The 72,089-nt window shown below is 32.7% G+C and overlaps 3 protein-coding genes and 1 pseudogene across 3 annotated transcripts in view; 1 reads left to right on the top strand and 3 right to left on the bottom strand.

Moving 5' to 3' along the window:
• Nucleotides 1–1,742, bottom strand: part of LOC142617805 (uncharacterized) — a 3,440-nt gene extending 1,698 nt beyond the window's left edge. Inside the window, exons 1-2 of the mRNA XM_075790767.1 lie at nucleotides 1,516–1,742; nucleotides 320–518 (exon numbers count right to left, since the gene is read on the bottom strand). Coding sequence (XP_075646882.1) covers nucleotides 320–518; nucleotides 1,516–1,708 — 392 coding nt within the window. The 5' untranslated portion in view covers nucleotides 1,709–1,742. The remainder of the gene's footprint in view (nucleotides 1–319; nucleotides 519–1,515) is intronic.
• A 6,651-nt stretch (nucleotides 1,743–8,393) lies between these two features.
• Nucleotides 8,394–11,149, bottom strand: LOC142617875 (heavy metal-associated isoprenylated plant protein 41-like). The gene is made up of 3 exons (XM_075790859.1): nucleotides 10,825–11,149; nucleotides 9,980–10,178; nucleotides 8,394–9,325 (listed from the first exon to the last, which is right to left on the bottom strand). The coding sequence occupies exons 1-3, from the start codon at nucleotides 11,033–11,035 to the stop codon at nucleotides 9,016–9,018; spliced, it is 720 nt and encodes a 239-aa protein (XP_075646974.1). The 5' UTR covers nucleotides 11,036–11,149; the 3' UTR covers nucleotides 8,394–9,015.
• Nucleotides 11,150–12,450: 1,301 nt separating this feature from the next.
• On the bottom strand, nucleotides 12,451–13,772 carry LOC142616131 (uncharacterized). The gene is made up of 2 exons (XM_075789014.1): nucleotides 13,295–13,772; nucleotides 12,451–13,253 (listed from the first exon to the last, which is right to left on the bottom strand). The coding sequence occupies exons 1-2, from the start codon at nucleotides 13,770–13,772 to the stop codon at nucleotides 12,451–12,453; spliced, it is 1,281 nt and encodes a 426-aa protein (XP_075645129.1).
• A 29,250-nt stretch (nucleotides 13,773–43,022) lies between these two features.
• Nucleotides 43,023–69,575, top strand: LOC142616130 (disease resistance protein RPV1-like; annotated as a pseudogene).
• Nucleotides 69,576–72,089: the final 2,514 nt, after the last annotated feature.

Raw genomic sequence — 72,089 nt, 5'->3', positions numbered from 1 at the left:
CAATTCATTTTTCATTTCATAGCTACATATTCCCAAAAAAAAAAATTGGGGCTTTCAATTTTGATATAGAAATGACACCAATGTCTATTACTATTTATAATGCCTATGCAAATGAGGTTTATCAGAATAAAGTTGAATAGGTAGTTAAAATAAAATGGATTTACGACATTGCTTATTCATAATCCCCTATTAAACATACAAGAACTACAATGACTTCAATTCCAACACATGAGGTTTCCATATCAACAATTATATCATTCAGGAAGGGACAAGGATATTAGGAGACAAAATCAATACAAAGTACAAAGTACAAACTTACTTAACCACATGTGCACGATCTTCCTTTCCATGAAAACCTGCATGAGGAAAGTTAAAGATAATCCTATCGAATTTCCGCCATCTCAGATCACTATGAAGCTTCATTTTAGTTGCATCCACTCCATGTAAGAGGGATGCCCCGAGCTTTTCTAAATTTTCCAAATTCGATTTTGCTTCCTTGTATTTCTTGATCAACACATCTAATTCAGCATAGAAGCATTGACAATATTATTAGAATATTCACTTAATAACTCTACCTCCAATTTAAAATGTTGAATAATATCACATGTTAGACCCACTTATCAAGGGGCAGTTGGGCCGACATGTAAGAGGAAGTGTTAGGATATTAATTAAAAGCTATTCTCATCATTTTGTATATGCTTTAGCTTTTGGAACAATAGTAATTTATCAAATATCATAACTTGGCCAAAAGATAAAAACATAAAAAAAGGAAGAATTGAAACATCTATCTTTAACATAACTGTCAAGTCCAAGTTAAAAATTGCAACACTTACATAAATGGCATGAACAAATTTTCTTTCTAAATTTATCAAGAAAAAAAAAGTGCTTCTAACTGTGATATAAACTCACTTAATCCCTGCCACTGATCATAAACTCTAATGTGTTTTTTTTTTTTTTTGATACATAACTAAACATCATGACAAGAACATAGTTTTATATATTTATAATTTGATAGTTGGGAAAAGGGGGATTTGAAACCTGGCAGTTAATACATAAGAAATTTTGCTATTAAAACCTTGTACTCAACTGCCAAGTGGAGATTCAAAAGTAGCACATTCTGCTTAATTATTATGTTCCATAAACTATTAGTGTATCAAATTCACCAAAATAAACAAGTAAATGCAATAACATATGCTAAACTGACAGATATAGAACCATCACATATCCCCAAAACCATTTCTCTTTACCCTTTCTTAACAAAAAAATGGCAGCTTGAAATGTAAACAGAAAAGTGTCAAACAAACCCAACCATCCAAAGATTACACCCAAAAAAAAAAGAGAAAAAACAGGTAACAAACCCTTTAGTTAAAAGAACAAGTTAAAAAAATTTGACATTTTTTTACATAAAAAAACTACGTTCATAAACACAAAAACACTGAACACATGCAGAGACATTGATATGTACAGCATGAACAAAAATGATATACAGAGAGAGAGAGAGAGAGAGAAATATACCATAAGGGTCGAGAGAGGAAGCGAGAATATTGGAAGCAGAGCCAAAAGAGTTGGCCAAACTCAGAGAGAAAGAGAAATCTCCCTCACCCACCAACAGTATTTGGTGATTAGACGAATAATGCTTCACCCATTTCTCTTCTTCATCTTCTTCATCAACACCCACTTGCCTCTGTTCATTTTGATGATTTGACATAGCAGCTTTCTTTGTCTGTTTGCAGAGAGAGAGAGAGAGATGAAACTTGTAGAAGAAGAGACACTGTGAACGGGCATGGCCTTTCTGTAAGTGAGAGGTGTTTATTTTCAAGAGTAGTGCCCTGCAGTTGGGGTTTTATTACGAGTGTGCCACCATCATGTAGAAGTAATTTTATACTTATATTTTTGGTAAAGTTAGAAACATTAAAACACAAATAATTTGAAATTTCAAGTTTCTTGTGTTTCCAAGGTAAATATTAAGTTCCCTAATTTAAATTCAAACTACTAATTGTATTTATCATTAAACATTAAAACACAAATAATTTTATCATTTTAAATAACAATTCAATTCTTCTTCTTTTTTTTTAGAAAAATAACAATTAAATTAAATGTAGCACTAGGGGTGGCAAAATTTGACATGACCCGCGAAGCCGACACAACACGAAATTAGCAGGTTATGGGTTAAAGCTTAACGGGTTCGTGTCATATTCGGGTTGACACGACTAACCCGTTTAATAAATGGGTTGGGTTAGTGTTGAACACATAGAACCCGTTTGACCCGTCTAGCCTGTTTAATTAAATGATATTTTACCAATATACCCTTCAAACTTTAGGTATATAAACTTATTAGTTGTTGTGATTTATTTTCTTTGACATATTGTGATTGATTATTTATGATATTGGGATATGCTTTTAATTTTGAATGATTATTTGTGATGCAGTTACTCATTAGTTTTGAATTTTATATTAAAAATATTTATTTGTTTGTTTTTTCATTAATTTTTATTTTTCATTATGATAAAATCTGATAAACAGGTCGACACGACTGACCAGTTTAATAAATAGGTCGTGTTAGGGTTGAGGAATCTTGACCCGTTTAATAAACATGTCGGGTTAGTGTTGACCTATGTAGTCGAATACTCATGACTTGACACGACACGAACCCGACACGCGAACACGAATTGCCACCCCTATGTAGCACTACTTTGTTTTAATTTAATTAAGAAATTAATGAATTACATCTAAAATACTGAACCTATGTTCTACCCATGAAATATTAGAAAAATATAACGTATGGGTAAAACAACATTAGGTTCAGTATGAAAAATATGAAATGGTGCAAGGCAATGACTAAACTTATTATTAACCTCTTTTTCTATTCATTAAAAAAATTATGAGAATTACTTCTTTTCATTTATGCATGTAAGCTAATCTATCATTATGAAGTTTCATACATTTGAAATACTATCATATCTATAATAATAAATAAATAAATAATTGGCCAACCTTGTCTATGACAATATGAGTTGATCTCAACTCAAGCATTGCATCCTCAATGCTCAACTCACTTGCAAAACTAGGGGATTGAGGAGAAAAGGAGGGAGAGTAGAAGGGAGTAGAGTAGAATTTGTTGAAAATAAGCTAATTTTGGGTCAAATCTACTCTGCCCTGCTCCCCTCAATCCAAACGGACCATAAGTGCTGCAAGGACATGCATCTCAAGTTCCTAATAACAATCCCATTTCTAGTGCACTTAGCCTTCCCTCCTATGTGATGAAATAATAAAACAATGTCGTTTTGTTAAAAATATTCTTGGTTAATAACATCATTACTAATGACTAATGAGTATATAATTTATTTCCAGGAAAAAAAATGTATAATTTAAATTGAAACATTTTGGAAGTTTAATTTGAAACTTCTAATTATGTGTGTCTAATTTGAGACCATTTTTTTCCTATAAAAAATGGGTAAATGATATATTTGGTCTCTAAAATTTATATTATGTGTTAATTTAGCCCCTAACATTTCAAATATATCAATTTAGTTCCTAAAATTTTGGTATTGTATCAAAATCATTTCTGTCATTAAGTGATGAATAAAAAATGTTGATGTGACTACTAGCTAGAATAATAATTTTATTTATGCCACCTTGGATGCCATGTGGACTCAACTTCAAACTTGAAAAAAAAAAATCTACTTAAACCTTACGAAGGAATTAGTTTCTCTTCTCCCACCTCAGCCTTTTTAATCCTTTTACCGTAGTTGTCAGTATCATATCATATTATCATGTACAAAAAGTTCCGTATTGTAAAAGCATATCATAGGTACTCATGAATCACATGATACATTGGTGTGTATCGTATCATATCGTATCATTGAATCATAAAATACATAGATATGGGAGTTTAAAATGAACTTTTTTTTTTTGGTTAAAATTTGTGGTTTTATTTGATTTAAAAAGGTTATTAGACTTTTTTTTAATACAAATTATTGGAATAGTTAATTGAGTCCAATAAAAAACATGTTCGTGAGTTCCCCCCCCCCCCCCCTCTTCTCTTTCTCCTATAAAATATGGAGTACACACTTGACACTTCACTTTCATATTTGTAAATTTGTTTTCTAAGCTACGAAAAATGTATTAAATGAAAATATAATTATTTTCTTTATTTTTTATGTTATATATTTTTATAAGTCTAAGAAGCTAAAATGCTAGAAAGAGATATAAAGAAAAAATTATTAGAATAAAAGAACAATAAAAGAGATAGTAAACGTTGATGATGATGAAGAAAATGTCAATGAAAAAATAATTTTCCAAGATGAAGAACATGATTATAACATTAACTTTGATGGAGTTAATTAGGCAACATGATGAAAAGAAATTATTATTTTGGCTTATGTATCATGTACTATCACTTATAAGTTTAATAATATGAATGTGTATCTTATAATTATATTTTAATTTGATTTATTTACTTAGTTGTGTTAAATACTATTATATAAGTAATGATTTAATTAGTTATTAATAGAATATATTTTGAATTTATAATGAATAAATATACATTATATATATATATATAATTTTATTAAGTATTTGTATATCTTATAATGCATGATACAATACGGTACATGATAAAATTAAAATAAAAAAAAAAAAATCGTATCGGGCACAATTCACATTTTTGACAACTATGCCCTTTAGTCTCAAACCTAGACCGAATCTTTTAAAGGATTTTTGGTCTTCTCACCTTGAACAAAGCCCCAGTGGGCTCATCATTGTCCGAATCTTTTCTTGGACCCACACATCTTATCATCCCACCATTGTAGTTTCAGAAATCCTCAATTAGACCCCTTAAACCTAGCCCACCTTCAATGCCCAAATCAGCATACAACAATATCAAATACGAACCATAACCTTCCATTTCTCTATCACCAAAAAGAAAGAAAAAAAAAATCGAATATTAAGAAAATCAATAATAACCAAATATCCCAATAGCTGTCACAACGCAGATATTTATAAATAAGAGTTCATTTGGTTAGACATTTTGAGCAATTAAAAGAACGTTTTTAAAAATTCAAAGTTCTGTTTTACAACTATACCTCCTCATAACTTTTTTACAAACATTTATTTTAAACTCAAAACATAGTTTTCCAACGGCTTATACAAATACATCATAAATCAAACAATTACTATTATTTATTTGTTCTAAGAAAAGTGTTGTCAATGGCTTTTCTCAGTTATAAGAAAACAAAAATAAATGAATCAAGCCCTACGGTTTTTTAAATAGAATGACTAAGCCCTACATGCAAAGAAAGTAAAGAGAGAGTGATTGGGGCTTTCATTATGCTAAGTGCTAACTACTGAGTAGATGGGTTGGTGAAACACTAAACTAATTCCTTCATTTTTTTTTAATCCACATGGCAACCTAAGTGGCATAAAAATAATTTTTTATTCTAGCCACTAGCCACATTAGTATTTTACTTCGATTACTTAAATGGTAAAGACTATTTTAATATAATACCAAAAAGTTAAGAACTAAACTACATTTAAGTAGGGGTTCGACTTATAAGTATTCGACTATACAGGTCAACACTAACCCGACATATTTATTAAACGGGTCAAGATTCCTCAATCCTAACACGACTCATTTATTAAACGAGTCAGTTATGTCGACCTATTTATTAGATTTTATCAAAATGAAAAAAAAAACTGAAAAACAAGAAATTATATATTTTTAATATAAAATTTAGAACTAATGAGTAACTGTATCACAAATAATCATTCAAAACTAAAGCATATCTCAATATTACAAATAATCAATTATAATATGTCAAATAAAATAAACCACAACAATTAATAAGTTTATATACCTAAAGTTTGAAAAATATATTGGTAAAATGTCATTTAATTAAATAGGTCAAACGGGTTTCATGGGTTAGACACTAACCCAATCCATTTATTAAATGGGTTAATTGTGTCAACTGGAATATGATATTGACTCATTAAGTCTTAACTCGTAATCTACTAATTACATGTTGTGTTGTGTTGGATTTGCAGCTCGTGTCTAATTTTGTTGCCCCTACATTTAAGATAATAGGAATTAAGGCTGCGTTTGTTTTGACGGTAAACGGTTTCAGGAAATGGTTTTCCGCGTTTTCGGGTGTTTGGCAGGTGCTGAAAATATGGTCAAACGGAAAATAAGAACAGTTGATTGTAAAACTTAGGCCTCTGACCCGGAAATTCTTTTCCATTTGTATTTTACCTTCAAATAGGAATTTTTCAGAAAATTGAGAGACAGAGCACGAAGAGAGAGAGAGAGAGAGAGAGAGAGAGAGAGAGCACGAAGAGAGAGTAGAGAGAGCGAGTCACGCCCCAACCCGCACCGGCGAGTCGCGCCTTTGCTTCTCTCTTCGTCGAACCCAGTCCCGGCGAGATCGCACCTTCGCCTCTCTCTTCGTCGAACCCAATCGCCATCGCCGATCACGATCTCGCCTTCGCCTTCGCCTTCGCCGCGCCGCGCCGGCACGATCTGCCCTTCGCCATCGCCAGTCGCCTCTCTCTCTCTCTGTCTTCGTTCTTCTCTGACCGATTTGGGTTTTGTTGATTTGTTAGAGAAAAATTGATGATGAGATTTTTTTATTTTTGGGTTTTGTTGAGCTGTATTAAGAAAATTTGATGAGTTTTTTTTTTTTTTTGGGTTTTGTTGTTCATGATATTTGTTTGGAAGCCGAGAAAATGTGAGAAAATGTGAGCAACAAATACAAAATGCATTTTCTATAATATTTTCAAGATGACAACCAAACACCAGAAAATATTTTTCAAAATATTTTTTAAAATGTTACCAAACACCTAAAAATATTTTCTTTTCCTGAAAACATTTTCCAGAATTGCTTTACTGTTGAAACAAACGCACCCTAAATTGATATATAGTGTAAATGTTAGGGACTAGACATGTAATTTACTCCCCCTCCCCCCCAAATAATAATTTTTTTTAGAATGTCTTTAATCATTTATTAATCGAGGAATCATTAGGAATTTAGGATTATAAAAGGACGTGCAATCAGCCATTAACATTTAAATAAGCTTGGGACATGTGTCAAGTTTGCTCCTTGGCTTCGGTGAATGGTTCAGCGGAAAAACGACTAAACGAGGTTAAAAGGCACTCCCTTGTGAACATAATCCCTAGGAACTTTCCCTTCATTCGCTTGCTTAGATATTTGGACAAGTCTGCGACAATTAGCCATAATCATAAATGCCCATCTTGGGATGTGCCTCATTTGAATATAAATATTCCCCCGATTTCAGAAGGAACAGCCAAACATGTGAAACTTTTAGGTACGAACTAAGACCATGGGCTATGGTATAAAAGAAAACCCTGAACTACATGAAAAAGAGTTTTGGTGAGCTTGAGAAAGTTGTGCTTGAGGTTGCTGTGCCATCCGCCCTCTAAAGCCACTACCAATGTTCCGTTTGATACATATCAAGATCAAGTTTGATTCAAGAGGGTACTAGAAGATTCTCAAAAAAAATAAAATAAATAAAAAGAGGGAACTAGAAGTCCTGGACAGAAGATTCACAAGGAACACTCTTTAGGGTCCGTTTGGATAGAATTTATTGCTGAAAACTGAAAACTGAAAACACTGTAGCAAAATAATTTTTAAATGGGTAAAAAACACTGTTCATGCCAAAAGTTACTGTTCATTGGCCTGAAATTATTGTTCATGGCCAATGAACAGTGACAAACACGCGTAAAAAAAAAAAAAAAAATTTGGACGTGGACGCGCGTTTTGGCTATCCAAACGCCCTCTTAATTGAAAAAGTTCATGGATTCGGAGCTGGATTGGATAATATTAGTAATTTTTACTTGGAATTGCTAATTCGATTCGAAAAACTTCATCCAGTTGGTACTGAATCTGTTTTGCGTTAGGGTTGGTGAGGTCAAGCCCTTCCATTGGTTTTTACTTTGAAATTTTTATGCAAATTGGTTTTCCCTCATCATATTGGTGATTTAGTTATTTAGGTGGCCTTTAGTTTTGCACAATATTGTTCATTGATTTCACAACCAATGACCATTCATAATTGGGAAAAGTTAACGAATATCTTAAGTGCATTAGTTTAAGAAATATTTTTAAAAGTTTTTAATGAGAAAAGAAAAAAGAAATTAATTTTTTTAATAGCTTTTTATATTCCTCGTTAAGATTATATCAAAACTTACTTAAAATGGTTTATTAACAATTATCCTAAAAGGATCCATTAATAGAACCCTTCATAATTTAACTTAGTAATTACTTGGACTTAAAACTTCATCAGGGTTAAAAAATTAATAATTACAACAAGTAGCATGGCTGCTTTCAAAGGCAACTTGTTCGGGCTTAAGTAAATAAGTACAACCCATTTTGCATAGGAAAGTTAAATTATAACATTTAACCAGAATGTAAGTTAATTTATATTCTAGCAAAAGATCAACTCCCAACATTAAACTTGGCTGATATATACAATAACACAGCTTCAAAAGTCCTAATCACTAGTGATTCACTACGGCTTCACTAATATACTTCAAAAAACCAACACAAAAACAAAACATATGGTAGTCACCAGTACTGTAATTGCTGTGCATCACTTGCATTCAACTGGTGATCATGACTCAACAACATTTTCAGCCGCATTGACCTAAAAATACTAATACAATGCTCATGCAAAGCATATAGGGTCACCATTCAGGGTTCTTCCAGGCATTGCTGCAAAGTCTCTCCCAAAATCAGGACTACGCTCATGAATGGAGTAGCTTAAATCACAATTGATTCCTCCAAATGTTTCTGTGGGATTTCTAAAGTGCCTGTCAATCATCCTAGAGAATGGATTTCCCGCGCTACTTGTTAATGGCAAACTCAGATGCTGTGAAATTCGTTCCATAATTGTTAAGTGACCTACTCAAGAAGTGAAATTAAGTGAAGGAGTCCACTGCTGCTTTTGGACAGGAGTCTCATGTGACTGAGATCTTTCACGTCCTACTACAACCATACAGCAATGTTAAAACGAACTGGAAGGTGCTATCCTTCTAGCTGTAGGGGACAATCTGAATTCAAACGTACAGCACTCACCCAAAGGAAATGATTCATCACATCTTGAACCATTCCCTCTTTTGTTGTTATAACCTGGGTAGTCTTCTTTCTTGAAATCAACACACCCAATCAATACCAACCAGTTCTTTGAAGCAAGTTCCCTTATATTCCAGTGGCAGAATGGAGCTGTAGTTTTGTGGTTCACATGAATTTCACCATCTGCTCGAAGCATGCCTCTTGCGCTACTAAAGAAGCCATGAACAAGATTTCTATGCATCCTGTAGGTACCAGATTATGAAATTAAAACATAGTATTAGATCTCTGAAATAAATAAAAAAATTCCAGAGAGCCCTTGGACATAAGCATTGTCAAACAATTACAAATAACTCTTAATGCAGCAATGTTTCACATATTTTAACATCAGTTTGATTAATGCACGCCAAGATGCCCAATGAAGGACTTCCAAATACCAACGTTCTACTTCAAGATGACTCAGCAATGTGGATCTTGTAAGAGTTATTTAAAATTGCTTCATAACTTTGCAAAAAATGTAATGTCGACAAACATCTTAATAACATTCCACATTTTTCATTTAAAAGCTATACATTCCCATACCAACGGGTTTCCAGACACCCAGATAATGTGCTCATTACACAATGGTTAAATTCAGAACTGCAAATAGAGGATTTCAATTATGATATATCCCAAGGTCTATTACTAATTTCCATGCCTATGCAAATGAGATTTATCAAAATCAACTCAACAGGTAGTTAAAAGCAAATGGATTTATAGCATTACTTGTTCATAATCCTAATAAACTTGCAATAATTAAAATGACTTCATTGCCAAACATGAAGTTGAATTATCAACAATTACATTTTTCAGAAAGGGATACGAATTTTAAGACACAAAATTACTATACAACAACTTACTTAATCACACGTGTGTGGGCTTCATTTCCATGGAACCCTGCATGAGGAAAGTTAAAGATAATCCTATCGAATTTCTGCCACCTTAGATTACTATGAAGCTTCAATTTAGTTGCATCCACTCCATGTAAGAGGGATGCTCCCAACTTCTCTAAATTTTCCAAATTCCATTTCGCATCCTCGTAGTTTTCAATCAAGACATCTAATTCAACAGAGAAGCATTGACAAAATCATAACTTGGCCAAAAGCTAAAATGGTATGACCAACTTAAAAAATTGCAACACTTGCATATATGGTATGACCAACTTTTCCTTGTAACACTAAAATAAACTCACTTAAACCTTGTCATTGAACACAAACCCTGCTACTTTGTTTGGATACTATGAAAAGAATATAAAAAATAAAATAAAAAAAAAGTAAGGAATTTTGCAATTAAATCACCAAGTGGAGACTCAAACGTACAACATTCTGCTTAATTATTAGGTTCCATAAATGATTAGAATATCAAATTCACCAAAATAAACGAGTGAGTAGCAGCAAATTTCCTCCCGAACATAAATGCAATAACATAAATTAGAATGACATATATACAATCATAACATATCACAAAAACCTTTTCTCTTTAACTTTTCTTAACAAAAAAAATGGAAGCTTGAAATGGAAACAGAGAAGTGAAAAACAAAAACCCAATTTCCCAAAGATTACAAACACAAGAAAACAAACAAGTAACAAGGCCTTTTATTAAAAGAGCAAGATTTTTTTTGACATTTACATAAAAGAACAGCGTGGATAAAACATAAACACTGAACACGTGCATAGACATAGATACATACAACATGAACACATACCATAAGGGTCAAGAGAGGAAGCGAGAATGTTGGAAGCAGAGCCAAAAGAGTGAGCCAAGCTCAAAGAGAAAGAGAAATCTCCCTCACCCACCAACAGTATTTGGTGATTAGACGATATATTCTTCACCCATTTCTCTTCTTCCTCTTCTTCTTCTTCTTCTTCTTCGTCAACATCCACTTCCCACTCTTCATTTTGATAATAATAAGACATTAAAGTTTTCTTTGTCTACTTGCAAAGAGAGAGAGAAATGAAGACTTGTAGAAGAAGTTACACCGGGAAGGTGTGGCCTTTGTACAGGAGTGGGGTTTTATTACAAGCCTGACACTTGAACAAAAATATCACATTGGCTTTAACTTGATATTTTTTGTTTTATTATTTTAAGAATAATTTTAGGATAATAATTTTTATCATAAATTTTATTATAATTTATGTACGTAATAAGTTATGAGAGGTAAAGTTATAAATCCACTATTTTTACACTATAATTGACAATTTGTCACGTAAATAAACTGTATGGTAAAAATTATTACAAAAATTATGATTCTAATATTTTTCTTATTTTAAAATGATTTGGGAAAACACTAGAAAAGCATCAAAGGTACTAGTTAGTAAGGATTTTCGTTAACCTCTTTGAGAAAATGAAGAAATTATTTGCCTTAACGCCGGTTGTACTTGAGAATTTGCTGAAGTTTGATTTGAGATTTATTTGATTTAATTTTTTTTTTTAATTCAATAGTTGGAAGTTGAGAATCTAAACATTAAATGGCTCCAATAAAAATATCTAGAAAATACTAACTAGTTAAGCTAAAAGTCTCTAATCAAAATTTGTGTGATTTATTGTTAAATGGAAGGAAAATTATGTTTTTTTACATTTACAAATGGTAATGTACACTTTACATCAGGGACAGAATCAGGATTTGAACTTGGGGGCCAAAGCTTAAAATATTTTTTTTTTATGAAAATAAAAATTAACACCTATTTCATATTCAATAAAATATTACATATAAAATAAGTGTTTCTTAAGCATTTGATATTATAAAAATGTCAACAAAGTATAACATACAAAATAAGTGTTTTTTAAACATTTCAACACATTCATCAAAATGGAACTCGACGCTCTTTTAAGTCTCGAAAGTTGATTGATCCTGTACCAAATTTTGCAGCAATCTCCTTCTCAATGTAAAAAATCATAGAGTCCATTAGAAAATCATCTTCCATCTTGTGGCGAAGCCTATTCTTGATAATATTCATGGCTGAAAATGCTCACTCTGTAGTTGCAGTAGAAACTGGAAGAGTAAGCACAAGTGTAATCAATCTATAAATATATGGGTAAGATAATGATTTTCGGGTTTTTACCAACCATTGGCACAACTCAAAAATACTTGATAGCTTCTTGAAGTCCGGATGCCGAACTACATTGTGCTCATAATGATCAACTTCTGTCTTTAAAAATGTCATTTCTTGATTTGTGAAATCTTTCGGATAAAACTTGTTTATGAACAACAAAATGTCTATACTTCTAAAGGACTCATGTGCCTCTTTAGGATCAAGAGCTGAACTAAGATTAAGCAATTCCACCGCATGCTTACTAAACCGACAATTTAATTCTTGTAATATAGAATCTATTACAGCATAAAAATATCTACCCGATAATGATGCTCAATTGTGAAGTCATCTTGTTGATAACGAGCTAGACCTCCTCTCTCAACATAACAAGCATTCATATCTGGGACATCTATGTCGCGTGTCTCACAAAATGATTTCACAATGGTAAGTAAATTATCCCACTCTTCATCTCTAAAATTTTGAATAAGTGCTTTAGTGGATGAAACAAAATCCATCGCATTTAAAATGTCTTGAGACTGACATTGCAAAGCTTGACAAACTGTATTAGTGATCTTCATAATTTCTTTCATGAGATGCAAAATGAACACAAATTCAAAAGAAATCATAGCATGATAACATGAGTATGCTGCTTCTCGTTGGGAAGTAGTATTTCCTTCCTTGATGATCTTAAGTAAAATTTCACATGTTGGACTAAATATATTTACCAAGCTAGAAATCGATCTCAAGTGAGAACCCCAACAAGTATCTCCAGCCCGTTGTAATGTGCTAATTTGATTAAGTCCTCTTTCAGTTTCAAGCTCACCAATTTCAACAAAATATGCAATTTGATCAGCATAAGCTTTTTTTAGTTGCTCAATATGCTTGCATGAAGCATCAACAACATTGACAATAGATGATAATCTATTAAAAAAACTTTGAACAAGAATAACTTCTTTTGATGCTGCCACTAATGCAAATTGCATGCGATGTGCAAAACAATGAATGTAGTAAGCATATGGACAATCATTTGAAACCAAAGCTTTTAATCCATTCCACTCACCTCGCATATTGCTTGCACCATCATATCCTTGCCCTTGAATATCTTGAATATCCAAACTATGATGTGACAAGATAGAAAAAAACCATATTTGTCTACAAATTTTATAACAATAGCCATTTGCTCCTTCATTGACTCATCACGAGCTTCATCAATAATTAGGCAAAATTTTGCATCACTAATTTCTTCACGAATTGCCTTCTTCACCTTGTTTGAAAATACATGTAAGATTTCCTTTTGGATTTTTGGTGATTTGTAAGAGGCATTTTTGGGAGCTTTCTCTATCGCTTTTGCAACATATTCATTATATAATACCACCAAATCCAATGTTTCAAGAAAATTCCCACGATTAATTGAATCAGAACTTTCATCTCGTCCTCTAAAAGCAAGTCCTTGAAATTCAAGCACTTTGACGACATCAATTGAGGCCTTTAACCGCAATCGATTGCTTGCAATTTGATCAGAATTGAAATTTTCAAGTATCTTTTGTATGTGTTGAGACTGGTTCATCAAATCTGTCATGGCTTGCTCGGAAGCTCTATGAAAAGAGTTAGGTTTCCCCATATGATTCAAAAAGGAACAATTATTTCCATCATTAACTTTCTTCCAATTCCAAAATCCATCCTTAGTGAATACATGACTCCCAGAATTCTCAGTTGGCTTGTTAAAGAGAAAGCATGGAAGACAAAAGGCAGCATTTTTACTAGGTGAATATTCAAGCCATGTACTAAATTCCTTAATTGCAAACTAGGAATGTTTAAATTTACGAGAATGACTTACAAATTTAGTTTTCTTTTACTCATCTAGTTTAGGTTGGTATGGACCAAGCTTAATGTAAGCTTGTCGAATTTCATCCCGTTCATTAGCATCATATTCCTATATTTGCTTACGCATTCCAGGATCACGCGCAAAACCTGTACTTTCGTCAATGGTGACATTTGGAACTTCTATTTGGAGATTTTCAAAAACTAGGACATCAACGCTAGGGTTTGGCAATCTTGCATCATCAGCTATGACTTCAAAATTATTTAGATTTTTTCTTTTAAAAAAATTTAATATTGTAGTGGACTTACTGATAATCTACAAATTTTTTTAAAAAAGTTTCATTATTTCCATATTTCGTAGTTTTATACACCAACTAAAAAAAAGGGACTTCTCAACCAAAAAAAAATCTAAAACCAAAATAATCACAAACAGACAAGTTTATATATTTTACTAATATTAGCCACATCACACAAAGTGACAAAGACCAAATTTTTGACAAAACCAAAACAATCAGACCAAAGACTTAGTCAATTGGTCTCACAAAAAAGTCACTTATGACTTACCATTTGCCAAAGACTAGTCTTCACAGTTAACAGTACTCACAAATGACAAAACAATGACTACCAAAGAGGCAAAGACTACTCTCACAAATTCATCCTACTATCCTGGTCCCACTTTATTTATTTATAGATAAAACCAAAACAAAACAAAAAAGTTACAAACACTAATCTGAAACCAATCCACACAAACACAATTACAAAAAGCCACAAACTGAGAAACAATTACTAGTCAATACAAAGTCACAAACACAAACTACTGAAACTAGTCTACGGTCCACTGTCCACACATGACACAACACACCAATCCATAAAATAAAATTAAAAGCCACAACTCAGTAATAACAGTCAACATAGTTCAGAAAAAAAAAAAGCAGAGGGCAGAGCAGGGCTAACCGGCTGGCAGAGCAAGCAAAGAAAAAAAAACAAAAATATGAACTTGAGAGAGGAGAGAAATTTCTTAGATTTACCGTGTGTGACTGTGATCAAGGATCTGAGGAGGAGCAGCAGCAGCAACAATTCGGATCTGATCTGAGGAAAAGAGTAGCAGCAGCATCGATGGAGGAGGCGTTTATGCTTGATGAGGTTGAGTGGAGGAAGAGTGAGGTTAGGATAAAATTTTGAGAATTATAATTTAGGTTTTCAGTCCATATTTATTTTTTATTTTGTAGTTTTCAGTTTGTCAGTTTTTTTAAAAAAAAATTGGGGGGGGGGGGGGGCTTTTAGGACGAAAATTTAATATCCTAGCTTTTTGGGCGGGGGGCAATGGCCCCCCCTTGCCCTACTGTAGGTCCGTCCCTGCTTTACATTGTCAAATAAATAAATATGCATATCATGTGTACACATTTGCATGAATAATATACAATATTGTATATTGTGCATTGTTCAAGCAAATGTGTACAATTGTGTGTTGTTCATTTGGATAAGATTGTTGAAGCTGCCCAAATTTTTTTCTTTGATTTTAAGACTAATTTTAATGGAGCCATTTCTGAGGAGTCTAATGAAGCCGGTATAGGTGTAGTGGTCCAAAATTCAAAGGTTGAAGTTATGGCTACTCTTGCAGAAAAAATTCCAAAGCTCTTGTCTGTGACTGTCTTGGAGCATTTAGCGGCTTAGCGTGCAACTTAGTCTGTTCAAGAAATCAATATTGGTTAATCAACTTTCAAAGGTGATTATGAAATGGTCATCAACTTCCTTAAGTCTATGATAAGCTTTGATCTGCGTATGGCCACCTGGTAAGGGATATTCTTTTTTATGTAAACTCTTTACAGAGTTGGTTTTTCTTTTATGTTTATAGGCATGTTGTAACACATGCTTTTGCAAAGAAAGCTAGGTTCACTTCTTCTTTACTGGTTTGGACTTTGGATGGAAAGTTGTTGGGTTCTAAAACTTTAGATTTAAATGTATTAGAACTTCAATTTGTAATGTTAGCAAACCATGATCAAAACGTTTAGTCTTGTTTTAAACTTGCTCAAAGTATGTTTAAGTTGTAAAGTTGGAATCGAGTGTTCTGCAGGATTTACTATGTAAATTTGTCTGTCTCGATCGATCGAAAATTAGACTCGATCAATCGAAGTTTGTGCAGATTGTTTTTCTGTATAATTTTCCAACTCAGCCCAAGCTCGTTTTACGTGTAGGGTTTTATGTTTTGCCCTAGGTATAAAAGAGAAAACCCTAGCCATGTTTTAAGGATGCTCTTTATGTTGTGTGTGTGAATCTCTTGTGAGATCTAGAGATGTTTGCTTTCACATACACTTAGGATTATCAAGATCTAGATTGGTGTTAAGAGCTTGATGATCAATTCAGTTGCAGATTCAAGAGCTTAAAGATATACAAGCGAGAGTTCTTGTGCTTGTTGGGAATCCAAGAAAGAAGTAGTACGTGGACTCGGAGCTGTCACATGGTTATGGTAGTAAGTTTTCTACTCAAGGTAGCAATAGGATTGCTAGTGGTCTAAGTCGCTATTGTGTAAACTTCAATTCTTCCATAGTGGATTCAGTTTTACCTTGAGAATAGTTAGGTTAAATCCTCCCCTCCCTAGGTTTTTTACCGGTTTGGTTTTCTTGAGTTATCATATTATTGTGTTCTTTATTTTTCGCATTTTACAACAATATGATTTATATGCGTTAACCTAGATATGCATAATTTACCTAAGTTAATCACTTAGCTAAATAACTAGGTTAATCTAGTTGTGTTTAAGGGGTCTGAAAACGTACAAGTGATATCAGAGTGGGTTAGCTCTTGTGTTTAGATCATTTGATCTAAGAGTTGATCATTAATCCATGTTGTCATGGAGCACGGTCACTCTCTTGTGATCCCACCTTACTTTGATAAGAATAATTATGCTTATTGGAAAGTAAGGATAAAAGCATTCCTGAAATCTATTGATGAGAGAGTTTGGAACTCCGTTGAATACGGATGGGAGAAGCCCACTACTCCAGTAAGTGAGTGGAAAACTTCTTAGAAAGAAGCAGCTGCTTTTAATAGCAAAGTTATGAATGCTATTTTTAATGCTGTTTCTATGGAGGAATTCAAGAAAATCTCTAATGTTGAGGTTGCTTACACTGCATGGAATATTCTCCAAACTATGCATGAAGGCACTAAGGCAGTTAAGATCAATAAGCTGCAGCAATTAACAACTAGATTTGAAAGCATTAGGATGTCTGATGATGAAACTTTTAATAAATTCTATACTAAGCTTAATGATATTGTTAATTTTGCTTGTAATTTAGGTGAAATTTATGATCAACCTAAAATTGTTAGGAAGATTCTTAGATCTTTAACTGAAGATTTTAGACCCAAAGTAACTGCCATCACTGAAAGTAAGGATGCGGACTCCATCCCTGTTGATGAACTTGTAGGATATTTTCAGTCCTATGAGTTGCACCTACCTAAAACTAGCAGATCTAAATCAATGGCTCTTAAGTCTGTTGATGATGTTAAAGTGAGTGGATTTGATGATGAGCTCTCTACTATAGAGATTGCCTATCTTGCCAATAATTTTAGAAACTTTTTTAGGAATAACAACAAAAGGGCAAGAGGTAAAAACAATGCTGAACTTAAAAATTTTAGGAGGAATGATCCCACTAAAGTGAATAACACTGAAAAATCCAAAGAGAAAGTAGGTCAACCTTCTAATAATTCTATGGGTCAACAATGTTTTGGTTGTCAAGGGTACGGTTATGTAAAATCTAAATGTCTAACATTCTTGAAGTCTAAGGGTAAGGCTATGGCTGTAACCCTTAGTGATGATGAAGTTTCTGACAACGAATCTGGTAGTGAGGATAGAAATTTCATTGCTTTCACTACTACTGCGGTAGTTGATGAAAGTGTTGCTGTTGAGGAGAACCCTTCTGATAGGGAACTCTCTGAGGATGCAGATTTACAAGAAGCCTATAATAAGTTTTGCAAAGTTGCTGCAAAGGATGCTATGAGTGTTGATCTAGGCTTGAAGAAAATTGCATCTCTTGAACTTGATAAGAAAAATTTGCTTGTAAAACTGTTTGATGCTAATGAATTGTTGAATAATGTGAATACTGAGAACATGCTTTTGCTTGATAAAGTTAAGAACTTAGAACATGAATTACCTGTTGCTAGAAAACAAAATAATAGGTCTGCAAGTTCGAAACTTGATCATATGTTGAGTGTTCAAAAATCTCCTTCAGACAAAACTGGCGTAGGTTTTGTAAAAAGCATCTCTGTTCCTGAAACACATTCCACAAATTTTGTTCCTTTTTCTGAGCACCCTATGAGTGAAGTTGTCAAACCTGTAGAAGTTACCCCTCTTAGGAAGATTAGGGTTGATCTTCAAGAGTCTAAACCTAAGACTTCTAATCCTCCTAAGGGCAAGTTGCATGATAGACCTGCATGGGTTTGTCATTTTTGTGAAAAGTCTAGACACATTCGTCCAAACTGTTTCAAGTTGCAAGTTGCTAAGTAAGTAAATAAACTAAAAGTACATGTGCCTCAAGCACAAGATCCTATGGTACTTATTGGTGAGTTGGTAAAGGTTTTAAACTTTTATTCCGATCCTGGAGTTGCTCAGAATTCTAATGTGAATAATAACTCCAATACTAGAGTTGCATCTAAAAGGCTTTGGATGCAAAAGACTTAATCTAATTGAGTTTTTCTGACATGGTCCTTGTGCTTCATTGCTCTTATTTTTGTGACCATTTTTTTTTCTTTATCTTTCTAAGATTTGCATTACATAACATTCATGCATTTTATTCTAGGTTGTTTTTGTTATCTCTTTTCAAGAATATAAAAAAAGAAAAAATAAAAGGGAAGAAAAAGGGAAGCAAAATGTGTTTTGCATTTTTTTTCTTGGATTTGAAATCAAGGTTGGCCAATTTATCTTTACATAACTTGTATATGTACTTTGTTTAGTTTGGACGAGCTTATTTTATTGCACTTTACTAGTTTGAGCTTTGTAGTGAATGTTATGTGGGAAGATATTTATAGTTTTTGATCACTTTGTCTTGATCTTGAAGTCACATGCATTTGATTGTCGTACTTGATCTTAATGAGAAAAACATAAATAACTATCTCACCACTATTTACTAGCCAATCATGAATACCTTAGTACATATCGTAAGATTTTGTGCTCGAAAAAGTGTAGCACATGCACAAAAAGAACATAAGGTGTAGCCTCGGTTTAAATCATAAAATTGGTATGTACATTATTGGACTATAATTAAATCAATCAAATAAAATTGGTGTGTACATTATCCCGGCTAATACTTAATAAGTTTTTGATCAAATAAAATTGATGTGTACATTATGAGGCAACTCAAGAAACTTACTTGATTGCAAGCTTTTATTCTAGGAGATGTGAAAGTTATATAATATAACTCTTTGAGTGATAGTCTCTTTTGAATTTATGTAATGGATTTTGTAGAAATTGTGTTTGACTACTATTCACATATCACCTCGTATGTACCTCAGGTTTTTGCTAGTTGCACACACTACACAAGTTACTCTTTGCTAAACTTTGTACATGTTATTGTGTGTGATTTTGTTTTGGCCATCCAAGATTGAAACTTCCTTGAGTTTAAATGCAAAATGTGTTTGAAGTTTTGAGATTTTAAGGAAAATTGTTTAAAAATCTTAATTTTGGGATATCTGGGTTTAATATAAGTGTTTTTTGAAAAGCATTTCATCTCATACCCATACATTTTATTCATAAAATACTATGTTTTGAGGAGTTTCTGCATAAAATTGCTCTGTTTTTTCAAAAATTGGTTTTTCCAGAATTTCGATCAATCGAACTTGTTTCCCGACCGATCGAAATTGCGATTAAAATTTTGGTTTGGTTCTGTGTGTTTCAATCGATGCTCAATTGCTGTTCAATCAATCGAAGGCATTTTCGATCGATCGATCGAATCTATTTTTGATCAATTGAAAGTCGTATAGAGAGTTTTTTAAAAACTGAGTTTCTCACGTGTTCATTTACTATTTCAAAAATCTCAAAACTCTTTCTCTCTCTATTCGATCGGTCTAAGGGCCCAAGCAAGATTTTTGTCGTTTTCCCTCAAATTCCTTCAAGGGTTTTATTCATCTAAGGTCGGTAAGACCTTTTTGCCCCTTCTTTTTCTTTTATTTTAATCTTTCAGGCATTTTTTCATGCATTTTGGAAGAATTTCGAACCTATGGAAAATTGGGGTTTTAGGTGTTTTCAATCATTTCTTTCAAAATTGATCATTTGGTTTTTGTTATGGGATGTTGTTAAACTAATCTTTGTGGTTTAATTTGATCAATTTGTTGAATTGGAAAAAAAAAAAGATTTTTCTAGGGCTTAAAACTACCCGAATTGGGGATTTTGTTTAATTGGATTTAATTGGATGAAATTGGCTTGTTGGATTGATTAATTTGATCATTATAATGTGTTATTTATTTTGTTTAATGATCAATTGGTCAATTTCTTGAAAATTGTACAAGTGGTTTTTCAAAATTTTGGGGTTTTTGATATAAACTCTATGCTTAAGCCAATTTTGTGATTTTAAAGTTAAATTGAACTTATTCTCATTGCATTAGATCATGCATCATCTGATTATACTATTCATGCATCATATAGATTGTTATTTTTCTATTTTGTTTTGTGTTAACTTGCAGTCTGCCTTTGATTTTTCTTTTCTTTTGGTTCTTTTTGTGTGTCTTGTCTTAGTTTTAACACCATGCCAAGGAAGACTAGAGGCAATAGGAAAGCTTCCTCCTCTTCTGTACCTTCCTTTGAGAGTGATAGGTTTCTGAGTGAGAAAAACCAGGAAACGTATGAGACTTTGAACCTTTTGAGAATCGTTTGGGCTGAGAGAAAGGTTGTTTTAGATGAGCTTGATCCTGAGATAAGGAAAAACTTTGAGCGTAGGGGTTGGGTACCATTGCTGGATATTTCACATCCCCCTCCGGCTACCTTGATTAGAGAGTTCTACTCGAACCTCTCAGTCCACTCCTATGATTCCAACACTCTTGTGAGAAGTTGGATACGGGGTGACGAGTACACCATTACTCCTTCAGTAGTGGCTGCTGCTCTTGGGGTGCCACTGGTCCAGCATCCTGTTTATCCTTATGATGAGTCTCCACCCTTTGATGACATCATGTCATATCCTACTGGGTCTTCTATCCAGTGGGGTTTTGATCCTCAGATCACTACTCATAAGTTGACTGAGATTCATTATCTCTTTTTCCGAATTTCGTGTCATTCCATCTGGCCTATCTCTCATCTGCACACCATTCCTATAGAGAGATGTACATTTTTGTATGCCCTTGTTACTGATGCTCCTATGAGTTTTCCTCACCTTTTCATTCGTTCTTTGATTGAGGTTCATCGGAGTAGTTCTGTGTCTCATGCTCTTTTCTTTCCTATTTTTATACATCGGATTCTTTTGCATTTAGGTTTAGAAAACTTTCCCGCGTCTGAGCCTGTTCATATAGTTGCTCCTATAGGTGCCACATTTATTAGGCAAAGGGCTACTTAGATGAGAGCCAGCTCTAAACGTCCTAGGGTTGAGTCTTTTGGTGTCGCTCCTCCTCCTCCTTCTGTTGTTCCTCCACTTTCTACTTCGGATGATTCAGACATTCGTTGTATGTTGGAAACTGTCATAACCGTTCAGGCGGCTCATGGTCAGCTTTTGGTGGACATGTTTGATGAGCTTTGTGCTATGGGAGCGGATTTGGAGAGTATTAGACTGCCACCTCCTTTTGATGATGAGTGAGTGCTCTTTGGCAATTCGTCACAAAAAGGGGGAGTACATATGTTGTAGAGAGGTGTTTTTAATGTTAAGAGGAGATTTTGATGTTTTTGGAGTTTTGGAGCTATGGTGTTTTTAGATTGTATCTAGGTGTTTCATTTTGTATTTACATTTTTTTGGCTCATGATGTTTTTTGTTTGGATTATCCATGATAGGGGGAGATAGTTTGATTATATATGTTTCTTGTTTCACATTGTTTATTGATTTATATTTATGAGGTTATTAATGATATATGTCTTTATTGTGTATTATGTGAAATCAAGAACTTATATTTGATTACTTGTATTTTCCACACATGCGTTTATGTGTTTGTTAAGTATTATAGGAATATACAAGTTGATTCAGTCGTGCTGCTGTCTACACTCGTAACTGATAGATAGTAGTTAGGTTGAATTTGTTTTTTGTTGTGCAATGTTTTGTAATGGGTTGTTTTTGTAACTTTGAGCATTTTGTTTAAGTTTGTATTTTGTCACGGATTGCCAAAGAGGGAGTTTGTTGGGTTCTAAGACTTTAGGTTTAGATGTATTAGAACTTCAATTTGCAATGTTGGCAAACCATGATAAAAACATTTAGTCTTGTTTTAGACTTGCTCAAAGTATGTTTAAGTTGTAAAGTTGGAATCGAGTGTTCTGCAAGATTTATTGTGTAAATCTGTTTGGCTCGATCGATAAAAAATTAGACTCGATCGATCGAAACTCGTGCAGATTGTTTTTTTTATAAAATTTTCCAACTCAGCCCAAGCCTGTTTTACGTGTAGTGTTTTATGTTTTGCCCTAGGTATAAAAGGGAAAACCCTAGCCATGTTTTAAGGATGCTCTTTATGCTGTGTGTGTGAATCTCTTGTGAGATCTAAAGGTGTTTGTCTTCACGTACACTTAGGGTTATCAAGATCTAGATTTATGTCAAGAGCTTGGTAATCAATTCAGTTGCAGATTCAAGAGCTTAAAAATATACAAGCGGGAGTGCTTGTGCTTGTTGTGAATTTAAGAAAGAAGTAATCCGTGGACTCGGAGCTGTCACGTGGTCGTGGTAGTAAGTTTTCTATTCAAGGTAGCAATAGGATGTTAGTGGTCTAAGTCGCTATTGTGTAAACTTCAATTCTTTCATAGTTGATTCAGTTTTACCTTGAGGATAGTTAGGTTAAATCCTTCCCAAGTTTTTTACCGATTTGGTTTTCCTAGGTTATCATATTGTTGTGTTCTTTATTTTCCGCACTTTACAATGATATGATTTATATGTGTTAACCTAGATCTGCATAATTTACCTAAGTTAATCACTCGGCTAAATAATAAAGTTAATCTGGTTGTATTTAAGGGGTCTAAAAACGTACAAAAGTGTTCCTCCGATACTGTTGTTGACACTTTTGTTTTGGCTAATTTACTAGCAATTTAATAAAATTGTCTGGCTGTTTTGATTCTCAAAGAAAAAAAAAAAGCTTGAACTAGGAAGGTAAACATATATAAGAGTTTAATAAATTAATTTTAAAAAGTTTTAACACTTTTATAAAAGAAAATATATAAAAAATCGTTAAAAAATTAATTTTTCTTTTTTATATATAAAATTTTTAAAGATATTTCCTATACCCATGTTCTCGAACGTCTGGTAACTTTTAAGTGTCGGGTTAAATAGAATTATTAAGATTTTAAAAGACGTGCAATTAGCAAATTAATAACATATATATATTTCAAGATTGCAGCATGGCTTCAGTCAATGGGACAGAGCGGAAAAACGCGGTTATTAAAAAGCGTTCCCTTATTTATTATTATGTACATAATCCATGCTACGAGCCTTCTTGCTTAGATATTTGGACAAGTCTGCCACAATTAGCTGTAATCATAAGCGACCAAATCTTGGGATGTGCCTCATTTTTATCAAGACAGAATATAGATATTTTCAATTTCAATAATAGATGAAAAGAGATCTGATTAGTTAGCCTAACTAAATTACTTTTATGGGTAAAAAAAATTACTACTCAATTAACCTTACCCACAACAACCAAGCAAGCAACCAGGGATGGACCTACATTAGGGCAGGGGGGCCATTCCCCCGCCCCAAAAAAAAGAAAAGAAAAAGCTAGTGTATATATATGTGACGAAATTTTAAATTTTGGTCCTAATAACCTCCCAATTAAAAAAAAATAAAATGTAATTTAAAAAATTAAGATTTGCCCTAAAATATATATATTTTTGGATCTCCTCTAAAATAGTATCGAGTTCTATTTTGATAAATGTGTTGAAATGTTTAAGAAACACTTATTTTATATGTTATACTTTTGTTGACATTTTTATAATATCAAATGTTTAAGAAACACTTATTTTATATGTAGTATTTTGTTGAATATGAAATAGCGTTGAGTTTCATTTTGATAAATGTGTTGAAATGTTTAAGAAACACTTATTTTATATTTTATACTTTGTTGACATTTTTATAATATCAAATGTTTAAGAAACATTTATTTTATATGTAGTATTTTGTTGAATATGAAATAGATGTTAGTTTTTATTTTCATAAAATAAATTTGTTTTAAGCTTTGGCCCCTCCAGATTTGAATCTTGGTTTCGTCCCTGCAAGCAACCCTATAAACTTAAAAAGCTTTTTTTTTTTTTTTTGGTTGAAAAATTCAACTTATATCATAACAAAACAAAACAAAGCACTGAGAGAAATAATACAAAGCTTCTGACCAGACGACATTGTCCCCATCAATCAACAAAGAAGAGAATAAAATTATCAAGAAAAAAGCAAGTTACCCAGTGTGGTGGGCCTTTTTTTGCAACTACAGGTTGGGCTGCCTCTTGCCATGCTATCACCGAATGGTTTTGGGTAGACGAGTCAGGACTGGCTTGACTGCAACACACCCCAAGCTGACTTGTGCACAAACTAAATTCCCTTTGCTAAAACTTTGGTCACATGCCCATGATAGAGGAAACTGTTACAAAAGAGTTATGGAAGACAGGTGTAATATGACAATAATAAGACAAATATGCCTATTGTCAACTAGAAAACAAGAAATACCAAATCCTGATTTTGATAAAGGAAGAAGTAATGCAGCAATATAAAAGCAATATAAATAAGATGATAACAATAAGAAACAAAGGAAATCACAGTAATACTTGATTAGTAAAACGGAGGAAGAATGGTTAGTCTGTCATGCTTGATTTCTCTATGAAGTTAAGTCCAAGAAGGGAACCACTCTTCAATGTAGGCAACCTCACAAGGAGATCTTGCCACAGAAATTTCCCACTTTGAGAGAATGGACCTAAATGGCTTATTCTCGAATTCCTTAATCTTTACTAGAGGGTAGGCTTTTAGAGGGAGAGAAATGATTAGCCTATTGGTGCATGCCTACTATCACACTCTTGCCTACTCTCTGTTTTTCTTTCTAATTCTTTTTCCTTTCTAAGTTTTCTGCTCTATTTTTCACTCTGTTGTTTTGTTGTTCTCCATGGTGTTGTTATGTTATTCCCATCGTGCACGATTGAGGCCCCTTTTATACTGCCTGCTGTGATGAGTTTTTATTATTTTACCCTTTAACCACTTTTGTCTTGGTGTAGGTGTCTTTCCTAGATCACCCACTGGTCTGTTAGCTACCCAGCCACCACCACTTACTTGTGTTGGCTGTGCCACATTCCATTCCCAAACAAAGAGTCTTATTTGGTTTGTTTGCTCACCATGAAATTCCCATTCAGATAAGGGTGGGCATTCTATCTCATTATCCCTCATGGCATGCACTTAGTGATTCCAACTCATCTTTCTCTCTTTTGAGTGGTATATCATCCCAGTAAGACATTTCCCCCAAAAGAGTTTGAGCAGGAACTCCAGAATAGACTCTCCCCTTCTCCCCACCGCCCAACCATACCATCTCTTACCTTTGACCCATGGCCCACCACTTCTGTATTGGCTGGGTACAAGTTGGTGGTACCTGAGCCTTGTACGTGCTCCACTTCCATGTGTATCCATGGCTTGTATGCTATTCATGCGTTTGCCATGACCTGAAAACTCGTCTACACATTCTACTGCTCGTTCTTGACCTTTTGTGGCGTGCATGAGTCTCTGAGCTTTCGTTCTTTATGTCTTACTTCCTTCCTGGGCTGAGCCTTATTTGATTGTGGGCTTTTCCTTCTCTAATCCATTCTTCACCCCTTTTGCAAGTTGGATAGCATTTCTGCCATGCCATTATGTTATTCCTACCATGCTATTATTCGGCTCGTGCTTGTTGGGTGTCTTTTGGGCCTGTTGTGTACTTTCCCTTTGCTTAATTCCAGTGACCCAGTATTATTATTGGGCTAGTATTAATGTTGTTTTGGGCTTCCTTAGCATATTCCATCGCTTCCGGGCTTCCTTGGCCCATTTCATTCTTTAGGACATCCTCAGCCAGTTTCATTTCCTTGGGCATCCTCAGCCCATTCCAATTCTTCATTCCCATGGGTTTTTGCTAAGTCTTTTGGGCTTCCCCGGCCCAAATTACCTTATCCTTTACTTTTGGGGTTTATGGGCTTTTCCACCAACCCTTTACTTACTTAATTCATTACTTTGGGTTTCTTTGGCTCATTCTTGCTTGCTTTCTATCTCTTATAATGCCCATGGGTTTACTACTTCTTTCTTTAGGCTCCTTTGAGCTCGCTTGCTTTCTTTGAGGCCCTTTTGCTATTTCTTAGGCCTATGATCCATTGTTCCTGCCATTTAGGCTTAATGATTTTTCTTCTCAATTTACTAATTCTTTTCTTCTCATATTGTTAGGCTTCTTTCTACTATTGGTGGGTCCCACGGCTGAGTAGTGTGTTTGGATGTGTTTCCAGTTTTTGTTTCCATTACTCAATTTTTTGATTTTTGAGTGATGAGTTATGGAAACTGAAAACACATTTTAGATGTTTTCAAGTTATCAAAACTCAGTTTCCATGACATTTTCGTAATTAAATACACATGCATGAGACCCATTGTTTTGTCAAGTCACTTTCCTTCTCTCTCCCACCGGTCACTTTCCTCTTTTTTTTTTTTTTTTCTTCTCCGCTTTTCTTTCTTTTTGTCTCTCTTATTTCTCTGTTCTTCACTGCAAGCATAAGTTCTTTCTTCTTCTTTTTTTTTCTTCTTCCTTTTTGCCTTTCTCATTTCAGACCCATAAAAAAAAAAAAACCAGGAAACAAACTTTTCCTTCTCTATTCTTTGTTGCAAGCATCAGTTCATTTTTTTTTTCTTCCTTTTCGCCTTTCTCATCTCAGACCCATAAAAAAAAAAAAAAAAAAATCAAGAAACAAACTTTTCTTTCTTTGTTCTTCGTTGCAAGCATCAGTTCTTTCTTTCTTTCTTTCTTTTTTTCTTCCTTTTTGCCTTTCTCATCTCAAACCCATAAAAAAAAAAAAAAAATCAAGAAACAAACTTTTCTTTCTCTGTTCTTTGTTGCAAGCATCAGTTCTTTCTTCTTCTTGTTTCTTCCTTTTTGCCTTTCTCATCTCAGACCCATAAAAAAAAAAAAAAAAAAAAAAACAAGTGAGGCTCTAACCAAGTGATCAAGTATGGGTCCTACAAAAAGTTGAAATATTTGAGTGATGTGAAGTGAAAACAGTGTGCCAAACAGATGGGGTTTAGGAAATTGAGATATTTTAAGTGATGAGTGATGAGTGATGAGTGATGAGTGACGAGTGACGAGTGACAAAAATTGAGTGAGGAGTGATAGCTTTTAAAAACCAAACAGCCCCTAGTCTCTTTTAATTGGGATCACCTTACTCATATGTTGGGTTAATTTAATTAGGATAAAAATAATGTAATTATCCCTTAAAAATATTTAATAAATACTAAAATAAAATAGTTAAAAATGAAATGTCAAACTATCAAAATAATTGATTTTTTAAAAGATAATTTTTTTATGGGCCTATATCATACTCAATTTTAGTAAGAAATTCTATTAAAATGAAACTGATACTGGGAAGGAATCTGAGAGTGTTAGGGGCGATATAGGTGAAGATTCTGGTCTCCATCCCAACAAAACTTAAAGAAAAAATTGGTTTGGAAGCCCAAATATTTTAATACTTCTTAAACTCAAGCCCATATCTTTTTCAAAACCCATCATCACCCAAAACCCAAAGTCCTTATCATGACCCGATTCCTCGTCATTTTTCAAACCCATCTTTGTCCATTAGTCCCAAAGGATTAGAAGCAGATTCAGTTTTGATGATTTTTTGGGGACCTATTTCAAAGGATTAGAAGTACAAGCATAATTTTTTTTTTTTATTTATCGGCTATTGAAGGTGTGATACAGGAGAGAGCTTTTGTAGCTATTAAACTGAAAAATGGGATGAAGCCAGGAGGCCCCATCAATTAGGTGAATCATCGGCTAAACGTAGAGGATTTAATAGGGATGGGGTTTTGACTATTTCTTAATGAATTTGAAGATTTTATCATGGAATGAAAGAGATTTGAATAAGAAAGATAAAAGACTTCAAGTTAAAAATTTGTTGCGCACGTAGATCGTGGATATTTTAATTGGAAGGAAAATTATGTTTTTTACATTTAAAAATGATAACATACACTTTACGTTGTCTAATAAATAGATATGTATATAATGTGTACAAATCTGCATTAATAATATACAATATTATACATTGTGCATTGTTCAGGCAAAATATGTACAATTGTATGTGGTTCCTTCCTTTGGATAAGATTGTTGAAGTTGCCCAGATTTCTTGCTTCGATTTTAAGAGAACTTTGGCTCAAACAATTAGAAAGTCACGTACTCCCAAAGTCGAACGGAAGCCTCCTGATAGTAATGGTTTCGAGAATAATTTTGATGGGCCCATTTTTTAGGAGTTTGATGAAGTTGGTATAGGTATAGCCGTGTAGCGGTCCGAAATTCAAAGGGTGAAGTTATGGCTTCTCTTCCAAGAAAAAATTTCAGAGCCCTCGTCTGTGACTATCTTGGAGCTGTTAGCAGCTCTGCATGCAGCTTAGTTTGTTCATGAAATCAATATTGGTCAATACAGATTTACATTTATGAAATAATTTTACTTGTTTGTTTTATTTCAAATTAGAGATTTAGTCGTCTACACATTTGAATATAATCGAGAATTTAAATTTATAGATTAAATATTCCTTTTCACAAATTAAAATGAATAATTAATTTGATAATTTGAAAACTTAGTCCCTTTTAATTGGGAACACCCTACTCATATGCTGGGTTAATTTAATTAGAATAAAAATAATTTAATTATCCCTTATAAATATTTATATATATAAAAAAAATAGTTAAAAAATGAAATGTCAAACTATCAAAATGTCGATTGGCATTTTGACCACAAGTTAAAGTGTTGAATGATTTTTTTTATTTTATTTATTTAATCCCGATTGGCAGAAAATTAGAAAGCCCATTTCAACATCTTGATGACAGGGCATCACATGTTCTTTTTTGCTTGATTTATCATGTAGTCTCGTCACGTTTATTTTTTATATATTTTTTTTGTGGGCTTTATTGAGAAGACATTACTCAATGTTTTAAGATTAAATACATGGTTTATTTATTTATTATATAAAGGCCAAACTTAGGTTTTAGTTAGCTTAATTAAAAATAAATGCATAATTGCATTGACAAATAAAATAAAAACAATATTATCATTTAATTTTAATGTACCTACATGTTTAAATTCACTTGTAGAGCCTAATATTAAGATCCTCTAGAGTTCCATTACGAATTCAGATCCCCTAGAATTCTTAAGATATTCTACCCAATAAATTTAAAGAAATTTATTAGTAGAGTACCCTAGAACTCTAAAGGATCTAAATCCATTTGAGATATGGTAGAGCCTACCTTTCTAATTCTTATCAATAGGCAATCAAATTTTAACAAGGTAGACACATGGACATTAGTTTCTCTTCTTAAAAAATTTCTTTTTTCCCTGATAGTAAATAATGTAAACCCTTTAATATTAATATACCATTGTACTATATACATAATCAAGTTTGTTTGTGTTTTAAGGTTTGTCAAGTTTACAAAATATGTTGTTAGTTTAAGTCTGATATAAATACAATACCAACAAATAAAATGATTTAGAGAATTGTATATAAAAAAAAAAAATTAGAGAATCTATAGACACGTAGCACTGTAATGTGCATGTGAGGTGTGTGACACTCTTGGCGATCAGATCAGATAATGATTTTTATTTTATTAACATAAGGAGTGATGAATTAGTTCATAACCCGTAAAAGATTTTATCTAATACAAAATAATTGATTTTTAAAGGATAATTTTTTTTTGGGCCTATATCATACACAATTTTGGTAAGAAATTCTGTTAAAATGAAACTGATACTGGGAAGGAATCTGAGTGTTAGGGGCGAGATTTAACTATTTAAGCCATCTGCTCAAAAAGGGGCTATTCTGGATGTTCATATGCGTACTGAGCAAGGTTCAGGTGGGATTTGGAAGGTTTTATGGGCCAATGTAGGTGAAGATTTTGGTCTTCAACCCAAGAAAACTTAAAGAAAAAATTGGTTTGGAAGCCCAAACATTCTAATACTCTTTAACCCCAAGTCCATATCTTTTTCAAAACCCATCATCACCCAAACCCAAACCCAAACACTGAACAATCCCAAACCCACACACAAAACCCAAAGTCCTTATCATACCCCGATTCCTCATCATTTTTCAAACCCATCTTAGTCCCAAAGGATTAGAAGCAGATTTAACATTTTTGATGAGTTTTTGGGGACCTCTTTCAAAGGATTAGATGTACAAGCATATAGTTTTTTTTGTCGGCTATTGAAGGTGTGATATAGGAGAGGGCTTTTGAAGGTAATAAACAGAAAAATGGGACGAAGGCAGGAGGCAAAGGGATAAGGGAGTTGAGGGGTTTATTCAGCTCCATCAATTAGGTGAATCATCGACTAAACGTAGAGGATCTAGTAGGGATGGGGTTTTGACTATTTCTCAATGAATTTGAAGATTACAAGAGGACTAGCATTTGGGGTTGTCTTTACGTAGATTAGTTATATTTTGGCTATGAAGGTGCCTCAAGTGGAATTTTGATTATGTGGGATCGTAGGTGGTAGAAAAAGTGAAAGAAGCAGTCAGTCAATATTTGGTGTCTTGTAGATTTAGAAATGTAGGTGATTCGCTTGAGTGGGCTTTTACCAATGTTTATGGTCTAAACTTAGATAGGATGCAGCACTTGACGTGGGAGGAATTGGCGAGCATTTTTAGTTGGTAGAATATGCCATGGGTGGTGGGTGGAGATTTTGATGTAGCTCGAATTTCCTTCAGAGAGATTAGGAGCTTATAATTTCACCTAGGCTATGCATAATTTCTTTGATTTCATTTCATTTCTGGTTGTTAGGCACCCCTTGGAGGTTGGCCTTTTATACTTGGCCGTTATATGTCTTTTTTTTTGGTTAACAGGGGAATTCATTGAAACACATAGCCAAAATAGGCAAAGTACTGGCTGGGAGCCTTAAAGAGTACAAACCAGAAGCATCTGAGTCCAAAATACTACAAAGATTAACTAAAGGAGGATTATCTAATACAAAAAAACAATTGAACATGAACAGGCTTCTTTAGCAAGCAGATCTGCGCATCTATTTGCCTCCCGGTAGATGTGGTTGATCTTGTAACGCTGAAAGTGGCTCAGCAGGTACCTGCAATCATTAAGGAGTGGCGTGTAAGCTTTGTTAAAGGTATTGTTGGAGAGCATGAGATCAATAATAACTTTTGCATCAAGTTCTACAATTAAATGGGTAATGCCCATTTGAGAAGCCAAAAGGAGGCCATCTTTTAAAGCCCAAAATTCCGCAATGATGCTCGTGGCCACCCCAATATTCCTCATGTAGCCTCTAACCCAATTTCCGCTATGGTCACGAATCAATCTACCTCCTCCTACACTCCCTGGATTTCCTATGGAAGCACCATCCAAATTTAGTTTGAACCACCCTTCAGCTGGTTTATGCCATCGCACTGGAATGACTGAGTATTGCTTGGTTTGGAGTGGTTTCCCGACATAAAAGAAGTATTCTGCCACTAGTTGGATGCATGATTTATGGAGATTAGCATTTAGAGGAGTGTTTTCAAACACCACTCTATTCATGTGCTTCCATAGACTCCACACTGTAAATAGGAATTGAGTACTCCAAGAGAGACCGTTGGCTTGAAGTTGGCTACTACACTGACAGTTCTGTTTTAGCCACTCAGGGAGGTCTAGGTGGCCAAGGTTTGATAGAGATTGATTTTGATTGAACTCCAAAAGGTAGCAGCAAAGGAGCAGTCCCTTAGCAGGTGGAGAATTGTCTCTTCGTGAGTTCTGCATAATGGACATGTTGTGCTATAGTTGATACCTCTTGCTACCATGACTTGTTTGACCGGGACACTGTGGTGATGACACAGCCACAGGAATGAGCTAATCTTAGGCCATATGTCGAGTTTCCAAACACAATTACCCATAAATGGTTGAGGATTATTTTCTTGGGGATTGGTAAGAGCATAAGACGAGGCCATATTAAACTCTCCATCTTGGGAAAATTTCCACATCAGTGCATCCTATTTCTCACCAAATAGTTGCATAGGTATTGCACAAATTTCATCTTTGATTTGTCTTAGGAGCTCAAAAGAAATGATGTCCCAATTCCACTCCCCGTCTTGGAATATTTTACCAATTGTAAGGTTTGCCTCCCTTGGGGTTAGAGGGCCTTCAACCATGTCTCTTAAAGAGTTTCCCTTGGCCCATTTGTCCATCCAAAACTTGAGATTTGAGTTTTTCCCCACACTCCAGCACATCCCTTTAGCAAAGATAGGGAATTCCGTTTTGACAGGAGTCCAACAAGGGGAGCACGGCAACTTGTCCGGATCTTTGGAATTTCTCCGTGATTGGGAGTAATATTTCTTCAAAATCACTTTCCCCCATAATGATTCTTTCTCTTGGTAGAGTCTCCTGTTTAGTTTAGCTAAAAGGGTAGTGTTCTTAGCTTTTGCTGCTTGTATACCCAAGCCCCATTCCTCCTTAGATTTAATAATTTTTCTCCATCCCACAAGATGCATCTTCCTTTTTTCCGAAGAGGATCCCATAAGAAAATCTCTATTAATTTTATCAAGTTTTTCAATAAGTGTGTAGGGAGTGCTGCCCCTTGCATCACATAATTTGGAATAGTAGCCATTACCAATTTAATAAGGACAGTCCGCTCGGCAAGAATAAGAATTTGGCTTTCCAGCTAGCTAATTTGGTGAGAACTCTTTCCACAACAAAGTTAAACTGATTTCTAGGTGCCCCTTTATGCCTAATGGGGAATCTCAAGTATTTCTCCAAATTTTTGGTGGCTTGGATGTTCAAGGTTTCACAGATTTTATCTTTGAGAGGTGTTGGGACATTTGGTGAAAAGTAAATGTGAGATTTCTCATAGCTGATCCTTTGCCCCAATTCCTCACAGAAAAGAAAACATCTTTGATGGCTTCACTACCTTTCTCACTCGCTTTGGCAAATAACATGAGGTCATCTGCGAAGAATAAGTGTGAAACTTCCATATTTTCTCTAGAGGCTTTCAGTGGGGTCCACCTTTTAGCAGTGCATTCTATTTCAATAAGGAAACCAAGGTATTTCATACATAATATGAAAAGATATGGGGAGAGAGGGTCCCTTTGACGGATCACTCTTAAAGGATTAAACGAGTTCGTTGCCCCCATTGAAAAGAATAGAAATTCTTATGGTGGAGACACAGCTCATGATCAAATCAATCATCATTTGCGGGAAGTGAAAAGCTTTGAGGACTTTGTGGATGAAGCTCCACTCAATACGGTCATAGGCTTTAGCGAGGTCCACTTTAATTGCCATGAAGCCGACTTTCCCTTTTTTATTGTCCAAGGAATGAATAAACTCTTGGGAGATAAGAATATTGTCCAAACCCCTCCTCGGGACAAAAGCAGATTGGATAAGGGAGACAAGTTTATCAAGAAATGGTCTGATACGGCCTACTAGGATCTTAGTGACCACTTTATAGATGGAATTACACAAGCTGATGGGTCTGTAATTACTGAGGCTTTCTGGGCTTTGGCATTTCGGGATTAAAGAAATCAAAGTTTCATTCAAGTATTCTGGCATCTCCCTTGTTTCAAAGATATTAGTGACCTCTTGGCACACCAGCTCCTTAACATCAGCCCAAAAATATTGGTAAAACCTAGCATGAAGGCTATCTATTCTTGGAGCTTTAAAGGGTTTCACTGCCCAAAGTCCACACTTAATTTCTTAGACAGAAAGCAACAGAAGAAATTCTCAACATCAGAGGAGTGGTTGGAGAATAAGCGATCTGTTTGGAATAGCTCTTTGAATCCTTGTAAGATAGTTCTTTACTTCCTCCTCCTCTGTGACCCACTCACCTAGGGAATTTTTTATGTTTTTGATCCTGTTTTTGTGCCTTCTGACTAATGTGGAGATATGGAAGAAGGTCGTGTTTCTATCTCCGAAGGCAACCTAGTTGAGACGAGACTTAAGGGCCCAAAATTCTTCTTCTTGGAGCATTATTTCCGAGTATTCTTTAATTAGATTTTTTTCTAATTGAACCAAAAACTAATTTGGTCCATTTGACAAGGCATTTTGAGCCCCATTGAGTCTGGAAATAACCATTTTTTTCCTTGAAAATAAGTTACCAAAAACTGATTTATTCCAATGGTTCGCTCTATCTATGAATAACTTGATGGTAGCGGGTAGGTCTGATTCATTTTCCCATGCCCTTCTAACCACATCAGGAAATTCGGGATGTCGTAACCACATAGTCTGGAATTGAAAAGGTTTGTTTTAAGGAGCAGGGGGGTTTTGAAGGACAATCGTCGAAGAACACCATGGGGGGGTTTTGACGTTGCCTTTGTGCTTCTACAAAAACATGTGGATAGAAAAAATTTATTTAGAATGAATGAGGTGCTAGAAGTTGAGTTTCATTTATTTTATATATACCAGCTTAACAATTATAATTATCTAAAATCTAGAATAGATTACTGTGTTTAAACAAAAGAACCATAAGAACATTTTTGAACTTTGTTTAATACCAAAAAAACTTTTCTAATTTTTTTTTTAAAAAGATTATTTGTTTCCTTTGATTCAACGTTTCAATGTTCTCTCTCTCTCTCTCTCTCTCACACACACACACACACACAACTCTTTGCATTTCAATTCATCATGTTTACCTTTTGCACTTCTACTCCTTTATATCCAACTACCCATAGCCTTTTATGCCATCTTATTTAAAATACATCCAAATCGAGAGTGATGTCATTTACCTTTAACCTTTCAATTTCACATACTATGCTTAACACTATTATCTCCACTAATCATAACACGTATCAGTTAATTACAACCACGGAAGGGAACTTGCATTTTATATTGAGTCACAGTGACTTGCAATTTTGATATTGAAGTTGGACGTTGTGGATTTTGTGAAAGTTGTGATTGGCTATGGGTGTTTGGGACATTGACATGGGAAAACTATAAATGTATTTTGTTTTAGAACTAAGGAGAAATAGAAAAAGACATTCTAATTGATCATTGATTAGATTAACTATTTTTTAATTCTATTTAGAACTCAAAATTTATAAGTTTCTATGTAGTTTTTAATTGCTATATAGTGCAATATCAGTATGAGCTACGATGATAAAAGTAAAAGAGTGTTTTTTTTAAAGGATATGAAAGCCCAACTAAAGGCAATTAAATCTTGATAAATGGAAATGTTTTTATCCAATTTTTCTTTGTTTGAACGAACTCTCTTTATGGTGGTACTTACAATGATTTCCTTTAGTTGAGATAATGAAATGGGTGCTTGACATTGAGGTCTTGATATTTGGTTGTGAGAATGGACAAATTGAGAAATTATTTGGAAGGTTGCTTGAATTTCTATACTTTTAAGATATAAAAGTATTTTATGCATTAAATTCTTATCATTAGATTTTAAAATTATTTAATAAAAAATAAAGTATATATTTTATGGTAAATATTATAATCTATACTATTAATAATAGGATTCCTTACTTGGGTTTTATCATTTTGTGTACTAGGATACCCTCACACAAAACTTTAAACTCTCTAAAATATCCCTATCTTTTAGTTAGATAATTTTAAATTTAAAAACACAAACAAGTTGAAAGGGTAATTTACTATTTTTAAAAAAGTTCCTAAGTTTTTTTAGTCTTTTTCCTATCTCACACACAAATAACTAATTAGAATTTATATATATATAAACTCACTAGGGAAAGATCCTAAAAATTATGACATTATCTTTATCTAATTTTTAAACATTATAGCACAAAATCAAAAATAAATAAATAAATATATAAATAAAACACGTACTATGACGCTAGTATGTTATAATATTCTAGAAATGTCAACAAACTACGTAGTTCCAACCTTAGAAATCTAGATTAGTAAACAAATTCTGCTCAATATTAGAAACCAATTTTAGGAAAAAAATTTATAAAATAGGAATTAAAATGATTGAGTTTCAAAATATTAAACAATATTGTGGGAAAACATTAATATTATACAATAGAATTAGTATTATAGATAGGTATTAAAAAATGTAAAAATATTTCAAATGAAATTACAAAGCATCCATGTATTGTGTGGGACATCATCCAGTCTATATATATATATATATATATATATATATATATAAAAGCTGAAGTGTAATATTTATTATTACTATGTTCTAGATGAGCCATATTAGCCTCTATTTCTATCATTTTGTCTCTCATTTTTAACTATTTTTTATCATTATTAATTTCTCGCCTTACAATTACACTTTTTCCAAAATTCCCCCCCCTCATTTTTACCTTTTTATCTCCCCACTACTCTATATCTTAATGTTACAATCCCTTCATCACTTCATCTTCCTTTTATTTTGACTATTCTTTTTCTATTTTATCTACTTTAAAATTTTGTTATTCTCTTTTTCATTCAATCCATATTTTTCCTTCTTTTTTTGGTGGATTTTTAATTCTTTATTGCATCTCTATTTTAGGTTGATGAATTTTTGTGTTGAACTCTACTTTAGCTTGATGTGATTTGGTTGTATTTTAATTTGTTATCTTTTCTCTTTTCTTTTCTTTAATTGATAGATGTTATCCTATATAATGTTATTCTATTACGTGTCATGATTTAGATAATTTGCAATTTACAACCATACATTTTCTTTTTAGTATTATTTTACTCATCTTCTTTTATATAAACTAGTGTATAACCTTGTGCATATGCATAGGTACAATTAAAAATAATCACAATTACACGATTCAAATTATGTATTTTTTTAGAAGAGGTCGAAATTATACATGGTATTAACTTACATATTTTTTAAACCATAAAATTCTAAAATATTTAATGGTTTCTCAATAAAAATATTTGGATTTAGACTTTTCAGTTTTTGCACCCAATAATTCACTTGCCACACAAAAAAAAAAAAAAAAAAAAAAACTGATGAACACGTGACTTAAAGTTGGGATTCAATTGAAATCCAATTTATAATCTAATAGGATTTAGACTTTTTGATTTTTACGATCAATAATTCGCTTGACACAAAATTTAAAAGTTAGATAGGATACGGTACACAATTGGACTCCAATTAAAATTCAATTTGGATTCTAATTTAATTTTTTCTGAGCTTTAGCTTTTAATATATATATATATATATATATATATATATATATATATATAGATTTACTATCTCTCTCTCTCTCTCAATTATTTATTGTTTCTTGAAACTCTATTTTAAATTAATGAATTATTGTATTTTTTGTGTCTCCACTTTGAGTTACTGCATTTTGGTGGTGTGTTTTTTGAGTTTCACATCACATTTCTCTCTTTTATAGTTTTGGTTTGAGTTAATTCTTCGATATTTTGGAAGTATTAATTTGATTTTGTATTAGAATACAATTTACATGGCTATGTATTTGAATGTTTCTTTCAATTATTTGAGTAATATCAATTATAAATTTGTGATGAGGTTTGATTATCATGATAATATTTTTAAGCGAATGAAAATTTGAATAATTAATTTGAAACATAGAAAAGCTTAGTTGTAAAAAAACAACAAAAACATAACACATTATATAAAAAAAAAAGTTTGAAGAATATAGACAACTTGTATCAATCAAATACACACAAGTTTCTCAAAAAAAAAAAGAAAAAAAAAGAACATCCAAAATAATAGAATGATATAAATGTAGAAATAAAGAGATGGAAAATACTTTTAGAAATAGTTTAATTTTTAGCAAGGACAAATTATCTTCAGTAAATTATAAAGAAAAAAATTATACATTATACCACATATGAATTAAGGTAGGGATTAGTAGGGAGATGAAAATGTAAAATGGAGGAAGAAATGTCGGAGAAAGTCTAACAAAAAATTGATTAATTAATAAGAAGACAAGTTAAAAATAACAGACAAATGATATTTTGATTGTAAAATAATGAAGTTTAAAATTTACCTTAAATGAGTAAATGTTTTAAAAAATGTAGTAAAATCGGAAATAAAAAGGATAATAATGCGGTCACTGATGCGGCTCAACATCAATAAATGCTACAATTAAGTAAGAAAAAATGAGAGAAAATAATAATAAATTGCAAAATACAATCTAATCTCTCTCTCTCTCTCTCTCTCTCTCTCTCTCTCTCTCTCTCTCTCTCTCTCTCTCTCTCTCTCTCTCTCTCTCTCTCTCTCTCTCTATATATATATATATGTGTGTGTGTGTGTGTGTGTGTGTGTGTGTAGTAATAAAAAAGTTGAGAGAAAATCCAATTAAACTCTAAATTGAAGTCTAATTTTGTGTCACATGTCTCATCTAATTTTTAAATTTGTGTCAAGTGAATTATTAGGTGCAAAAGTCAAAGAGTTTAAATTCAATTAGATTCTAAATTGAATTTTAATTGAAGTTCAATTTTGCGCCATGTGTCACATCTAAATTTTTTAATTTGTGGCAAGTAAATTATTGGGTGTAAAATCGAAAAGTCTAGATCTAATTAGATTCTAAATCACACACACACACATACAACCGAGTAAAATTCCAATTAAATTCTAAATTGAAGTTTAATTTTGCATCATGTGTCTCATCTAAATTTTAATTTGTGTGTCAAGTGAATTTTTAGTTGCAAAATTCAAAAAGTCTAAATTCAATTAGATTCTAAGTTGAATTTTAATTGGAGTTCAAGTTTGCGCCATGTGTCTTATCTAATTTTTTAAATTTTGTGGTAAGTAAATTATTAGGTGCAAAAACTGAAAAGCCTAGATCTAATTAGATTATATATATATAGTTGAGAGAAAATCCAATTATATTCTAAATTGAAGTCTAATTTTGTACCACGTGTCTCCTCTAATTTTTAAATTTGCGTGTCAAATGAATTATTAGGTGCAAAAGTTAAAGACCTAAATTCAATTAGATTCTAAATTGAATTTTAATTGGAGTTCAATTTTGCGTCATGTGTCCTATCTAATTATATATATATATATATATATATATATATATATATATATATATATAATTGTGATTATTTTTAAATGTACCATGCATATGCATGGGGTACACACTAGTTATCATAAGAGGAAAGCAATGATTGAAAATAAGAAGATATGTGATTATACAAAAATTCAAATTGTGTTAACAATTGTTAAAATACTATGTGAGTAATGATAACAAAGGTTAATAATTGTTAACAAATTAGTAAATCATACAATCTTCTTATTTTAAAACATTTTACATTAGAAAATATTATAGGAAGATTATGTACTAACTACTACAATCAATACAAAATTTAATTTTGGTATATATATATAAAAAAAAGAGTTACAATCATCATGAGCCACCTTTTGGATTTTAGGGTAGAAAAAAAATTAGGTTTGAGAAAATTTTTTGAAACTAAAAGAATAATTTAAAAATTCTATACACATGATACAAAAAATGTTATAAATAAATTTTATTAAAAAATGTATATGTTTGCTAACTTGCCTTTTAAATACCTGAGAAAAATTGTATTATTTTTAATAATAAATTTTATTAAAAAATATAATTAAGATGAATTAATAATTATTGATTAATAATTAATAATTAACTTACCTTTTATTATTATAATGTTTCATGAGGACACTTTATGAAGATAATTTTATTTATTCATATTTAATCTCTTTCAATAATTGTGAAAATTTCAAGAAGTAACTCAAAAGGTAATTCGTGTTGTAGTTCATTTTTTGATTGTGTAGTTTTTTTTTTTGAGAAGGTTTTGATTGTGTAGTTGTATGGTGGATTTGGGTTGTGATTTATAATTTGTTTAGGATATTAAATGTAGTGTAGTGTGTGATTTATGGAGTAGTCAATTGGTTTTTCATTGTATTTAAGTTAAATAAAACCTTAGTCCAAATCCCCCCCCCCCCCCAAAAAAAAGGAATAAAAAGAAGAAAAAAAAAAAAAATTTAATCACGCACTACGTAGGTATGAGTATATGTCAATATGATAAAAGTTGGATTCCAAAACTGGTGAATACATGCTACGATAATACTTATTCTTTTGCAAAGCATACTACAATGATATGTAACAACATCCTATATTTAATTGGCATGATATGAATAAACATTGCCATGTGTGAAAAAGTTATTTGTACATGTCAATATGTTTACCACAATACTAGACAGGTGGCATATAATTAAAAATTTTGAATAAAATAAATGCATTTCTTTAGTATGGTATTTTAGTTTACATTTTTATTCTTATTATAATCATTAATTCTTAATTTATCATTTCTTATTTTCATCCTTACATTTTGAGATCACAGTCAATTTAGTCTTTATATTTTGATAGCAATCAATTTAGTCCTTATTATTTTCAAATTGAAATCAATTTAGTTCTTACTGTTAACTTAATTATAAGAAATGCATACGTGGCAAATGGGGTGACTGTAACAAACTTGGCCCAACCAAAATCAGCCATATCAATTAAAAATCCAAGTCATATCCACGCTAGCAAATTTAACGAAACCATCCATTCTCTCCGATTGACATCCAACGCTACTTATTTCCCTTGTCTCTCCATTCTTTTTTGCTCGATCTTCATCATCCTTCGTCACCACCATCACTATCCCATTCCCTTCAGTTGCCTCTCCTCTTCTCTTACTCTACTCCTTACACTCTTCCTTGCACGGAGTAGCACCTAGTGAGTTGCCTTGCTTGACTTGATGTCTGCCTCAAACTCAATAGCTCCAGCAAAGAGAGGCAAGCACCTTGAGGTGGATGATTGGCTATGGCTGGATTTCAAGTTTCAGAGTTCAAAATTTAGAAGGTCAACTTGGTCACTTCACATGATATAAATGGGTGAGTTAACTCAGCTTATATATGGTTGGTTAGGTTTATCTTGATTATTATTATTATTTTTTTTTAAAAGTTTTTCTTTCTGTTTTTGGACTTTATATGTACTACACAACGAGATGATGAAAATGAGGAAAATTAATGGAACTAGTTGATCTCTCTTTTGCTCATCCAAATATGGTCTTAAAAACCAGATTGGTTAAAGAACTGGAAAAAAGAGTGGTTTTTGATTTTATGGTCGGACTAATAATTGAACCAATAATGTTATAAATAATAATTAATAATTTTAAAATTATAAAAAATAATAAGATATATATAATAGATTTATATCTAATAATATTTAGTTTTAATATATATATGAGAGAGAGAGAGTTTAGTTTTCTCGTACTATATTTCAAAAATGAATCTACAACTTATATATAAGAAGTTATATCTATTAAGTATCAAATTAAGTCCAATAAAAAAAATCAAATTAACAATAGATAATAACAAAGTAGTAGGCTCTCTTTGCAACTCTATGGTTTGACTACTTATAATGCGTATCTTTTTTTTTGCTAAACACTTATAATTAATGAGTATCAGGTCTTGTTTTATTTAGTACTTATATAAAATTATTTGGTTACTCCCACTGTTTGTATTTTTCTTTTAAATCGGGTGTTGTAGACTAGTGTTGTGGTTATTTAGGAGCAGCATGCAAATAATGAGCTATAAAGTAATTTGGGTATCTAGGTCTAGGAAGTAGAGAGAAAAAAAAGTAGCTGTTCATCACCGTCATGAAATTATTCTGTCCTTTTCTATTTCTATCTATTTATATTGCCGATACTCCCATAAAAAAAAAAAAAAAAATTTATATTGCCGATACAGAAAATGCAAATGAGCCTGAACATCACTTTGTCGAGTATTTTGCTTGGTTATTTGGTGTTTAAATAATTTACGGCCACACAACGGACAGGGGAGGGTAATAGTATGCTAGAGAGATGAAGAATGCTAGAGAAAAGGGTGCGTGATATTAGAGAGAAACGAGTAGAAATAATATTCGATTATGTATAAAATATAAGTTTATAGATTATATAGTAAATAATATTCGATTAACACAAAATTTGACATTTGTATTAAGAGCACATAAAATTAAGTAAAATTGTAATTTTAAGATACAATCAATTTTGTAACTAAATTTTGTCAAAGGAAACTTGGGTTTGTTTGTTGGGCCAAAATGGGCAAATGCCCTTTTTTGCAAAAAAAAAAAAAAAAACAGTATTATTCCCCATTTCCCAAACTAATTAGGGAAATGCTTCTCTTTTGAAACTCGATTTTCTCAAAATCGAGTTAAGCCTTATAGTGGCGTTTTAAAGATCCTATAGTGACGTTTTAAGGAGTCTATAGCAGCGTTTTGTAACTCGAGCTCCATGTACTTAAGTTATAGCTAAAAAAAAAAAAAAAAAACTTGCATGGAACTTGAGTTCATGGAGCTTGAGTTACAAAACGACGCTATAGGTCCTTAAAACGTCACTATAGGCTCTTTAAACGCCACTATAAGGCTCCATAATTTTTTTTTTAACTCGATTTTGAAAAAATCGAGTTAATTTTAAAAGAGAGACATTTCTCTAATTAGTTTGAAAATAAGGACATTTGCCCTTTTTTTTTTTGCATGAAATGGGCATTTGCCCAATTTCGCCTTGTTTGTTGTGTGCAGATAGGATTACACTTTTATCCTTAATTTTTCTTTAAATTTGAACGAGCGTGGGCCTTTTGGTCTTTTGGCTCTATCTTATGTGATCTTATTCTTATATCTTTGTTTACTTTTTGGGTCAGCCATGACATGAGCATGGGACACGTGGTGTGGGATAGAGTGTGTAAGAGAAAATAAAAAAAAGCAAGAATGAAAAAGTCAGCTATGAACCAGCTAAAGAAAAAGGTTCGTGATTTTCATTTGAAGAAGAATTCTAGAGAAATTGTTGCGTGATATTAGAGAGAAACGAGAAGAAAAGTAAGCTATCTATCTCTCTCTTTTTCAATTAGGCTCTCTTTCCTTTGAAAGGGTTTGGGTTTTGATGCTCTGATTTCCATTCATTTTACTAAAAACCAATTACCATCTAATAGGAACTGAATCCGGCCTTGTTTCAAGATGAATATCTACGCGCCGTAAGTTCTCATTTTTCACTCTTTTGCTTCTTTCCTTTTGCTTCCTCTCTAAAATAAAAAGATCTACATATCAAATCGTTTTCTTCTTCCTAATATTTTTCTCCCGTTTGAATTGAATTTGAAAATAATTTTTTTAACGTTTATTTTTTTGTTTGGAACATAAATGTTTTCTAAAAATGAGTTATTTTTAAAAAGCTTTTTTTCAATAAAACTATTTAATTTTCCATAGTAACCTTAGATGTGTCGAAAAATAATTTCTTAAATTTTCTTATTTAACTTGTTGTTTATTTTTGGAAAAAAAAAATCAATGGAAAATGATTAGTCCTACTTCTTCTATTGACCAAATAAAGTTCTTATTTGACTATTTTTTTTAATTAATTAATTAATTTTTATACTATCAAAACTCTAGAAAACGCAAAAAGGTATCCAGGCCTGTCCCAGAAGTCGCAAAGAGCTATAGATTTCAGCTTCCAACGAATTCCATGAGCCTTCAAGGATTGTCAACATCATCACCATATTGTTCTTCAACACCTTGGTGGAAATACGATGTCTTTCTTAGTTTTAGAGGAGAGGACACGCGTAAAAGTTTTGTCGACCACCTATATGATGCTTTGAAAAGGAAGGGTGTTTTGACTTTTAGAGATGATGAAAAACTTGAGAGAGGAAAATCAATTTCACAAGAGCTCTTGAAAGCCATAGAAGAATCTAGATTTGCTATCGTTATTTTCTCAAGAAACTATGCATCTTCGACGTGGTGCTTAAATGAGCTTGAAAAGATTGTTAGATCCATGAAAGAGACAAGATTGACAATTCTGCCAGTTTTTTATGATGTAGATGCATCTGATGTACGAAATCAGACAGGACCTTTTCAAAATGCTTTTGATGATCTTGAAGATGAATTTAAGGAAAATTTGGAGAAAGTTGAAATATGGAGAGCTGTTTTGAGAGAAGTGGCCAATATCTCCGGTTGGCCTTTACAAAATAGGTAATTTTCATGACAGACTTATTTCTTTTGATATATAAAGTTATAAACGACAATAATTCTTTTACTTACAATTGAAGTATATAAACAGCTATTGGAATGTATCACAAAATGCTTGGTTGAATATTACATATCTTAGTTAAAATTCTGTTGTATTTTGGAAGTCTGTGCTTCTGTTATTTTTCATTCTTCCTTTTGTTGTTGTTGTTGTTGTTGTTGTTGTTGTTGTTTTTGTTTTTGTTTTTTTTTGTTTTGTTTTTTTTTTTAAATCAAAAGAAACAGAATGCAAAACAAATTAAAGCATGGAAAATTATGAATGCATATGCAAAAACTAAACATGTATGCGCATACACCATTTAAATTTCACAATTTCATATGTAAAACCCCCTTTTCTTTCCCCATTAGTTTTCTTCAACCACCAGTGTCATTAGAGAAATCAAAATACAATATCTTATTACATATAACCATAGTTACTAAACCTAGACCAGATGTTGACCCAACGTATAAGCTGGGTTCAGGGTGGTCGATACCGTACTGGTATCGGCCGTACCGGCCGGTACATACCATACCGGCCAGTGCACCGGTACCGGTACACTTCTATATTGTACCGAAAAAAATACCGGCCGTACCGGTTGCGTACCGGCCAATTTCGGGCAATACCGGCCGGTACCGGGCGTACCGGCCGGTACAGAAAAAATTTTTTTTTTTTTTTTTTTTTTTTAGTTTTGTAATTTTTGAATTTTTGTAAGGGCATAATGGTAACTTATTTACATTAACTTATTAGTATTATTTGTTTTCTTAGTATGCAATGAACAACAAAACTTTCTATTTTTTATATAGTGTTTTTTTTTTCTTTTAATTGATACTAAAGTTTAAAATTATGAATAATTTGTTCTGAATTGAGGTAATATTTTATGATAAACTTTTATATTTACTATAATATAAGTGAAATATTATATGTTTATAAACATGGTTCTAGAAATTTTGGTGTGTGTGTGTGTGTGTATATATATATATATATAAAATAGCGGTAAACCCGAAACGGTACACCGGTATTGACCGGTATCCGAAATATATCATACCGGTGGCCAAACCGGTACAACCTCCGGTACGGTATTGACTTCCTTGGCTGGGTTACATTGGTTCACCCAGTAGGTCACTAGTTGAACCGCCAGGTCAAATAAATTTTTTTTCAAAATTATATATATAGAGTAAGTTTAAGAAATCATGACTTGAATATGTAAATTAAAAAAATAGACATTTTGCCTAACTTAAACTCATCATTACAATTCAAAATTAATGTTTCACAAGCAATAGCAATGGAAATTCTATAAAATTAAATTCACAAGCCAAATAAACGTAGGCCATAAGATTGCAACAAAGTCTTTGCTAAATAAGATCTTGTTACATATCTTAAACTTCTATGCATTAAAAAAAGAGAGAGGCAAATCTCAAACTTTAATGCATATTGCTCTCAGTCTCTCACCATTTGGTCCAATGACTCTCTTTGCATGGATTACAATATGGGCTTAAACTTGAAGCTCTATCTTCATTGAAAACTCCAACATCAACCTCGTTATTAGATCCTTTTATCATTAGGCTCCTCACTCTTAGCTTCATATTGGTTACTAGATCTCAATCATCATTGTCATCTTCTTCTACCAACTCTTCCAAGTTTAAGTTATCTACATACATTTATACTCTTGTATATAGCCCCAAATGAAATAAAAAGAAAATACATGAACCAGCATAAGTGAATTTGCAATTAATGTAACAAATTAACCAATATCATTTTGGTTGTTTTGGATTGTACAAGCTGCTAATTCATTTTGGAGTGTCTCCAATTCCTCCACTGTCCAATTTGTTGGCTCATCGTCTAATACCCGCTTGGTATTCTCATGAAAAACTTCAAATTTAATAGGATCATAGTTTCAATGCTTGAAGTAATTTCTACACAAATTTATTATACAAGTGTTAAAAGTTAGAATTTGAAAGGATTGAAAATTGGAAAGAAGCAATTTAACAATTGGAGAATTGCATGTAAATAATAATGATTAGTACCTTTGCTGCAATCTTAGGTTGAAATGGACATAGAATAGATCATTAAGGCGTTGATGTTCCAATCTTTTTTATTTTTTTAGTGAATGTGTTCAAAAATACTCCAATTGCAACCAGAAGATATAACAATTGTCCATCATTATACAACAACAACAACAAATTTAAACTACAAGTAAAATAAAAATAATAGCTAAGAGAATAAAAAAAAAAAAACCTTCTTAAATATATTTAAACATTAATTTTTTAAAATTTATTTTATAGCCATCATAAGGGGTGGCTCACTAATGTAGTAACTAAATCACTAACAACAAGTCTCTAGCCGTATCATAATTGATCTACGTACACATATAACATCAAAATTCACAATTAGTATCCGTAAAATTCTACCAAACACAAGTTACACAGTACATAATAGATTAATTAATTGGTCTAATGTTTATCTCATAAACACTAACTACAAAGGTGCTAGGAGCCTTATAACTAAATTGATATTTCTTTGTGTCCAGGTTCAAAGAAAGCAAACATAGCATGTAAACTAAGTTAAAACATAGCACAATTTAGAAATTCAAAGAAAGCAAAGTGAGTAAAGTAAATGAAATATTGTTAAAATAAAAAGCAAACATCAATGAAAAAACGTAAAATAAAGGCCCTCAAAATGAAGTACCCAAACAACCAAACAGCAAAATATGAAGAAGAGAGCCACGATTGAGAGTTTCAATAGGAATTAGACTTCAACAGCTGATTGAGAGAATTGTGTTGGTTTTCTAGGAGAAACACCTTTTGGGTTGCGGGATTTAGGTTAGGCTCAAATTTTCATTTTATCTTAAAATTAAATTTTCATGGTGGACACTGGATATGTCTCGATATTTTAATTATTATATATATTTTTTAACTTCACCCTTGTCAATGATTTCTAAATTTTTTTTGGATGAAAAATTGGAGAGTGGAATGTTGTATCTGTGAGATTATTTCATTAGGTCAGTCTCATAAAATTACTCACATATGTGAAAAAACTCTAGGATGAAGCCCTAAAGATTTCATTTTAGTGGAAACTTTAATGATTTAGTTGTAGTAATTGAAACTGTGTACTAAATTGTGAAAGGACCAAACTATAAGGGTAAATTATAATTACCCTATTTATATTGACTTGCATCGGTAAGATAAGTTTACACACTAAGGGTCTGTTTGGATAGAACTTATTGCTGAAAACTGAAAACACTGTAACAAAATAATTTTTAAATGCGTGAATAGTGCCGTAAGACCCATTTTTAATGAAAAAGTTGCTGAAAAGTGAAGTTTATGGTCCCGTGTATAGTGCACAGGTGCACTGTTCATGGGAGAAAAGTCAACAACTGCGTTTAAAAAAAAAAAAAAAAAAAAAGCTGAAACGTGAAACCCAGCAACGCAAAATGCCCGATCCAAACATACACTAACTTCTCTAGTCAAAGTCTAACTCTAATTTTTTTTTTTTTTGAGAAACAGTACCTATTGGTTATATTCATGAAACTGGAACATCAGCCACAACAAAATGTAAAATATCTGGTGGAACAGACTTCATCCAAAAACTAGCAAAGCAAAACAAAGCCTAAAGAATGCTATTATTCTAATTTATGGTCAATCAATGTTATCCTAAGCAATGCTATTAACTTGCTTTCCCCTACTGATATTTTTGCCGATACTAATAGGTCCTGCTTCTCTACATCTTTTGCTGCCTCTTCAATTTTCTTTTTGCTTCGATAATTGGGAAGGCCCTTAATTGTTTCTTGGGAAAGAATAATAATTGTCCATAAGTTATCACCAAGGATCTATTTAAACTGAATATAACATAAACTATAGCTCCTTACCAGCTGTCCATTTGACATGTATATACAATTATTTTATGGGTGGTTCTATCCATGTTGCTTGAGCCATTGAATTCATATTAATTTATTTGACCACGGAGTATTATTGGCCAACATTTTCTTCCTCCCACAGGCTTTTTTGATTGGTTTGGACCATTGCGTAATTATCGTTCTATTTTTTCTGCAGGCATGAAGCAGAATTTATCCAACACATTGTCGAAGAGATATTACATAAATTGAGTTCAGGTTTTTCAAGCATTCCCACTGACTTGGTAAGAATAGATTCTTCAGTGGAGGAATTGTTGAATTCATTTTTAGGTTTTATGAACAATGTTTACATGATAGGGATTTCTGGTATGGGAGATTGGGGAAGACAACTCTTGCTAGAGTTGTTTATAATAAGTTTTGTAGTCATTTTGAACCTTCTAGCTTTATTGCTAATGTTAGGGAAGAGTCAGAAAAATGTGGTCTGCTTCCATTACAAAAGCAGCTACTTGCACAAATTTTGGAGGAAAGAAATATAGATATATGGAATGTAAATGAGGGAGTTGACATGATCAAGAAAAGGATACATCATAAGAAAGTTCTACTTGTCCTTGATGATGTTAATCAATAGAACCAATTAGAAACGTTGAGTGGATAACATTGCTGGTTTGGATTGGGGAGTTGGATCATCATAACAACTAGAGATCAACATTTGTTGGTCCAACATGGGGTGCATAAAATATATAAGCCTAATGGACTAAACCATGATGATGCCTTAAAACTTTTTTGCACTACAACAAAATGTATTTTTGGCACGACATATGTACGTACATGTGTATACTTCATCCCTATCATGTTTGTAAACTTATAACATATGTAGTATCTATATTGTGATTGTTTGTTTATTTTTCTCTTCCAAATGATAGGAAACTATTTTGAAAGTGCAGGAGGAGCATTGTCAAGATCCTAATTCAATTCCCTTAACCCAAGAGGAGATATCAAACAAAGTTTTTAAGAAGAAATTTGGCATTGTAAAAGAACTTGGCATGATACCTTCATCTTCTCTTATCACCACCGCCTTATCTAGTTTCTCGGTAGTATATATCTATCGTTTAGAAAGTGAGATAATGTATGATAGGGATGGAGTGATACACATGTATATCACTCTCTATCCCTATCATATTTGTAAACCTATAACATATGTAGTATCTATGTTGTGATTGTTTGTTTCTTTTTCTCTTTCAAATGATAGGAAACTATTTTAAAAGTATAAGAGGAGCATTGTCAAGATCCTAATTCAATTCCCCGAACCCAAGAGGAGATATCAAACAAAGTTTTTAAGAAGAAATCTAGCATTGTAAAAGAACTTGGCATGAAAACTTCATCTTCTCTTATCACAACCGCCTCATCTAATTCCTCTGTAGAATATATCCATCGTCTAGAAAGTGAGATAACTGAGCTAAAAGAGGCAAGAGCTAAGCAAGAAGAGGTGCAAAAGAATATCCTTAACTTTTTGAGGAGTAAGGGGTATGATGACACTCTTACCTATGGGGGTAGCTCGTCTTCAAGCTAAAAGACTTATTGGTTAGTATTTTATCTTTGCAATTGAGCATTATATGGCGTGACAACTTTTAATGCATTATTAGAAATTAACTAGTGAAGTACCCGCGAGACGCGCGGATAACTTTGTAAGCTGCAATATGAGAAGGTTAAGTAAATTGTTAAACTTATTTGAAAGTCATAACATGAAATAATACCTTTTTAGTGTTTATCAATTCAAAAAAATAATCGCAAATGAATTTTCAATTATAATTGCTTAATCTATACCAATGACATTCACTAATCAGTTACATGTTGCATCAATACATTTTTACATTAACATAACATTTATCCTCAACTCCAAAAATTGCAAATGACATTAATAAAACAAAAAGGAAGCACCAATTCGCTTGAAGTTAAATAAGGGCAGCACTAATTGTCATTGAGCTAAAAAAATCAAAAGAATGTGTTGGACTTAGGAAGCACTAATTGCATATGCTGCTTGCTCTCTTTCAATGTTTTATAGAGCATTAAGCTCCACCGTAGGAGATATTTATCTGTAGAGAAACAAAGAAGGGCAGCTCAAATGAGAATTAAAAATAAAATTGGAGGCCTTTCGTCAAACATCTAGCAAATATAGTAATTTGTTCTTATTTGACATATCCCTTACGAAAAAAAAAGAGAAAAAAAGATACGGTTTATAGAGCCTAAGTATTATCTGCCAACTCAAATCCTATAGTCTAGGTCAGATGAGTCCACATCAGAATGATCAAATATTTGGATGCTAACCAATCAAATGTCTTCACCTAATCACATCCCATTTTCTAATAATCTGGTTCAATTGATCTACATGTTAAAGGTCTTCATAAACTAAGGCAAAAATAAGAAAATCAAGTAGATCAATGGTATAATTAAATTCAAAAAAGTTAAGATGTTTCAATGTTGGTTGAGCTAGAAATGATTCAACATATTTAATGAATATTTAACAAAGGTGTACCTGTAAAACATATTTAACAAACTTTTAATACTAAGAAGCAGACACGTTCTCATACGAAGAGATTCTAAGTTAATATAAATTATGGGCTCACCTTCAAATAATGGAGAAACCATATAATGTGTTGCTACCCACGTAATGGAGACACCATTCTGAGTTAACCAACTAATGTAATTTGTTTTTTCTAAAAACAAAAAAATAAAAAACCTCAACAAATTAAGCAACTAAAAACTTGAATCACCCTAGATCTTAAACTTACCTGACAAATGTGATATTCTCATCTACCATTCCTATGAGCCACAATAAATAAAAGAACGAGAACATAGAATATTTAAGAATCAATAAAATTTAAAAGAAAATATTTGATTACGGAATTTTGAAACAGAAAGTGAGAGGAAAATAAATAAAAGAAGTTGGAGAGGGGTACTACACTGCATATTTAACTTTTTTAAAAGAACAGAAAAATGAGAACAATAACTTAGGAACCAAAAAAATACCATTTTATTTAATCATATCATTCACTAATTAGTAATATGTTGCATCAATACAATTTTCCATTAACATAACATTTATCCTTGGGGCGATCGAGAGGTTGAGTTTGACATGGGGTTGAGAAGGAAAAGGGTCCTGGTCTTCTGGGTTTTGAGTCTATGTAGGTCCTGGTGAAGAATGCAAGATGTAAAGTTGTAATTTACAACTATGTTTTATGTTAGCTTTATTCCATGACAAAAAGTGTTGTATTTGCTTTAAATTGTTCCTTGTAATTTGTGGGTTTTTATTGTATTGGGTTTAGTATTAAGTTGGTGAAGAATCAAGCTTGAAATGAAGAATCAGTGCATTTTTGCGATTGGCTCGCAAGAAGGGTTCCCGCGAAAAGGGCACGTGAGAAGCACATGCTGGAAGCTGAAGAGTCATGCCAGCCTAGAGGATTTTGCGAGTGTCTCGCGGGTAAGGCATTCCCGTGAGATACCCGCGAAACTCTCTGCCTGGAGGATTTTTAAGTGTGACTTTCTTACCCTTTACCCATACTATATATACTCTCATTACTCACAAAAGTAAAGGAGGCCATTTAGAGAGAAAAACCCTAGATAGGTTTTCAACAACACACACACCTATCTTTTAGAGAGAGAGCTACTAATCCTTAGTGAGAAATCATCCTAGCCTCTTCTCCTTCCCTCTCCTATTGTCATACCTTGAGAGGAGATTTGTACCCAAACACAACCTATACCTTTTCAGAGTGTAGAGAGTGTTTTGAAACTTGGGAAGTTTTGAGGATTTGCCAAAAGAAGCTAGTGAGGCTTGGCGGATGCAATTGGGCATATTGCGGGATCTAGAAAGCTAGAGAAGACATGACTCCGTGAAGTCCGTTGGTAGCAGGAGCTTGGAGGGCTCAAGTACATTAGGTAGACTAGGCTTGGAGGGTCTTTTGTTATTCGTGTACTCAAACTTTATTCTCTAGTGGATTGATTCACTGCTTAGAGGGCAGCGGAGAGGTTTTTCACCGAGATCTTCTATTTCCTCTTGGATAACACATCGTCGTGTTATCTTGTGTTTTCATCTCTCTTCCCTTACTCTTGTTCTTTACTTTTATTGTTTGTTGTTCATGTTTATGCACTAGAGTAGTATCGGTTGATTGCGCTTCATTTACTCTTATTTTCGCACTTAGTTTAAGTTAGAGTAAACTCAATCTAGCTGTATTTTTTTTAAATTAGGGGTCTAAACAAGCTCTTGTGTTTTTAACACAAATTCGAGCTTTCACAAGAAGTGATGTAGATTGTGGCCTGTGAACTGTACTAGTTTTGTTTAAACCAACGGCTTGTTGTAGTAGTTTAAGGTCACCTGCCATATCCAAAGAAGTGTCATCCTTTACTGCCTCCTTTCCAAGCTGAAACTCTTCTACTTCCTTTTCATTTTTTGTAAGGATGCCTGCCTTGTTTGTGCAGATTGTTGTGACTTGGCCCTTTGTCTCAAAAGCATATAGTTTTAGACTTAATATGTGATGTTTGGATTCAATTTTTCTTGCCCCCATACCATTGTGAGAGACCGCATAATTTAGGGTGCTCTCACAAAAGAGATTAGGGTGCTTTTAAGGGCACATCTCTTTTTGGGTAAGTGGTGTGGAGTCACCACTTATTTTTTATACCAAAAAATAAGAAAAAATAAATATAAATTACATGATCAAAATTCTTCATTGTCATTGATTGAATAAAGAAAAGTATAATTTTGGTAAATTAAACCATACAAGGCTTTAGGTCTTAGTTACAATCTATGCAAAAGAATACAAAGCTTTGGTCCTAATTATAGTCTACCAAAATTAAAAGACAAAACACTAATCTACCTATCCAAAAACCCTAAGCTAGGGGGCTAGGTTACAAAATGGGAAGGTGTTAGACACCCATTCCGCCCAGACAGAGTTTGATCTTCTAGACTCTAATGACCAATATACTCTTTTTTGCATGATGTTGAATGATATGTTGAACATACATTACAAAAAGTAATTTAAATAACTTTGCCTTATGAATGATGTGTCCTTTTTTTTAAAAAAAATTCAGATCTGTCTTGACAATTGAAAAAGAAGATTTGGTTTGTAAAAGAATCAGATTTGTTTTTATGGAAAAGAAAGAATAAGATTTTTGTTAAAAAATATTAGATCTGTTTTTATGTAAAGTTAAAAAAGGGGCAATTATAAAGAAAATCAAATTCGTTTTTAGAAACAAAAAATATGACTTTTTGAAAGAGAATTCACATTCATAAGATGAATTCATTATGCATGCATCACATATTTAAAACTAGGCAAAAATGCAAAACTGACCCTTTAACTTTCACATTTTTTCATTTCAGTTTTGTCAATTTAGTTCTCTAAGTTTCAATTTTTGTCAATGTAGAACTTCGTTACAACTCAGTTAGTGGTTGTCGTTAGAACTCCTAAAACGACGCCGTTTTGCTTTCTTTTTTTATTTATTTATTTGAAATTAAAAAAAAAATCTGGAAAAAAGAAAGAAAGAAGAAACTTCTCCTGAAATCAAAACAGAACAGAGACAAATCTAGTACAAAACCTAGAAAGAAATCAAAACCAAAATGCAAAAAACATTCGGTAATGGCTTGGGCTTTTTAAATGTCAGTCCATCTTTTAAGTTAAATGCGAGTTTAGAGTACCACATGGCAAGACCTCATACACTCCTGTATGAGGTTTCTGCTTTATATATATACTAGTTGGAAACTTGTGCGATGCACAGGAAAACTTTGCCTAAAAGTATGTTGGTCTCAAGTTTTGCATAAAAAATATATTTAATTATATTGGTCTCAAACTGAAACAATAAATATTACAAGAAGACTTAAAAAAAAAAAATTGGTATGCATCTAACTAAAAGTTTCTGTAGTCCTCTCTAGTTTCTACTGTAGGATACCAAAATCATTTGTGCATCATGGATTTTATGCCAAAAATTTGTGGCTAGAATCCTATAAATTTTTTAGATTTTTTGGAAATGACAAATGCTATTAGAATCTACTAAAGGGACAAATACTATTAGAATCTATTACTGCAGTATCTCAATTGTTTGTTGATATCTAAACCTATGATCATCTTTATGCTTATGATGGACCTAATACTTTCAAGCATTTGTGTAAAAAAGAAAATAAATAAATAAATAAACCTGCAATTCGAAGGCACACAAATAGTTTGATCCAACTTGTTCTAAAGTTCTTAATTGGTTGTAGGAGCATATCAAAAGTCATTAACAAATTGGTTTTCATACCTAGTACCATAGCATCATAGACGACCCAAAATTTAATATGAATATAGTTGAATGCAATATGACTATTGGTGACTATGCCATATCACATAGCATTTGACTTTTTCTTTAACACAGAAAATTCTTAGGTACTCTCGAAGTATAGTAAAATGGTGCTCCCTCCTCTCACATTTATGATGGACCCCACCATGTATTTAATAAGTGGACCTTACCATAAATGTAAGATAAGGGAGCATTATTCACCTTGCTCCAGGATTACCTAAGAATTACTTTTGTAACACCACTTGTTATCTTAGTAGACAATCCTTCCAATGTGTAGCCCATTAGTAAGATTGAATATTATCTTAAATTTAGGGAATCATAATATAGCACTCAAAATGAGAGAGAGAGAGAGAGAGAGAGAGAGAGCGAGAGAGAAATTTTGGAAGAGGAAGAGAAAATAGAGTGGTGAGACTGTTGAGGTTGGACTATACATTTCCTTTTTATTTTTTTAAGAGTGATTGTATATCTTCCTTGAAGAGTGTGTGTAGTTTGAAGGGAAGCTTGTATAGAAGAAAAGAGCTTATAAGTGAGTCAGGGTCTCGGCTTTCAAGTTTCATCTACACATGGGGAAGGACAAAAAGAGTTTGTAAATGGGTTAGGCTCTGGGCTTTCAACTGCACATGAGAAAGGATCATGCTTAGGTTATAATATATAAGGGAATAAGTGGGGTTGGGTTTTTCATAAGGTTTGACTTAATTTTCAACAACAACCCATCTTTTATATAATAGTAAAAAGAAGTTGACATGATTTTTTGGGAAATAGTAAAAACAACTTAATTAGAAGATGTTAAAAATGCTAAATGCAATATTAAAGCGTCACATGGCAAGAGCTCATGCATTCTTACATGAGGTCTATATTTTTATATATACTAGTGTATGACCCATGCATATGCGCGGGTACAATTAAAAATAATCGCAATTACATGATTCAAATTATACATAGTATTAGCTTACATCTTTTTTAAACCATACATTTTTAAAATATTTAATTGGATTTAAATTTTTGGTTTTTGTATCCAACTTAAGAGAGTGTCCAACACTCACATACAAACCATTTCATTCCTTATTTGATCTTTATGAAAACCTTCTTCAAAAGACTTTTTTTTTTTTTTTTTTTCTGTATGTTTCTCTCCTCATATTTATAACTGATTATCTAATTGGGCTAACCTTTTGGGCCATTCTAATTGGGCTCTAGTATGTGGCTTGGAGTGGGACCAAAAGGGACCAATAAAACACTAGATCCAATGGGCCTTGCGCTTTTCTGTCAACTCTTGATAAGTCCAAAATTACCATTAACTATATTTAATATCACTATATAAATATAGTTGCACTTTAGGCTTTATCTATAAATTATATCCCAAGACTTTATTATACATGCAATCCCTTCATAAAATATTCGTAGTAATACAAAGTCATGAATGTAGACTGCCACTTTGAAGATTACTACATCTTAATCCTTGAGTACCCGGTTTAATTCTTTAAGTTATTCACCATATATTTATGAAATCCAATTCCATAAATATATACTTTAGTAACTCCTTACTAAAGTGGTTGGGCCCAACTCTCTGAATAATCAAACCCATTAAACTTATTTCAAGGAAATATTTTGTATCTCCGTTAAGAGATTATGAATTCCGTCTTGAGAATATATGTTCCATCAACACTAAATGTGGTTGCCCAAAATACTGAGATTTTGATCGTGACTTTAGATCTCACTCCTGATATATCAAATTTATGATCAGGTTCATTATTCTCTCAGGATTAAGAGTTCATGTAAATAGAAGTTGTGAGATTTATTATTCATTTGACAGTCGTTAGGAGAACAATAAATCTCAAAGCGATCCAGTTCAATATGTTTTAACTCTTAAAATATATCAACATATCAACTAGAAATCTTCATTTTCATGATTAAGACAAATCATCTTAGTCGATATGTTACAGTTTTCGCAGATGAAACGCCCAATTTCATCACCCATTACGAACTACATTTTGAGTTTACAAGGAACTTGTGATTTACATCTTCTATGACTAAATCACATAAATCAAATACAATGCATCTCATGGACTATGATAATGTCTCATTAGTTCATTTATAGATAATCTCATATAATTATTTATGACATGCCAATAAATTGGATTTTAAGGCATAAACCCCAACAGTCCTTGACCTTACAATGGAAAGGTCTCAATCCCTTAATGCACCTCCTTTCTTTGATGGGAGCAATTACACATTTTGGAAAGTGTGTATGCGTGCATTTTTATATTCTATTGATGATACTGTATGGGATGCTGTTGAGATTGGATGGACTAGGCCGAAGGCTGCCAAATCTACTTGGGATAAGGCAACCCTTTTATCGGCCAATGCTAATAGCAAGGTTTTAAATGCTATATTTTGTGGTGTCTCACCCCGATGGATTTCACAGGATCTCACATGTTACAATTGCCAAGGGGGCGTGGTAAATCTTGGAGACCACATATGAAGGCACCAAAAAGGTGAAGGACACTAAGTTACAAATGCTCACCACTTGCTTCAAGGAATTAAAGATGAGCAAAGATGAGCCGTTCAACTCCTTCTATGGGAAGCTAAATGAAGTGGTGATTGGCAACTTCAACTTGGGAGAAAAGACGGAGGACTCTAAGATTGTGAGGAAGATCCTACGATCATTGCTAGAGAGCTTCCATGCAAAGGTTACTGCCATTGAAGAGAGCAAAGACCTTGATGAGATTAAAATTTAAGAACTCATTGGTTGTCTTCAAACTTACGAGCTGTCTCTACCATCACAAAGGAAGAGCAAATCTCTTGCTCTCAAGACGATTAATGAGAGAGTGGAAGCTCAAGACTCCTCGGATGAGGTTGAGGTTGAAAAGGAAGTGGTGTACCTTGCTAAGAACTTTCGTAAGTTCTTAAAATTCAAGAAGGATGGAAAGTCTTTTGAGAAGGGCAAATTCTCAAATTTTAAGAAGGATAAAAAGGATTTCAAGAAGAAGGATTTTAAAGATTCTTCTCCATCTCAAGCGGTCATGTGCTACAAGTGCAAAGAGCATGGGCATGGGCATGTGAAGAATGAATGCCTCACATATTTGAAGGCAAAGGGTAAAGTCTTTACCACTACCCTTAGTGACTCAGACAACTCCAATTTGGATTTAGAAGAAAGTTGTGACAGAGAAGGAAACTACTCCGCATTTATGGCCATTGCTCCTGTGGACTCTTCGGATGATTTGAGCACTCTAGTGGAAGAGTTCGGTGAGCACACCGAAGTGGAGTCCATGGGGATTAGGGAGGAATCCGATAATGAAGATGAAGAAGAAAAGAGATTACAAGAAACGTATAATTCTCTTCTTGAGAAGTTCAGAGAGTATTCTAGAGTGGCTAAAGTAGCCATAAGAAAAATGAAAAAAGCTAAGCAAGATTACAAAAGTCTTCTAGTACGGTATAAGGAGATGAAATGCAAAGTTGAGGCGCTGAATGAAGAACTAACCAAAGCCTATTCCAAGATCAATTTTCTTGAGCTTGAAGTGATTCAAGCTAATGCCAAAGTGGAGCGTGTTGCCTCTAAGAAACTTGCTGAAGTGCTTGCACATCAAAAGCCATTTTCTGACAAAAGCAGCTTAAGATATGCTAGAGAAAGTAGTTCAAGCGCCAATGTGTCTAAAGAGATGAAGTTTGTTAAAGCGAAAGAACCAATGCTAACAACTCCAACTGTTGAGAAAGTGAAGTTTGAGAAGAAGCCAAATGTGATTGCTCAACGGGTTTTGACAAAGCCTCTAAATCTATTTGTGGCCAAACCCAAGGCTAAAGGGAAATCTCTTTCGAAGTCATAAAGAGGTCCACAAACTCAACATTTTTGCCACCATTGTGGAATCCGAGGACACACTAGACCTAATTGCCACAAGCTTCAAGCATTGAAGAATGCAAGTTTTCAAAGGCCAAGAGGACAAAGAAATGGCAAAGGGGATCTCAAACAATCAAAAGGGCAAGAAGTTGACTCCAATATTAGTGATGTGATGAAGACGATAGATACCATCACTTCTTATTTGGAAAACTTCACTCTAAGGTTTAAGAATCACAACTCAAGTACCCAATCCTCTAAGGATATCACCCCAAACGCACGTGCCATGTGCGTGAAGAAGGGTACATATGCATAAGCATTAGAACATGTCCATGCATTAATTCTTCCGATTTGGTGTGACAATGTTTAATTGTGTGCTTATGTTTTTCATTCTAGCATGTTTTTACTGTTTTTGTTTGTTGTTTTTTTTTAAAAAGCTTTGAGTTTTTGTTTCTTTTTTTTATCAATCTTTAATTGCTTTGTGTCAAAAATCCAAAAACACATAAAAGTAGAAAATCCAAAAAGTTTAATCGACATTATTGTGTTTTGTCACATGCATGTTTTGCCTTTTACCTTCGTACAAATGGCTTATGCATTTATGAGTTTAGCTTGTTCTTTATGCACTCATATTAGTGTGAGAAAAATCTTGACATTTATGTGATTGTTGTAAATAGTTCTTCAAACTTGTCATGAATGATTAACTGGTGGTTTTGTTGATCATGAGACATGCATAAACTTGTGCCTATATATCTTCCCACTCTTTTATATTTTTGTTTATAGCTCAACAAATATCAATTCTCGAAAAGAGATAATGAGCTGCAAAAGCCGTTAAACATACTAGTATTCGACTAGGAAAAAGAGAAAGTGACTTGTAATGAAAATGTATGGTGCCCAAAAGCCAAAGGCTTAATCATCAAATTGAAATATCAAAAATTTCAAGTATCGATCTCAAAATGAGATGTATTGTTCTGTAATGATCAAATGTTATGAATTGTAAGAAGCCAAAAGAATTTCTTTAATATTATGTAATCAAGTTTTGTGGGAGGTCATATATGCATATTTCTATAATTGAGATTGGTCACTCTTCCTAGTGCTAATTGTGTATATCTTGATTGAATTGATCATTGAAGCTTTACATTAGATCAAGGACTATCTCATATTTGGTACCCACACACATCACACATGTCTATGTTCAATGAATACCTTATTTTATTTGTGTGATTATACTTGATTAAATGTGTTGTACATACTCAATCATATGTTGATCAAACACAAAAAGATTTTTGAGTATTTTTAGTTGTTTTTGGAAAGTGTTTTTGTTTTGAAAAAGTTCAGAAAATCCAAAATTTGTGCAACTCTGTTTTGGCGACTCACTCACTGGTCAAGCCAGTCGCGAGCTAACTCAGATGCTCTCGTGACTCCTTGGCGAGTCAGTCCCCTAATCGTGAAAAATACTTAGCGAAATTTCAAAATTTCTAGGTTTTTGGCATTTTTGCAACTCAAATTGGTGACTTGTTCACGAGTGGAAGCTCCAGTCACGAGCTTACACAGAAGGATTCGTGAGTCCCTTTGTGACTTGCTCATGAGTGGACTTCCTAGTCGCGAAAATCGTGTGTTTTGCACAAATAGGGTTAAATCCAAGACAGTTTTCAAAAACTTTTTAGTTTTTCCTCGCATCATGAGCACCCTCATTGTCTTGTCTGCCTCTCCCTCTTCCAAAACCTCCATTTTCTTCATCAATCATTCATCAATCTTCAAGAAAAGGTATGGGTTTTCTCTTATTTTCAAAGTATTTCAAGTTTCTAGCCCTAGTTTTCTTGGATTTTGTGTTTATGTTGAGATATGGAAATATGGTTGTTGAATATGGTTTTGTTGATGTTTTTTTGAGTTTGATTTATGGGTTTTGTTGGTTTTGTTAGTATAATGCTTAGGCTACATGTTTTACAAGTTTGTTCTTCATTTTTGTGCATTGTACTATGTTTTGTGTTATGTTGTGCATACCATGTTCATAATAAAATGTCTATAGATGTTTTTGTGTGCCTCTTTGGATTCCATGGAATACAAAGTTTGTAGGGATAATCATGTTTCTTTGATTTTGAAATATCATATGATTATGTGTTTTTACACTTTGCCCTAGTTTGCACACTTTTGCATTTGATGCACACACACACACACACACACACACACACACACATATACTTTGACATGTTTGAGTGCTTAATGCCATGATCCTATCATGTATTGATGATTTATGTCTTCATCTGCCATTTATTTGAATTACTCTTTAAATTTTAGTTTTTAAGGTTTTAATTCAATGTCCATTGTGTTGGTACTAACTTGTTACTAATCAATTTTGTTGCCCTTTGTATTTCAACTTGCCTTTTGATATTACTTGATATAGCTTGAAGATGTCTCCTTTCAAGAAATCACCTATGAAAGGAGATAGCAGAAAGGGAAAAGAACCGGTGATTGATCTTGATAGCCTCACCCCTAAATCAAAGAAGACTTGGCCATCAACAGGATTTTATGATATCGACAAGTTCAGATCATATGCTGCATCTCAAGCTTATGTGAACTACTTCCAGGATGCCTCAATGTTGGTTGAAAGAGTGGTTGAGCAAGCTTCTATTCTCAACATGAACATTCCGAAATGATTTGCCACAAAGAATTGGAACTTCCTTCTATCCAACTTTGACGATATGTACAAAGAGATGGTGAAGGAATTTTATGCAAATGCCATTTATGATGGGGATGAGCTGAAATGTTGGGTTAGAAGAAAGGGCTTCATGATTACACCCTCCTACCTTGCCATCATTTTGAACATCAACTGACCAGTGTTCCAAAAACCATCAATATATGATGATTTGGATCCGGAGGCTGCCTTGCTTCGGGATACTTTTAGAGAAAACTTGGAGTTCTCTCCCAATGGGAAATCGGTCAGTGTTTCCTCACTATCCCCCAAATTGAGACTGCTTACAACAATCATGTTCCATAATCTCTATCCTCTCTCAAGCACTGGGTACATGAATCTTGGTCGGGCTTTATTCCTTCATGACTTGATCACTGATGAGGAAATTGATATTTGCTCCCATATCTTCCATATTTTGAGCAAGACTACTAAGAGAACTGCCTCAAGGAATTGCCTTCCTTTTTGCTACCTCATTTCAAGAATTTTGAAGCTCAGAGGCGTTGAACCATTGGAAGATGAGTATCCTTATCCTAAGCAAAGTCTGATCAATTTTGCACTCTCAATGCTATCATCGGTCATAGCCGAAAGGGAGTAAAGCAAGAAAGTCGTGCTCCTCATAGTGGTTTACACTCTAGCTCACGTCCCTATGATGAGAAGTTAGACAACATTATGGTGTCCGTACAAGACATTAGCACCAAGTTGTCCGGACTTGCATCTATCAAAACTCAATTGGACCAAATCTAAAGTAGTTAGAGGAAGATGAGGACTAGCTATTCTGTGACAAAAAGGGGGAGATGGCTCATGATAGGGGGAGTGTAGTGACAGGGGGAGCAAGAGCTAGATCAAAGGGGGAGCAATGGAGATAAAGAACAAGAGCACCTATGCTTAATATTTTGTTTATGACTTTAATAGTCTAGTCTATGTTCATATTTCATGGTTTATGTTGTGTACTTGAATATGCTTGAATTTGTACCTTTTCTTTGTAACTTATTAGTACTTTTAGATTATGTATACATTTTCTTTAGTACTCTACTCTTATGCCTTTATTGGATCTTGTATCCTTGATGCAAATACTATAGTGTTTTGCATTGGTTGAGTGTTGGACATGCAAATGATACTTTGCATTGAGCTTATTAGCTTGCATGTCCGGATGTTCATTCCTTGTGTGAATGATCATTGTAGTCATTATTTATAGTGATTGTTCATGTTTGGTCAAGCCATGCTTTATTGTTATATTCTCTGTTGCTTGATCACATTGTGCTTGTTCCATATGCATTTCAAGGTTTCTGCTTTCAATGATCATCTTGTGTTATTGTTTTTCAGGAAACTTGTTTGTATGGTTCAAGAGCTTCACTGAATCTAGTGTTAGGTGTGAGTGAGTTTTGGCAACTGTTCCTAACTCACATTTTAAGTCTAGAGTCTGTTTTAGGGTTTTGTCATGGAATAGCCAAAGGGGGAGATTGTAAGGTTGAGTTATTCAACCATGTGTTGAGTTTATTCTGTGCTGAATTTGCTTGTAATTTCAGCAATTAGATACTCTGTATTTAGGGGGGAATAATGTAAGGTTTATGTGTGAGAGAGTGTGAAGAATTCAAGTGTGTGTGCATTCAAGAGGATTCTCGCGACCGGATCTCGCAAGTGATTTGCAACTGGCAACTTGCCAAAATGCCACAGGTGTGAAGCATGCAGGAAGTAGAAGGGTCACAACAACTGGAGCACTGCAGGACAAAAAATACAGTCTGGCCTGACAGTTATCTCGCGACTTGTTCTAGTCGCCAGAATGTCCTATTTTGCAGAAAAATGACTTTTCACATTCCTCACATACCCTACTATAAATACCCTTATACCTACGAAATGTAGAGAGCTTCTAGAGAGAATTTTGAGAGAGAAATTCTAAAGAAAACCAAGATTGACTCATCCACAATCTTAGACTTTTAATTCTCCAAATTACTCTACTCTCACCCTCTCCATTAACATACCCTTAAGAGGTTTATTAGCCAAATCCTTATCTTACCATACCCATAATAGTGAGGAGGTATTTTGGTACTTGGGAAGTAGTTCAAAGATAACCAATTCACTTGGTTGATGCAATGAACTTATTGCGGGATCCAGAAAGCTAAAGAAGAGACAGTTAGGCTTAACCTTGTTGAAATAAGAAGCTTGGAAGGCTTAGGTGCATTGACTAGATTAGGCTTGGAAAGTCTATTGCTATTCTTGTATCCCAACTTTATTCTTTAGTGGATCATTTTACCGCTTGGAGGGCGGCGGAGAGGTTTTTTGCCGAGTTCTTTTGTTTTCTCTTTGATAACACGTGCCAGTGTTATCTTTGTGTTTGCATCTCTCTAACCTTTACTCTTGCCTTTTAATTGCTACTGTGTTGTGATTAATTATGGTGTTGAGTTGCTTATTTGTTTGGGTTTATGCTTGTACCTATTATTCCGCACGTCTATTGTTTGGGTATAAGCTTGTATTGGTTATTTTTGAAATTGGGAGTTTAAACATTTATTAGTGTTTTACACACTAAGTGAGCTTTCATATATATACACACACACTAATCACCAAACATCAAAAATGGGTTATATTATAATATCATGGATTTGTTTTGAGTAATTCACTTAACAATGTGAGTTACCTCAATGCTCAATGTCAGATTTGTCATAGGTATACACCTTGGAGAGTTTGGATTAGAAGGAAGAACTAAAGAGTTTATATGGGAAAGAGAAACGGCAGGGAACTACAAACGGTAAAGACAAAGAGACACAAAATGCCATACTTATGAAAAAGTATGAATCGATACATTTTAAAATAAAACTGATACTAACAATTTTTATTTTCGAGAGGAATAGATACTAACAGTTAGGAGCTATTTTTCTTTTTTTTAATGTGAGGAACTACTTTTTTTAAACACCCAATTTTCTTAATTGGAGCATGGTTTTTCTTTTTCCTAAACATTGTGTAACGGTTTTATTTTGGTTGGTTGTATATGGTGTTTTTTTTTTTTTTTTTTTTTCAATCTGTGTGAACCTTTTAAACTGTATGTCTCAGAAGGATAAGTGGGTTTTTTTTTTCTAATGATAAAAAGTAATCATCGGGTAACGGATGCAATAGATTAACATTTTATTGAATCTATAAAAAAAAGGTATAACATCATTTTGAATAGTAAATTTATAGTTTTATAACATCTTAAACTTTTTTTTTCTTAATGGCATAATGTGTTAGGATCACAAAAGAGTATGTGTAAAATCTAACAGTGAAAAGTTGTTCTTAGAGGGTCATAAATGCAATAATTTTGTTAAATAAAAGCGAAACTTTTATCACATTTTCTAATAACTTTACAACTCTATAGCATTTATCTTTTAGTTAAGGTTGTATTAGAGAAGTGAAGCTTTTCTTAATTGGATGGGTTTATGGTTACTATTTACACACCTTTGTTGTGTAATATTAGAGAGAAACGAGAAGAAAAGTGAGCTATCTCTCTCTCTCTCTCTCTCTCTCTCTCTCTCTCAATTAGGCTCTCTTTCCCTTGAATGGGTTTGGGTTTTGATGCTCTGATTTCCATTCATTTACTAAAAAAAATTACTATCTAATAGGAACTCAATGTGGCCTTTTTCAAGATGAATATCAACGACGACGATTCGTAAGTTCTCATTTTTCACTCTTTTATTTTTTTCCTTTCACTTCCTCCCTAAAATAAAAAGATCTACATATCAAATCGTTTTCCTCTTCCTAATGTTTTTCTCCAATTTGAATTTTTTTTTTGAGAAGCAAGTTTGAATTGAATTTAAATATATTTTTTTAACCTTTTTTTTTGGCTTTGACATAAATGTTTTCTAAAAATTGAGTTTAAAAAAAGTATTTTCAATAAAATCATTTTATTTTCCTATATTTTGTAGCAAACAAGAACAATTTCCTAAATTTTCTTATTCAGCTTGTTGTTTGTTTTCCAAAAAAAAAAAATAATGAAAAAATAAGCCATATTTTTTCGGTTGTCTATATACAGTTTTTTTTACTCATTTTTTTTTGACACTATCAAACAGATTTTTTTGCTGTCCTTTAAAACTCCCCATGAGCAGTACATTTCCAAGTCCAATGAATTACATGAGCTCTCAAGGATTGTCAACATCATCTTCTTCAACACCTTGGCGAAAATATAATATCTTTCTCAGTTTTAGAGGGGAGGACATGCGTAAAAGTTTTGCAGACCATCTATATGATACTTTGAAAAGGAAGGGTGTTTTGACCATTAGGGACGATAAAAAACTTGAGAAAGGAAAACCAATTTCACAAGAGCTCTTGAATGCCATAGAAGAATCCAGATTTGCTATTGTCATTTTCTCAAGAAACTATGCATCTTCGACATGGTGCTCTTAATTGAGCTTGAAAAGATCGTTATATTAATGAAAGAGACAGGATTGACAATTCTGTTGGTTTTTTATGAGGTGGATGCATCTGATGTACGAAATCAGGTAGGACCTTTTCAAAATGCTTTCGATGATTTCCAAGGTCAATTTAAGGGAAATATGGAAAAGTTGAAATATGGAGAGCTGCTTTGAGAGAAGTGGCCAATCTCGCTGGTTGGCCTTTACAAAAATAGGGAAATTTCATGAAAAACTTATTTCTTTTGATATATAATGTTATAAACGACAATAATTCTTTTACATACAATGAAGTATATAAATAACTATTGGAATGTATCATAGAATGCCTGATTGAAATATTACATATAGTAGTTAAAATTCTGTTGTATTTCAGAAGTCTGTGCTTTTGTTATTTTTCATTCTACCCTTTTGTTGTTGTTTTTACTATTTTAATCAAAAGGAACAGAATGTAGTGCAAATTAAAGCATGGCAAATTATGAATGCATATACAAAAACTAAACATGTATGCGCATACACTGTTTAAATTTTACAATTTCATATGTAAACCCCCTTTTCTTTCCCCATTAGTTTTCTTCAACCACTAATGTCATCAGAGAAATCAAAATAAAATATCTTATTACATATAATCATAGTTATTAAACCTAGAATGGATGTTGACGTGGTGTATGAGCTAGGTCATTAGTTCAACCAGTGGGTCACCAGTCGAACTGCAAGGTCAAATAAAAAAAATATTCAAAATTATATATATATATATATAATTAAAAAAAATTAGACATTTGCCTAAATTGAACTTGCCATTATAATTCAAAATCAATGTTTCATAAGCAATAGCATTATAAATTCTATAAAATTCACAAGCCAAACGAATGTCATAAGATTGCAACAAAGTCTTTGCTAAATAAAATCTTGTTACATATCTTAAACTTCTGTATATTGAAAAAAAGAAAAAGAAAAAAAAGGCAAATCTCAAACTCTAATGCGTATTGCTCTCAGTCTCTCACTAGTTGGTCCAATGACTCCATTCACATGGATTACGATCTGGGCATAAACTTGAAGCTCTATCTTCATTGAAAACTCCAACATCAACCTAGTTATTAGATCCTCTTTTTCATTTGGCTCCTCACTCCTAGCTTCATATTGGTTACTAGGATCTCCATCATCATTGTCATCATCTTCAACCAACTCTTACAAGTTTAAGTTATCTACATACATTTATTGGAAAATACAATGTTTACATGATAGGAATTTTTGGAATGGGGGATTGGGGAAGACAACTCTTGCTAGAGTTGTTTATAATAAGTTTTGTAGTCATTTTGAAGCTTCTAGCTTTATTGCTAATGTTAGGGAAGAGTCAGAAAAATGTGGTCTATTTCCATTACAAAAGCAACTACTTGCACAAATTTTGGAGGAAAGAAATATAGATATATGGAATGTATTTGAGGGAGTTGGCATGATCAAGAAAAGGATACATCATAAGAAAGTTATAATTTTCCTCGATGATGTTAATCAATTGAACCAATTAGAAATGTTGGCTGGAGAGCATGGCTGGTTTGGATTAGGGAGTTGGATCATTATAACAACTAGAGATCAACATTTGTTGGTCCAACATGGGGTGCATAAAATATATAAGCCTAATGGACTAAACCATGATGATGCCTTAAAACTTTTTTGTTTGAAAGCGTTCAAAAATGAGCAACCCCAAGAAGGTTACATGCAACTCTCCCAAGATGTTGTATACTATGCTAAAGGCCTTCCATTAGCTCTGGAAACTTTGGGTTCTTTTTTGGTTGGAAAAACGTTAGGTGAATGGCAAAGTGCATTGGAAAATTTTAAAAAAATTCCAAAAAGAGAAATATTTGACATACTTAAGGTAAGTTACGATGGGCTAGAAATAATGTGGCAAGATATATTTTTGGATATTGCGTGTTACTTTAGAGGTAAGAGAAAAGATCAAGTAATAGAGATATTAGAGAATTGTGGTTTTGATGCATGAATTGGTATAAGTGTATTCATGGGTACATCTCTCCTAAGCATAGAAAATAAAAAATTGTGGATGCATGATCTTCTACAAGAAATGGAGAGAGAAATTATTCGTTGAGAATCACTTGGAGAACCTAGAAAACGTAGCAGATTGTGGCCTTGTAAGGATTTGTTTCATGTATTGACAAATGCTATGGTAAGAACAATAGCAAAACAAAATTTTTTTTTTCATTAAACATGATTATAATAACATAAATTCATTCATTAAATTAGTTCTTTAAAAAAAATGATCCAATAGATAAGCAATTACTTAAGTACTTAGGTAATGAAATATAGAATACAAATTTTCATTTAAGATGCTAATATTAACATATTGTCTTTGACGATTTCTTATATTTTACTCTGAAAACATAATTTAATTGTGTCATTGATTATAGATTTGAAATCAATTTCGTGATTTAATCAACCAATCTTTCAATTTATAATGAATGGCTTTTTTCTTTTTCTTTTTTTCTTTTTTTTTTCAAAACATCGTTTATGGTCTTCATTTCTTTTTGTTTTTTTCCTTATCATTTTAAAAGAAATGTTGTAATTTCGTATTTAGATTTTTTTTTTTTTTGCTCTAAAAGGAACATTTTAGTTTTAATGTATGAGTATAAGAATAATATATAACAATTTTAATATATGAATTTTAAACATCATTCTGATGTAAAATTTTAAATTTGTCGTAATAATTTTTCTGCTCTTTTTTTGCCTCTTTTAAGGGGGGAAAAATAGGACTCGTAGTAAACTTTTCTATTTTTTATTGTTAGATTTGAAGTTGGTCCCACCATTAGAGGGCTTCTTTCGGTGGAGCCCTTGAGAGGGGAAATTCTTAGGTACTCTCGGAGAAATTGTGCTCATTCCACTCGCATTTGTGGTGGACCTTCTCATGAATTTAATGAGCATCATGAATGTGAGAGGAGGAAGCACTATTCTTTGAAAATACCTAAGAATTACTCTTGGAGAGGAGGGGATGCAAAAAATAAATTGTTTCTCAAAGGCTCAAATAAACAGCAATTTCCCAAGTGTCCACCAATGGTTCAGAGGAGGTTATACATTTGGAAAACTCAGGGTGTAGCTATTTTCATCTCTTTTGACACAATATAAACATGAGTAATTCTTGTATTCTTAACTTTTATTGTGCAATTAATTCACTGATCGTTAGCTTTTGATTCTCAGGCAATAGAAACAATTCAAGACATAGTCCTAAACTGTTATGAATGGGAAAGAGGATATTGGAATTTTGAAGACTTTCCAGAAGCTTTTTCAAAGATGTATAATCTTAGGTTGCTTAAAATTCATAGTGTGCACATCCCGAGTGGCCTCAAACATGTTTCTAACAGCCTAAAATTTCTGCAATGGATCTTCAACAAGTTTGCCATCTAGTTTCCAACCAAAAGAGCTTGTTGAACTTAATTTACAGTCTAGCAAAATTAAATATCTTTGGGAAGGAGTCAAGGTAATTTTGTTCATTAAGCTGCCTTTCTACTACTAGTACTTATTATTATTATTTCTTTCTTTAGGAGTAGCTTCAATGCACTCCCTACGTATTTGAGTTTTCTCCTTTCCTTAATGAAACTAGTAAGTTGCTCATGTGATGCACGGATAATGTTGTAATGTTTCATGTTTTTTTTTTGTGGAGAATGTTATGCATATATTATAGCATATTTGTTATAAAAATTTGGTAGTAATGAGTTCATTATAAGAAGCAATAATTATAAATTGCACACACATATCCATTATAATTATTCTGTTCAAGTAATGAGCCAAAAAAAAAAAAAAAAAAACTTTGGAGTAATATTGTATAACAAAAGTTGATAAAAACATATTGATTCATTCCATATTATTGATCTTTCTTATGTGATGTAATAAAGAGCGTCATTACAGAATCTTTTTCTTTTTGGTTGTTGTTTCTTCAATTATTTGTTATTGTGGTATGGCGATGCTTGTAAAGCTTGTTGAGGGGCATGTTATCATCATCTATTTCTTCATCTTCAACATTTGAAGTTTGTTCCGTCTCTTTTTGTTTAAGTTTTGAGCTTTCATCACTTTTTCCTTTTGTTGTATTATTTGTGTTAATCACTAATGGATTGGCATTGGAAGATTCTTGACTAGATCTTACAAAGTTTGGACCTCTAAATTTGTTGTTGCTAAGATTTTTCATAGGTATTTACATTCATATTAAATTTCAGTGATATAATAGTTTTTTGTAAATGTTTTTATATTTTTTTTTGTTAATTTAGGAATAGTGTAGCAAAAGGGTTAAATCATTGTGTATTTTTCTTTTCTTCTATACCTTTTTGTCATTTGAAGGTGCATAAAAAATCTTAGCATCTGTGTAATTTTCAAAACCATCCTTTAGATTGAATTCATTTAAATAAAGTAGGAAAATGCATATTTTTTCCAAAACTTTTCTTCAAATCATGTGGGATTCCTTCTCCAATATCAATTTGCATATAAGGAATATAATATATATTATGATGAATAGTTTTATAATAATTTAAATAAGTTGTACCTTAATTTGTTTTTTAGCGAGATCTCTTACAGATTTATTTATGATTTTCTTAGCATCTCGATCAAATATCACAAAAGTTGTTTCACCAGTTGCATTGAAAACTTCAATTTGAATCCTATATCTAAAGTAGTTTGTAATTGTATATCTAGTAGTTATAGTGAGAGGAATATATTATAAATATTTGGAGAGTATGTGATTAATGTGAGTGCCTCTAACTTTGGGATAGAGAGATATGTTTTTGTTTCACATTTTGCACACCAAAATGATCCTGATTAAGGTTTGACCTTCCTTCCACAGAGCACGCACGAAATATAATACCAACCCATTGTTGTATTAATATTGCTTATTGTTGCAATACCCTAGCAATTCACATCCTACAATTAACTTTCAAGTTAATATGTATTATTTTTTAATGTGAATAATATGATGTATTATTATTTTTTTCATGTAAATGATAAGTATAATTTGAAATGATTAACAAACATGTTTCGTAAGATCTTATTCAATGCATTTTATCTTTGTTATTGTCTTCATATTCTTTAAAGATGAATCTTCCTATGAATTTTTTTGCATGTGTTTTTGGTATTTCTTGTATAGGATCATGTTCTTTACCGTTCCTATCATTGAATTTGTTTTAAAGAAAATATTATGTTAATGGCATTTTCTGAGATAGTATATGTTATTTATTAGACTTTTTTTGTTATTATAAATTTTAAAAATATGCACTTATCAATTATTTCAACAATCTCAGGAATCTCAAGATTTGTATATAGTTTTTATTGCGCCGATCAATGACAAAGAGAATTTTCCTGAATAAATTGCATAGAACATTATTAATAGAAAAAAACATATTAAATTGAAATTTAGAAAAAAAGGAATACATGATTTCATAAGAATGATATTTTCTAGAAGTATCATCTATATGTGGGGGAGGAGGAAGAGAGTTTGTAAGTGAGTAAGAGTTTTGGTTTTGATTTATACGTGAGTAGGGTCAGACTTTGGTCATAATATGCAAGGTAATAATTAGGCTTGGGCTTTTCATAAAGTTTGGTCTATTTTTGAAAGCTAGTCAATTTTGTAGAGAACAACATTTGGTCTAATTGTTAAGAATAGCTCATATTTTATATAATAGTAAAATTAAGTTACTATAATTTATTGGGTAATAGTAAAAAAAAAACTTAATAAAAAAATGGAAAGATAAATGCAAAATTAGAGCGCCACTTAGTAGGACCTTGCCCACTCTTACATGACGTCTCTGCTTTTATATATACTAGCTTGTAACTCCATGCATATACATGGATACACTTAGAGATATACAATAAAATGCATAATATAATTCCTAAAATATATAATTTAAATACTATTGATAGTCATTTTTATATTTTATTAACTTTTTAAAAAAATTCGTAAAGATATTATTAGGTATAAAATGTAAATTATCCATTTTGTTTTTATTATTGTGAAACACTTTTTTTTTTACGATTCATTTATTATAAATTCTTTGGTTTTTGTACTTAATAACTCACTTGGATGAATATTTATGATGTGATCTCACATTTGATTATAAAATTAAGAAATAAAACACTTTAAGAATAAATAATTTAGGACATATGGCACAAAATTAGAACTCTAATTTGAGTTTTTCTTAGCTTCACCTATTATTATTATTATTATTATAGATTGATTGATTTCCTTAATATAAAGAATTTATTTATCTTATTAAAATAAATAAATTCTATGTTTAATGGAATTTTTTTAACAGTATTTCACTACAACAAAATGTATTTTTAGTGACGAAAATTAGTGAGGAAATATTTTTCGTCGCTAAAAATACAGCTTTAGTGACAAAATATGCATTTCATCACTAATGATGAGAAAAATTATAACATTTAGTGACGAAAAATAAATTTTGTCACTATTGTGATCTGAAAATGGGCGCTAGGGGAGGGAAACTTTGGCGCGAGTTTAATTAATCTATAATGACGAAATATTTCGTCACTAAAAGTTGAAATTTTTAGTGACGAAATATTTCGTCACTGTAGGTTTTGCACTTACATGTTTTTAGTGACAAAATCACAATTCGTCACTAAAAGTATGCTTTAGTGACGAAATATGAATTTCGTCTCTAAAAACCTTAACAAAGCCTTGGTTCTGTAGTGACGAAATTGACATTCGCCACTAAAAACATAAAAACCTGATACCTTTAGCGACGACAAAGTAGGCATTAGCGACAGAAAGGGTTCGTCGC

Source organism: Castanea sativa, chromosome 11 (assembly GCF_040712315.1).
Source record: "Castanea sativa cultivar Marrone di Chiusa Pesio chromosome 11, ASM4071231v1".
In the NCBI taxonomy this organism is placed as follows: Eukaryota; Viridiplantae; Streptophyta; class Magnoliopsida; order Fagales; family Fagaceae; genus Castanea; species Castanea sativa.
This window is presented reverse-complemented; position numbering and strand designations above follow the sequence as displayed.

Excerpts from the sequence above, each read along its gene's own strand:
- LOC142617875 (XM_075790859.1), bottom strand. The coding sequence starts at position 11,035 with ATGTCTTATTATTATCAAAATGAAGAGTGGGAAGTGGATGTTGACGAA. Across the intron at positions 10,179-10,824 it reads TTCCTCTCTTGACCCTTATG|ATGTCTTGATTGAAAACTAC; the intron begins GTATGTGTTCAT and ends CTGTTGAATTAG. Across the intron at positions 9,326-9,979 it reads GCCCACACACGTGTGATTAA|GATGCATAGAAATCTTGTTC; the intron begins GTAAGTTGTTGT and ends TGGTACCTACAG.
- LOC142616131 (XM_075789014.1), bottom strand. The coding sequence starts at position 13,772 with ATGGGGAAACCTAACTCTTTTCATAGAGCTTCCGAGCAAGCCATGACA. Across the intron at positions 13,254-13,294 it reads AAAATTTGTAGACAAATATG|ATATTCAAGGGCAAGGATAT; the intron begins GTTTTTTTCTAT and ends TGGATATTCAAG.